Source organism: Planococcus citri, chromosome 3 (assembly GCF_950023065.1).
Source record: "Planococcus citri chromosome 3, ihPlaCitr1.1, whole genome shotgun sequence".
In the NCBI taxonomy this organism is placed as follows: domain Eukaryota; kingdom Metazoa; phylum Arthropoda; class Insecta; order Hemiptera; family Pseudococcidae; genus Planococcus; species Planococcus citri.
Genome location: NC_088679.1, coordinates 56564121 through 56636209, shown reverse-complemented (window position 1 = coordinate 56636209; position 72089 = coordinate 56564121). Strand labels below are relative to the sequence as shown.

The window sequence follows — 72089 nt, the reverse complement described above, 5'->3', positions numbered from 1 at the left end:
TGACAAAAATTTGCTGGAGGCTCCAGAACTGCTCAAAATAGTTGGAAATTGTTCCTAATGGATTCATAGGGAGGGGGTCAAAATTAGGGAACGTATTTAATTTCAGCTATCTCAATTTTTCGATAAAATTTCAATTCTTTAAAACATTTTTTTGGCCTCTTGATTCTTGCTGAAGACAGTGTCGATATCAGATGTACCTACCTACTAAATTTTATTTTTGACTTGCTTGGAAAAATTACGATAGGTACCCACGTGCCAGTCTGCGTAAAATAAACAATTTATCCAGTCTTTCAAATGCATATGTTTGATAAGATTGTGGGGTTTTATTAATGATTAACAATAGCGTAGGCGTCAGTGACTCCTGGACTATTAATAGGTATACACAATTGTAGTTGTAGCATCACTTCGATCAAGTTATTTAATTGGGGATAAAACGAATTCCCTCTCGGGACATTGTTTTCCCTAAACAAAATATGTTGGTTGATATGGTCAGGTAACGGTGTTTTCGCTGCAGGAGGATTATACGGAGCCACTCTTTTGGTCGGCTAAAATAAACAGGAATAATTTTCATTTTATTGGATGACATAAATAATGGAATCCAAAAGTTTATTCTGTCAAATTTTTCCAAATCTGATCAAAAATTCGACGATGAATTTCAGTATACTGGAAACAGTGGATACAACTCCTAGAAGTGTCTTGAGTAATTTTCAAATTTTTATTTTAAATTTTCACCAATTTTCTCTTTAGTTCTACCTAAAATTTAAAATTATAAATTATTACAAATTTTTGATTAGGGAATCACAACTAGAATTTAACCATTAACTAATTTAAATTCATAAAGCAACATACAATTGACCATGAGTAAACACATGTTCCCTTAAGTCAACACCCACTATGTCCAATGTTTGGCCCTGTGATTTGTTTATAGTTAGGGCATAAGCTAGTCGAATTGGATACTGTTTTTGGAAATACACTTTCTTCCAAATTGTATTTTGAACTGAATTCCAAAATTCGAAAGGATTTTTTTATTATAATGTTCATTAGTGTTTGAACTGAGTGTTCGTTTTGTTTTTCTTGATGATTTTCGTCATAGGAACTCTCAACATCTTGATCATTTTCTGGAAAATTGCTGTCTTATTCGTGATATCCGAGCTGCTGTCATTTTGGGGAATGCCTAATAAAATGTGCAATAAAGTAGCTTTGTCACATGATCTCATTTCTTCATTAACGGAAATTGAAGGGGGAAATGGTACCAAAAATTGAAAAATCCAGATACTTTACTCATATTGCCATCAAAATTCAATTGAGACTGCTATTGGAGTTCTATACCCAGCGATTAAAACTTTGCAAATCGCTTAATTTTAGACAAATTTGTGTTTTGTTTTCTTTGAAAATATTTCGCATAAATTATGCCAAAACATTGAAAGATTCGTCTCTAAAACTGAGGAAATATTTTAGAATGCAGTGGTGCGTATTTTTGGTCATCATTGCCAATTTCTAAAACTCAAGAAAAATGGCCAAAAACTTGAGTAACAAATTTTTTCAGTTTTTTGAAATTGGCCATAATAGACAAAAAAAATTGACACAATTGCATCCCAAAATATTTCCCAAGTCCTGGAAATGATATATTTCGATCTTTTGTCATAATTGATGCGAAATATTGGGGGGAAAAATATTTTCAAAACATGAATTTACCCAAAAATAGGCGATTTGTGAATTTTCAACCTCTCAGCAGTAGGACGCTAAAAGTGGTCTTGGAGCTTGAAAATGTTCTTTTCTAGATGACCTATATTCTCTTTGCGAGGGCACCTTCCGAGCTGAATTTTTTTTGAGTTTCTTTCAACTCGAAATGAAAATTATCACTTCTTGCTGAACAATGCTGATGTGTGTTCCATCTACGTATCCTATTACTCCGGGCAATTGATATCTTTTTTGTATCCTATATATTGAAATATAGGATTAGTAATCTATAAAAACCCACAATGTTCATGTAGGTACCTGCTAAATTGGAGAATACCTTCCAGCAATAGGGTTTGTCTCAGCATCTGATGGATAATGAATTACTTCAGGACACAGATGTATGTTCATCAAGTATGTCACTTCTCTAAGAATTTTAGATACAGAAGTTAGTGATACCGCTACATCCACATCGTTTCCCACAGCCAATTGGTAGCTACCTTGGGCAAAAAATTTTAATGCTATGAAAATCTACAAATCAAAATGAAATTTGATTGGTAACGTTGTCCTGCAATACATAATAATGAATTTACAGTAGTTCTACAAATCTTCAACTTCCTCGCTGATATCTTCAGAAGGGCATGTGCGGCTTCAAAAGGTACTGTATGAACTCAAAAACTTCTCTATTCACACAAAATGTTCCCGAAGCACTATATCGGAATCTGAAATTCCCAAAACCACAATCTCTGCACTACTTACTCTCAATTCCTTCTCTAATTTACTTCTCATATATTTTTTATACACTGATTCATTCTCTTAGATAATTACATTTAAAATATATTAATACATATTGTGGCAAATATTAAAAATTGTCATTTTGAAAATAAATTTTAAATAAAAACAATTGATAAGGAACGAGCACAGCTATCCTCGTGAAATATAAATGTAAATAAAGATCATTTGATTTTTCATCAAACTTTTGTCTTTTTTCTTTCAATTGTTTTATTCAACACCAGGTAGTTCGCATACTCCAGGACATAAACACCGCAATTAAAACCATCCAGTTGCCGAGACTCCACCTAGGAAATTAAAATAATTGTTCAGTATTTTGTCAAAGGTTTGTTACAAAAATTCTTTTGATTCTGAAGAGTGTTTACCTGATCTTCTCGTGCCCACGTCATTGAAAGCAGAATTTCATCGCCGTCGTTTGATTTTTTATTCATTTTGTTTGCAATACGAATAATCAAGTCGAAGACAATTTGGGAAACATGGGCGTACGCCATGTACCAGCCATCATTCAGTGGGTCATAATGCACGACCGATTCCGATTTGAAATCCACATAGCAGAAGTTCCAGTGCTTGTTTATGTGGTTTACTGGGATGAAGAGATAGTCGTAATCGAAGATATTCTGAAACAAGAACAAATTTGTATTAAAAATAAAGTAAAACAGTTCCTTTGATCATAAAATGATATGTAATTTCAATTCCTCGCAGCCATCGTTCAATGTCTTCATACCGAGTTGTAGTACAAAATTTTGTATGAAAAAAGTTATTGAACACGTATATTTTTAGTAATTTGGGATTTCCGATGGAATGGTCCATCATTAAATGGAAATAAATGTCAATTTCCTGCAATGAAAAAGCAATTGTTAGCACATGCAATTTTTTGTCATATAGGGAACAAATTTATTACTCACGTTGTTCCTCAACCACGACTCAGTCCTAAAGATTTCCAACAACTCATCATACGAATGTGCAATCAGCGCGTTGTACGCATGGAAATGTGCATCATCCTTATCCTTTGATGACCAACTGCTGATCTTTTTTGTGCTTTCTTTGATCGACGTATCCTTGACATCTATATCTTTCTTCATAACCTTTCGTCGCTTTCTGGTCTGCGTTAGTTCAGGAGCAGGTTCTTTCTACAATTGCTCTTTTTTTCCCGCTGCTTTACACTATGAAGACCAACACGAAAAGCAATTAAAATGAATTCAGAATATAGAAATACTACATTAAAATACACCGCAAGAACTCACTTTGATGAATCATAATTATAGTAAACTTGATCCAGTTTTGGCATTATGGTAAAAAATCCTATAATTATTATAGTAACCGAAATACTTTAGTTATAGTAAAATTTACTATATTGTAGTATTTTTTATCATAATGTATAGTATTTCATTTACTATAATTATAGTAATTTTGATTATAATGCCAAAACTGGAGCACGTTTACTATAAATTTATTGCAATTTATACTATGCAGTTTTCTCAGTGTAGCTCCGGAATCAACAACGAATGAGACGAAATCTTCGCCATCATTCCAAAAGCTCATCATATATGTTCAAACCAAAGGAAACTTCCGTAACAATACGAATCCGCGTGGTCCGATCATATGTTATAGATGTGATCAAACTGGACATATCGGTCGTAATTGTCCTACGAATAGTAAGGCGGTCAAAATCGGAATCGTAATGAAACGCCAGCTGTTAATTCGAAATTTCGAAATCGTCTGGTACGTCAGGAACATTTACGACGCGTCCTTCCTTTGCATGTTTAAATTCCACATACCTAACTTAATCTAAAACTCTCAAAACCAAAATTTCAGCTGCCCAAATTGATTTTTTGATTTTTTACAAATTTTTAAAAACTCAAAATTATTACTCGTTTTTGACAACTTATGCTTTTAATAAAATTATACTCGTACTTACATTTTGGTAAAAATAATGGAAATTGGCCCTGAAGCTAATATCAACTCTCACGAATCGAATTTCACAGTTTCCAGTCAATCTGGAGCCCTCACTCGAAATGATGAAATTCGGTTCACGGAAGTTGGTATCAGTTTCAGGGCCAATTTTCGTCATTTGGACCTACTGTTTAAATATAGGTATATTTTTTTAAAATCATGAATCGCCAAAAAATTGTCAATTTAGGGCCTTCGAAAATCGAGAAATTAATTTGAGCTGTTGAAATTTTGATTATGAAGGTTTCAAATCAGGTTTTTTCCAAAAACGACCATCTCGTTCAAATTGAAGGCGTACACCTCGAGAGATTCCCTCGTAAGCGAGCTGGAATTTATTTTCGAATCTCGATACCCACAAAGCACGCCGCACTTGACATTCTTTCGAGCAAACAGGTGATTAATTACATCTTAATTTCTGCTTCTGCATTATCAGACGTCTATAAAGTAGTGCTGTCAAGGTGGCCCGCTTTTTTTCGACTATTTACATAATTGATAGGAATTAGCGTAGGCCTATGTGAATTCCTGTGATCATTTTTTCCCCACTCGCGACAGTCTAGACCTCATTTTCGCGCAATGTCCGCCAAATTCCACCGGCTCTATTACCGATTACGAAATTTGCTCGAAAAGAATTAATTTTCTAAAGGTTTTCGCCGCCAGTTAAACTACCTAGTTTCGTAATTTTGATTTTTTATTCGATCATAGGAGGACCGGTAACGGTTTAATTTTTTTCTCTTCTTTCAAGTTTAGGTATTCTTCCTTCTATACGAGTATCTATTTTCTGCATAGCAGGAATGGTTTGTGTGCTTCGCACTTGCACTAGCGCGATCGTGTGAAATCTTGTCGAGATGATCGAGTCGAAGCTTATAAGTTATACCAACGAAACTAAACCGTGCCAGTATTATACTGGTATTTTGTACCTGCTTGTACCTACCGCTTCCATAATATATTACCATAGGCCAAGCATTTGCGTAGGTTAAACGTAGGCTAGGTACGTAGATTTACCTGCAACAAATTTAACTTATGTAATTTGATGACTATACGAGTTATTTCTCTTATTTTATGCAACAAATCGCAACCAATCGAATTAACCAACAATACGCATTCCTGTTTCTATACACATGGTTTTGCGTTTTAAAACGGCGAAGAATCGAAGATTTCCTTTTCTTGTAGAATACATATTATAATATACGTGAATCTGTGGTTTAAAAATTACAGCCGAAGTTTAGGTAGGTATTATTAATGTTATTTTTTAATACCTATAATTTTTTATCAATGCTTGCCGGAACGAATAGAGTTTTTCTGGTCGTAGTAAGGGGGCGGGGGTGAACTGAAAATCAGAAGACTGACAATAAAAATCAATTTTAGCGAATAAAAATAATTATTTTTAAAAACATACAACAAAAAACGAAAAAAAAACCAATTTTACCGATTGAAAAACCGTCTAAAATTCTTAAATTCTTCATCTTGAAGAAGAAAAACATACTCGTATTTACTCGAACAAAGCCGAGGTAAATGTTTTTTCACGCAAGAAATTAATTTTTCTGCACTCTAAATTTCTAAAGTTTATATTTTTAGAGTGCATTAATTCAGAATTTTGCAAAAATTATTCAGCTTGAGCGAAGCAAGGTCAAAATTTTTCGACAATTTTCAATTTTAAGAATGAAAAGAAGTGGTTTTTGGCATGGAGAGTTCCAAAAAATTCGTCGAATTGGACACTTTTGTCGATTTGTCGAATAAAGCAATGACGATGATTCGAATACACAACTCTGGTGCCAAATAGTAATACTGCGTCTTTCGGCGGCAGTAGTGAGATTCGAGACTCTGTAAAGGATAGAAAAGATGCAACAGAGTGTTCTTGCTCATCGTATTTTTCGGACATTCAAAAATCTTCGGGGGTTTCATCGACGTTGATTGAAACATCTAAAAAATCTTTTTTTGTCAATCTGTTCAGTGTTCACCCGAAATCTTAATATTTGCAGTGTGTTGATAAAGGTATCAACGCAAACTGGCGTTAAAGTTCGCCTGTAATTTTTAATGAAGTATTTTGAACTTCTTGTTGTCGGATCGTTTTTTTCCCCGCTCGATTGAAAAGATTTCACATTTGAGATCGTCAAAGTTGCGCATCGAAATCTGGGACTGTTGTGGCCACATTTTGGAGAACGAGGCTGAGCAGTTGCTTATGACAGCAAAATAAGAAAATGTATGATTGTTACGAACTTGACTAATGGAAATTTGAAAACTGTTGACTTACCGATTCTTCTTATCGACATTTTTGACCCATTCAGCCTTATTCACAGATTTCTTTCTAGTCAGTTTCTTCGTATCATCCATTATAATTGTAAAATTATTGTTAAAAACATAAATAATTATCATAACTTCCAAATTCAAACGATTATTTTCGCTTTTTTTTCTATCAGAAAATGCTTCGGAAGTCGCAAGTAAAATTGTTTGGCCTTGTCCTAACCATGCGACCTTGAAAATACTTATACGTTCTTAATAGCTTAGAGTCAAAATTCACTTTTGCCACTGTCAAAAGTGAGTTTTGATTCTAAGGGACTTTTTAACACGAAATTGTCGTATATCGATTTTTGGTGTCAAAAGTGAGTTTTCAATTCCAAGCTCCTCAATTATATTGAAAGAGGAAGTATACTTGCTTATAAAAGCAAAAATTGTGCTTGCAAAGTGCGTGCGTGTGGGGTACTTCATAGACCGTAAATTTTTGATTTTTATTCTGAAAATTGTATTTTAAGAATAAATTCTGACAAATGAGTACATTTTGGAGTTCACTGTTCAGGGTAAAAAAAACCTGCAATTTTGATTTCTGAAAATATGATTTCTGTTTTATTTTATTTTTTAACTTGATTAACAACAAATGAAGAGCTCATTTCCAAAATGTGCTTTGTCCAATTTTTTCAAAAATGCGTTTTCAGTGAATTCCGTTAGATGGGACGGTTACGCAGTTAGGTAGGACGTCAGATAGCCGAAAATTCGTTTTTAAACGCGCTATCCAGTACATTGAATGCAGAATTTTATGTAAAATTCGTTTTATTCAACACTATTGAACCAACCTACCACTCCAAAATGTGCCAAGTCCAACTGGGTGCAGTAGTCTGTTACCTAACAAAACATTGTACCAGTCCAAAACGTGCTAAATACTACATTTCATCGTGATAATTTTGGAAAATAATCTGTATGCAGTGCCAAAACGTGCTTAGTCCCATTTTTGGCGACTTCGTACACAGATTGAACAAATAGGTGTCATTTTGAAAAAAAAAAATTGCAGGGAAAATATTCGAAATACTTTACACTACACTGTCTGATATTGAAAATTGACATTAAAACATCTTTGTGTGTTCACGAATTTTATTTTTGATTTGCCAAAAACAAAAATTTGGGACAAAGCACATTTTGGAATTGAGCTCTTCAAATGAAAATGATAACAAGAAAAAGGTGACTGTTTTTTGTATTCCTGAAAAACGTCTTACAAAAGAGGTATCCAAAACAGCAGAAATTTTTTTGAACTAGGAATGGAATTGAAAGAGCATAGAAAAACTCGCAGTCAAAATTTCAGACGCTCAAATGTACTTTTTGATGAATTTTTAAAAATCAAATTTTACCAAAAATTTGAAAAAAAATCGCAATTTTACTATCGTATTTTTAACCTCACAAATCGAATGGGATTGGTTTCGACTCGATTTGAGCGGGTCTGGAGCCGCCAGCAGATGTTTAAAATTTCAACAAATTGAATCAATTATTGAAGGTGGGTTCAAGTCGTTCTGAAGCCTTTAGCTGTATTTTGGAAATCCCAGATTTTCAAAAAGTGTCATTAAAACTGTCCAAATCAACTACACGCTATTTTTTCTGATTTGTGTATTTTTCAAAATCTCAATTTGGGAATATCTGGAGAATGGTGTGGTTTCAAATTGGCAGAAACGGATTTTGGAACCACTTAAAACTACCTCCAATCCATTCAGTATGTTGAAATTTGAGATGTAGAGTATAAGTTTTAGTTGCTCTATAACTTCATTGGGTAAAATTGTGTTTATAATTTTCACTTTCAAAAATCTACTGGAGTTTTCAGGGCTGCTCAAAACGGTTCAAAACAATCTCCGTTCAATACGAGGTGGGAAAACTTGGCATCTACGTACCCAATTTCAGCTTTCTAGATCAAATTGGTAAAATTTTGACTTTTTTTTGTATTTTTGGCTCGAGTTTGATTTTGAAAAATTCACTAAAAATCGAAAAATGCTTCTTAGCGCTTGAAATTTTGACTACAGTGGTATATTTTTGTATGATCTTTAAATTCAACTGAAACTAGTTCAAAAAATTGTCTGCTGGGTCAAGTGTGTCGTTACTTTAAGTAATTACGTCACTTAATGACCTTAATGATGTCGGTTAGTGACTTTAAACTAAATAAATAATTATAATAATAAATTGAAAAATTGATTTTGCATTGTTAGATAATTAATCTCTCAGAGGAGGACTAGGAGAAGGTGAAGTATTGCAAATAAGCCTGCAGTTTTGAAAATCAGTAATTTCTTTATATTCAAACCCCAGCATGGGATACTCCAACAAGGGAACTTTTTGAACTCACGCTCTCCGATTTGAACGGAACCCAGCTAGATCAAAAAAGAAGATGCCTTAAAACCCCAGTATTTAGAATTTCGAGTACCAAAGTTTTTTTGGATTTTTAGTGAATTTTTGAAAATCCTGAAAACTCAAAAAAAAAGGAGTTTTGTGGAGTAACTACAGTTATTGACGTACAGGAGACCAGGAGTTGCATTGAAGGAAAATGAATTGTTTACAGACGTTTCTCTTTTCTCATAAAATTTATTTCATAATAATGTTTAAAAATTACGTTTTAAACAGTTTTTTTATATTTTCAGAATTTTTAACAGTTCAACAAAAATCCAAAAATGATTTTTGAGACTCGAAATTTTGGATACAGGGGTTTAGGCATGCCCTCTTGATCTAGCTGGGTTTCTTTGAAATCTAAAAGTGTGAATTCAACAGATTCCCTCTTGGGTCATTCCACGTCAATTCGACCAAGAAGTGGTAAGGGGGTGTGTCGGCGATTTTTTTGAAATTTTTTTCCTGTGAAAAGTTAGCAGATATTGCAAAATGCGAACACATTTTTGATAAATTCATGCTAGAATAATTAAAGGAGGAATTTTAATTTTTAATACATAATATGAAATGAGTACATGAAAATAAATGAATTACATTACACTTTACTTATGTATGCACAGGGTTGTACATGTACATGTTTAAAACACGTTTGAAACAAATGAAAAAAAAAACAGAACAATGTTTTAAACAAAAAAAAACGTTTAAAACAGTGTTTTTTTTGTTTTAATCGTGTGTTTTTTTTTCAACCCCAATTTCCTAAAAAGACACGTTTTTTTACTTTCTTGTTGAAAAAGGTGAAATTGAACAAACGGTATTTTTAGAGACAAATTTTGTGAGTTTTAAACAAGAAAAAAAACCGTTTTAAAACAAACAAAAAACTTTTTTTTTTAAACACGTTTTTGTACACCCCTGTGTATGCACTACCCTACTAGAAATATTGAGTAACATAAAAAAAAGTTGAAGCGTTATCGAAAACGAAATAATGTACAATGAAATTTGTAAAATAATAAATTGCCAACGTTTCACCAATCCGGATCATCTGGATTATCAGACATTTCACTTTCATCATCAGAATGCAAATTTACAATGATAGATTGTACAACATTATCAACAAGACCATCGATTTTCCACATGCTTGGTTCTACTTTTTCAACCACATGATTGATGCAGTTTTTCCATATTTCTGGCGTGATTGCAGAAATGCCTTCAGATAATGATTGTTTTGATAGTCTTATTTTGGACAGACAATAATGAAGGGGGTTTTCAACTTTTTCAACGAATACGTAAAAATGGAGACCAAACGGGTCAACTTCGCTAATCAAAACTTTTTTTCATGTTTTAAATCAAAAAATTGTATTTTTTTGCAAACTTTCAATTTTTTTAAATCGACTTTACGAAAGAATGCCATTCCAATTTACTAATATGTTGTTCATCATGAAAAAGTTGTCCAAAATATTTTTGTTTCAGAATGTTTAAAAGTCGGAACGATATGAAAACTACGTTTCGAAACTTTCGAGCTAATTTTTCGTACGAAAAAAAATGGCAATACTGATTTTTATGATATCACCAATAAGCCTTCCAAAATCCCTAACTTTGGAAAAAGTTCCATTTGGGTAGGTATCTCGGTTATCGAGTAATCCACTGCGTCTGCTGAAATGGATGATATTTCAAGTTCACTGAAAACTTTGACATCCCCTAGCAGCCTTTAAAAAAAGGCTAGAGGGCTGCGATTTGCGCCATTGGTCATCCTTTTGGAAGGTCTTTCCACAGGAAAAATTTCAAAAAGTCGTCGATCCCCCTTACCACTTCTTGATTGAATTGACAATTGATGTGGAATGACCCTCTTTCAATTTTTCTTATTCGATCGAAATAATGTTTCTGCTGGTAGGGATACTTGTAAACTAGCAGTGGGGGATACGAGGGGCTCCATTCCCCAATTTTGGTACCTTCATATTCAAAAATACTTATTTGTATACAGCAAAATTGAAATAAGTTTCAAATTGCTACGAAAATGCTATGTGACGTCATTGATTCTCATCAATTTGTCGATGGATGACCTTGAATATGTATAATTTTTTTGGATTCTTCTCTGGAGCTGGTGGTTTTTAAGTCATGTGGGCATTTTTTCGATGGGTTTAATACTCGTATTTTCTTTTATAAGCTGGTTTTGAAAATTTAAAATCAGGATGCTTCATTTTCTGTTGAATTTAGTTTTTAAATTAAGTCCTTTCAGAAGACCCTTTCATTTCGAACGTTGGAGTTTAATAGCTCATTTTGAGCGTAGCTTTGTGTTTGAGTTCTCAAAAAAAAGTGCACAGTACAGTGTTAAATTTACACTCTTTTTCTCGTACCATGCGGTGATGCGTTGAAAAGCACGTCCATTTTTGACGTGCTCATGTTATGCTAGGCGTGCTGAGAATTACCGACAGCATAATATGTAACGAACGTTTACGTAGATACATGTTATCGTAGATAGGAGCAGGAGGCTACAAAGTGAGGAAGATAAGTGAATGAAAAAAAAGAGCAGAGAGACGAATCAATTTAATAATCTCATCTTACGTTATATGTAGTTGAACATGACGTCAAAAATTTGTCGAACTCCCAAAACTGTTCGGTATTCACCAAGGATATAATAGACTACACACTTAATTACCGGCGGGACCAGTCCGTTCACTTTCACCGAGCGCGAAGTGGTGGGTACGCGACAAAATCACGAGCGACGCCACGCAGAATATAGAACACAACGTTCGTTTTCGTTACTACTGAGTCTAAAGTGTTATTACACGATCGCAGTAAAAAAAATTTTGCTTCATTCGACGCGCGTTAGTTTCTTTGTTTTCGCGACGACGCTTATGTGCGGTTCGGCTTCGATTTCGGTATCGATATTTCTATCGGCTGTGAGGTGTCGCGGATTTTTGACTTTTGACCACGTGTGGAAATGTGAGCCTTGTTCTTGTTGTGTCAGCATCCGCGGCTAAAACCAATCGCCTCGGGGTTCAATATGGAAGCGAATCTTGTTCGGATATTGTTGCTCATTGCGTTGTTCTTCCTGTTATCCAGTGATTATTCGTCTGTGGTGAGACAGCTGATACCTATCTTTGACGATACCGAAGATGATAGCGAGAGTAACGAAGTCGATATCGCACCTCCGAAGATAAATGTCGAAAAAATCGAACATAATACGTTGAAAGTGGATGATAATGAGAGTAAGTCTAAGTTTTAGTTCTTTTTTGAAAGAGGTTCGCAAATAGGTTTTTGCTAATCTACCTATTTAGCTAGCTGAATAATGTATTTGTGTAGACTATTTTATTATGCAACCTTGAGATAAATGAGAAGTACAGTTTTGTATCTCTTTTTTGCGAATTTTCATCTTTCAAATGTACACTACATATTACGAGTACATACAGAGTGGTTTAATTATAAGACTGATCTAGTTATATTAAAGTACGTATAGTCGATGCCATGTGAAACTATGCCAAATTTGTTATAATAGTGAATCATATGGCTACACACAAACTAGCCTTAGCCTACTGCGATCTCGTACTGTACCAAACGAGGTGTTTCCTCTATACTAGATGTAGATATCGTACATGTGGAAATTTCGCCAATTCTCACACCTTCGCTGATAGTAGAAGTTTGTGATTTTTTTTATCATGTTATGGCATCATTCCACGATAAAGCTCTCAATGTTACGATATATTGACGTGTACATTCGAGCCAAACAGCTGTGATCATTTCGAGATTACGAATGATCAGAGGTTGTTATAATCACCGTTTGTTATGTTCATTTATCACGAAATCGAGTTGAATTTGAAATCTAGCCTCGGATTGGCGATGAGAATTGAGAAATGGATCATTTTGTACGAATCTTTAGCATCAGAAAGTGAGAGAGAACAGAACTGAGGCTCTATAAATCCGAGTAGTTTTTTTTTCAGAGATAATATTCTGAGTTATGAATTCACGATGTGTTTTCTTAAATACAAATCGTCCAAGTGTGAGGCAATTTTTGACCTACAATCTCGGTCTGAACTCTGAATTACTGCTATCTGGAGCAATTTTGACTAATTGTGATGAAAATTGAAGTGCATCTTGGTCAAAAATCGATGTAAGCTGGAAAATTGGTAAGATTGGTTGAAATTTTCACTATTATGACTGATTTTAAATCATCTCAAGTGGCCAGGGTAGGTAAAAACATATGTAAGGTTTGTTCTAGCCTCACTGATCAAAATGGGCAGATTTGACTGACAATTGATGAAATTTTTGAGAACAGCGAGTCCTAGTGAGTTGATTGAACGTAGTTCAGTTCATTCGTTATAATCTGTTTGTTGTTTCTTGGCTTTTGAGCCAATCTTCTGGGGGAAACAAAGAGTTTTTTTGAATGAGAACACATGATTTGTTGCTCGAAATGTTTTCCAAACACCTGCTGGATCCTTGAGAACTATGTTGACATTGATATGCTTTTTGGACGAGAAGTCAGTTCAAAATTTTTGAGACCCCGATTCGTGTCAAGCTGAGCTTTCAAATGGCGGACTTTTGAAAACAATAGAAAAATTTGAGTTTCTGATTATGTCAAAATTTTTAAGACTTGGAAAAAAATTGATCATTTTCCTATTATCTAAAGTTTACAATCTATCTGATTTATTATTATTTTTTTGATTTTTAAAAATGGAATTTTCAGCAAAACGTTGACACTTTGTATGCCATAGGCAGCTCCTGCTATATTTTTTTTGATTTGAGAAATCTGGAAAAAATTGAGATCAATTCTTAAATAATTATGTTGAATGATGAAAAATTTTAAAATATTGACATCCTTGACATTTTGGATAAGATTGAAGCAGATTTTTGAAAAAATGGGGGAAAAATTTGTCTGACATTCAATAAATTGGAAAAAGAATCAATGATGTAAAATGTCAAACTTTCAGAAATGACTTTCTGATATTTTGTCAGACTTTCGAAAACTCAAAAAGAATTTAGTTAGAGTAGAGTTCCTTTCAGTGGTATTTTGTCTGAATTTTAAGAACTTGAGAAAAAAAATAGTGCTGAGCATCGAGTTCATTATTTAGCAAAAAACGTGTTCATGATTTAAAACTTTTCTCGAAGATGAGGACTTAATCCTCATTTGGTAAATTACTGGCACTTTTTGGTACATCGCAAGCAATTTTTATCAGTACATTTACCCTGAGGTCTTTCTTATTTATACCTGGAGGAAGAGAAGGGAAAGGATTTTTTTGCTGTTTTCATCTTCAAAATTGTTCATTTTTTTCAATTAAGATTCCTATTCTAAAAAACCTCGAATAGAAAATTAAAAATGATGCAAATTTTTCAAATAGATTTTATCAGTTTTTCATTTCAACTCTTGTGATTGTTATTTGAACTTCCCACGATTACCTAATCGTAAATATTTCCAACAATCTCAGGTGAGAAATCAGACGAGAGCTTGGAATGAGCCTTGTTACTTGTTATAAGCTTCTTATTTTCTTTCCTGAAATGGTATAAAAAATTTTAGAGGCAATTTTAACTCTGAAATATATAATTTTTGTAGGATCTGAAGTTGAAAAAATTATGTTTCAGCATTTTTTATTCAGTTTTCTTTTCAAAGATATTTTAAAAAGTGTTCATTCTAAATTTTGTTGGTAGGTTCTTTTTGCTCAAACATCCAAAAAATGATGAATTTTTATTGTTTGTTGGCACATTGACTATTAAAAATTCTATTTTGAAAAAATCAATGCTACCTACTTGGCTAGATTCGCATTCAGAGTGTCAAAATATCCCTATTATCTATCACACTTTTTACGATAATTTCAGTCATATTCCTCGAATTCTCCTTTTTCATTTGATTGAATAGTCCTCAACATTCAAGGGGTCGTTCGTCTGCTCAACAATTTATTTCACATGGAAGAAGATGAAAACTTTTTTGTTTCAAATTTTGTGCAAAGCAATTTTGTTCACGACTACTTTCCTCGTAGGAGGTATATTTTTGAAGAGACACACGAAAAACTCATTTTTGGAAAGGTCTCATTACCCCCCCCCCCCCGAGCAATGTTCACCATCTAGGGAGTGAGGATTTTTTCTCTGCATTGAAAAAATCCCTTCTGTTGGGTTCAGTTTTTCTTCAGAAAAATTACTCGTACCTATTCACAGTTTAGCTATTTCTTTTTCTTCATTTCGGCTGATGAAAGATTTTTTTTTCCATTGATAAGTAATTGAAATAAAAATTATCAAAAAGTTGAGCTGTCTGATGTTTTTTCAAAAATAAATATCCATAAAACCATCGTTTTTTTCGATAAAAAAACTGCAAAAAATTCAATTTTGAATCACAAGGGTGAATTTAGTGAATGCCGAATCTCTTGTAAAATGTTTCGAAAAAGTTGAGCACACTTGAAAAAGAAAGGACGTTTTAAAATTGTGTATATTGATTCTTTAATACGTATACAATTGTTTTTTTCCTCTCCTAATAATTGTGATTGGATGAAATTTTAGGCATTCTCTATACCTTCTTTTCCTCTTCATCTTTTGAGAAATTTTGTGCAAATTTTCTGATGCAACATCATTTTTTATGAGTTTTTACAATCGTGTTAACGTTTCACGAGAAATTTATCGTGTATTACTCAATAAAAATTGGGAATAATTTGAAAATCTTCTGGGAAAATCATGAGAAATCAGTATAATCACAATTGCAAGTTCCAAGTTAGTATGATCTCCTTTCCTTGAAAAAACTTCACCAATCACCAATTTATGGATCTGCGAAAAAAATGAAATCGTTGGCTACTCTGAAAGTGACCGCTTTTACGAACTCGTTGTAACAATTGCACTTTTACTCTTATTTAATTACGTCGTAATAAAAATCTGGTCAAGCTATCAGCTCAGTAATACGTCATATTGTTAATTTAAATTTTTTCAATGCTGCGTGAAATTGATAAAGTATACGAGAATTCAAACCAACTTCTGCATAATGTTGAATTACCCAGACCTACTTACATTTTGCCATAATTATCATTTGTTTTCTCTATTTCACATAGGTTTTGAATTATAGTCTCATTTCCAATTCCAGAAACAATCACATATTTTGTTGTTTTTATATTACATGGAGTATGAAATTGAAAAAATGAGTTTATAAGACTCGCCGTGATAATATGTAATTCTCACACGTACCTACTGACGTTTATTATTCAAACAAACGATACGTTTGCAGTTTTATAGAGTTGTTAATTAATTATGTCATGTAACAGAAACACACCTAATAAGGAAACACTGTACCGATAACTTATCCAAAGAGAATTAACTTACGACGCTTTCACTCAAATGTTGATAGAAATTTTATTACTCTAGTTCTGTTACATTATATCTTTGATTTGTTCGGAATGCAATTTTTTTTCTCGCGGAATTGTAAAGTAATTTATACCTGATAAATATAAAGTTTCAGGAATAGATAAGTATACAGCGCTGTTTAATGCCTGTAAAATGAGATTAATCTGCATATTATCTTTGATCAGTTTGAACAAGATGTAGAAAATTGGCAACATTCTTCAATTTAGAATAATCCAGACACGAGCATACCGCTAGGAAATTCACATTCTACAGGAAAAGTTTCTCGCCTAATTAACCTGAAATAAAATCCATGAAGTAGTTTTGATGGCATTTTTCGAGTCTACTTGCTAAAAAATGGCAACCTTATGAAGTTCTTCTGGAATTGTGGAGTAGTCCTTTAGGTATAGTTTTAGCATTTAAAAGTTTCCTTACTTAGAGACTTGAGAGCCCATTCTTTGCAACATGAAATTCAGTTTCGTTAATACGAGTATTTTGGGCTTATCATTCCCTCCATGTTTGTTCAATCCAGTCCTGATTTTGCTATTTATTCAAGGTGAGGAAGTCCTTTTGAAAATATGAATCAATTTTCAGATTTTTATTTCAGAATTTACTTTTTTTTTGTTGGAAAATATTGTACTAAAGGACCATTTTTGATTTTTTGATGATGTAAAAAAAAAACAGTAAATCAACTTCAGCAGCTGAAAATGTGATTTAGAACTCTGGAGTGAGGATGATATGCTCTAGCTCCTTCAATCACCTGAATTTCAGTTGAAGTCTCAATCGAAGCCTACGGGTTCCAAAAGTTCCCTTGTAAGCATTTTCTTAGAGTTCTGGAGTTTGTGCCTAATATCTTCTTCAATGATCTGAGATATTTCTCGAATTTGAATTAATTGAATCGTTTTTTAGTGATTTTGAAATCATATTTTGAATGGTAGGCCTTTTTATTCAAAAAGGGATTTTTGATGCCTTTAAAAAAATTCTGAGGCAAATTTGTTTTTTTTTGTTTTCTTTTTTAATTAAAAAAAACACATTTTTGGGATAATTTTTTGATTTTGAGTCAAGTTTTGGGATAATTTTGAATGCATTTCTCGACATTTTTGAATACGTTTCCTGGTAATTTCAACAAAAAAAAAAAAAAATCAGTTCTGAATTGAAAGGGATTTTCTTGAATTTTCAGAAAAGGAATTGGATTTCATTAATGTACATATTTAGTGGATAAATTTTGATTTCGAATTAATTTTTGACTGAGCCAATTTTAAAGGACTTTTTCATCTTATTAAAACTACATTCTTCCTAAAAATATGAATAGGTAATTTTCTAGTTTTGAAAATGACTCGAGAATTCTCCTTTTTCAATGTGCTTATTTTTTTGGTAATTCTTGAATAACTTTTTCCAATTTTTAGTGAATTTCTGGACGGTTTCATCAAGATCGTGAGTTGAAGCTTTTTGTAAATTTGGCGTAATTTTTCTCATAAGTCTGTTGGCAAACCGAAAACGATTTTTAAGGGCCGAATTCATAGACGTTACTTAAGGGACACTTGGCTAAGTGGTGAATTTTGATTCAATTTTTCTCACGAACGAATAAAAATTTTATATTTTTAAAATGATAAATCAACACTTTGGAGTCCAATCTCTCAATTTATTCAAAAACAAAATTTCAAAAATTCAATCACGCCTGGAAAAATTGCTTTAAAATTCACCACTTAGCCAAGTGATCCCTAAGTAACGTCTATGAATATGGCCCGTCAGATTTCAAATTTTCAATTTTCTGAACGATTGGGATATGGTGTTTGATTTTTAATCGTTTTTCAATAATTTTTGATGAATTCCTTCAAGAACCTTGAAATATTTTCCTGCTTTAGCTACGAATTCGTTTCATTTTTTGACATTTTATTATTTTTAACCATGATTTGTCTGGAATTTTCAAATTCCTAATGCATTTCTTGATGAATATTATATTATTAGGTACTTTTTGAAAGATACTTACCTGAAAAACTTCTGATTTTCTTCCAAATCCAGACAGAAATTGGATCTGATTAGGTCTGAACCGATCTAATCCGATCAAAACATTGATCTGATTGGATGTGATCAGATCTAACTGGATCCGGAGAATGTCCGAATCTGATCAGGTTTGATCTGATCTGGTCAATCAACCCTCATTAGATCTACATATATTCAGATCGGGCCAAATCCAATCAAATTTGCACCAGTGGATCTGATCTATAATTATTCTGAAAAGATAAATTTAATCCGATCAAAACTTTGAATGTCTGGATCTGATCTGATCCAATCATTTTCTGCTGGAAATCCACTCGAATGTGTATTGTTGTTTGATATTTTAAACCTGGTTTTACAATTTTTGATCATTTTTTTGAACAGTGTTTTCAGCTTTGGATAAATGAATTCAGGAAGGATTTATATTATTATGTAGAATTATTCAATTTCTGGAAGATTTTGCGTTTTTTTGAAATGAATTTTTGTGCTCTGAATTTGTCAAACTCAGGAAGCTTTTTTTATCCACCTTGATTTATATTTCTATTGAAATTTTGGGTGAGCTTTTCTGATAATTTTGGGGGAACTTTTTTGCTAATGTTGGATAATTTTTTATTTTTATTCGATTTTTTAATCATTAGTTTACCTACTTGATGATTTCTATGAGTATGGTTCCTTTGATTAAAACCTAAATTAATACAAGACCTATTATAAAAATATGACGTAAGTTTGTAGTTTGTAATAGTACTTTGTGTACTGATACATAAATAAATTCTGATCTGATCTTTGAATTTGACTTTCATAAGTACGATTTTGGAGGGGTTTTTCAAAATTAACCGGATTTTGACGCGGATTGGGGGTCTGACTTTGAAGATTTTGGAAAAAAAAATCAACGAAGAACTGAAATTATTTTTAAAATTTCAGAAAATGGCTTCCTGAGATTTCAACATTTTGTCAGACTTTTGAAAACGAAAAAAATCCTGTAGGGAGCCTTGGCATTATTCATTTTCAATTTAAAGCAAAAAACATAACCAAAAATTTCAGCTTTCTTTGCAAAGGAGACATTACCCCCTCCTACTTTTCCCCACAATTTTGAAAACTTTTTTACATTTTCAATTTTTTCCCCATTTTTAATTTTTTTTTTCGTATACAATTTTGTCACGATTTTGAGAATTTAGATTTTGAATGCACCAAATACCTTAGATTCGACAATTCTGGGAGAATTTTTCAATTCAAATGAATTTTAGGACGATTTTGAATCATTTTAATGTATTTGGTTTGGTGTGCAGTTTAATTGTGCAACTTAGATAGTTCTACAATATAAATTGAAATAAGAACTGAAAATAATTTTTTCCCATCCCAAACAGCGATAAAACTCCGTGTTCACCTCAAAGCTTATAACCAGACGAGCATTTTCACAGATAAGGTTTCACCATGAATTTTCCTCAATAAATCCACTACACACGTCTTCGATTATGTAAAACAACAATCATTCGATACTTAACAGCTTACAAAGCACTTGGTAAGCTTCACTTACCTGCTACTTGTATCTGTTTGTTGATTTCTCATCACATTGTGACCTTACAACAGACATAGGTATAGGAAAAATAATAAACCTGCAGTAGCGATGTTCGCCATATAATATACCTATACTGAAAAGTGCACGTTCGAAGTGTCACGTTGGCTGATGCTAATGTATTTCTCTTGCTCGTATGTTTGTTTTTATTTGAACTGGTTTTTCCTGAATCGTGATTTACTTCAATACTCGTCTTATTATTACTCGTATTGTAAATTGTCGACGTGTTGAAGTTGATTCGCTTTTGTTTTTTATAAATTAAAACATTCGGATTTGAAATAGTTCTCGCTATGATTTGACTATGCGAGGTTGAATGCTTACAGCAGTAGTTCGTTCCTATAGATATCGCTCGAAGAGACAAATATATTTCGGCCTTCTTACACTGTCAAGGTCGAATTCGTATTTTCAGGAAGGTACTTATACTTAACGCGATGTTTTCTTATTTTTCCCTCCTTTTTTATTACGATGACACGAGAATCAGACTGTTGAACGCGTGTCGTAACGTACGAAAAAATAAATACGAGTACATTTCACTTCACCAAAATACACGGTTCGTAAAATCTTTCTCTCTAGCCTATGGGTAATTTAAACTTACGTACGTAATTTTATCCAAAAAGGAACACGCCATAAAGGAAGTAGATTTTCGCGTTAATTTTAATGAAAATTACATCGTAATGCGAACGTAGGTAATTACTTTGTACCTAGGTACTGAGGGACGATGGCGAACGTGCAAATTGATTTGCATCTAGATGAACCGAGACAAAGTCGAGCTACCTATCGAATCGCAACGACGACGATAAAATTAATTGGTATAGATTGTCGTGCCTCGGGTTTCACTTGCCTAAAATAAAACTTACTGTTTGATGGCGATAAACGATTTCAGACCGATCGTTTCGGTTACGTAATTCGATGTTCTCTGGATATAACTTTCTATTTCCGTCTTCCTGTCTGGCGAGTTATGGTATGGCACTCGTGGCTCGTTAGTTTCTGAAATGACAACACAAATTCGCCCATAGAAAGCTTTTTAATGGTATTATTCTGTATATGTATCCGAAGAAGACGAGGATTATTATGATACTGAAGCTCGCAGTCGCACAGAAGAAACCTTCTTAGAGCTGAAAGATACTTACAATAGTTTGGAAATTATTTTTTACGACTATAGGCTGCTTTAAGAGTTTCTTGCGCGTTTAAGAGATGTTCAACGAACAATCCTCCATGGCGGAGTTAGTACTTCGTAATATAGTATATTGGTATATTATCGAATTGAATAAAACCATCGTACAGTCGTAAGATTATTATTACATATTACTTAATGTGGTTAAGCAGCTGTTCGCAGTTTATTGTATAATGCGATGATTTCACGTACCTAACCTAACCTACACATAAAACAAGAAGTTGAAAATCGACCTAACGACATGATGAAGACGATGAATATTGCGAAAAATAATTTTAAAAAAATTGACAAACAGTTTAAACGAGCAGGGACATGCAGGGGCAGAGACACTTTAGCCAACTTGAGAAACAAGGTGACCTTGTACCTATGTATACCTCATCCGGTTTGGTTGTAGAAATTTCGCATTTACCAATATCGTTGTCGACAAAGCCCACCTCGTGTAATAACGATGAAAATTCCATCGGTTCGGGCTCGACGACGAATTGGTATCACTAAACCAGGCCGTTGGGTTTAAATTTTCCACAGTAAACTTGTTCAAATTATAGTCTTTGTAATTAAGAAATAATGCAGATACCAGATTAATTAATCGGTTTTATAAATAATGCACTTTTACGTTGACGTCGTAGTTTTATTTTTCCCTTACCCCCCCCCCCCTCGTGACTCAATTTTCAATCAAATTAAGTGATTAAGAGGATAAATAATGGACGAAGGTGAAAAGTCAACTCTCGATGGTTCTTGCTGATGACGATGTCGTCGTGGAGGTGAAGGATGCGGTGATCTTTTTTTCTCTGTTGTATTTTGCTCTTTATTTCGTACCTCTACCTATACTTGGAGGATTTATGCTATTTATGGATAAATTATAGTGACGTATTGGTAGGTATTTTCGACGTTATATCGGTACACTATTTCAATGTTGTCGATGTACCTACGTAGTCTTTAATATTGAGCATTGACCCAGAATGTTGTAGCCTATATGAATAACGATGTCGTATGTCATGCTACGTATATTTTACCTGCTTGTAATATGTGTGCTATGATGTCTATGTCGACATATTACGTATACTTATACCTACTTGGAGTTTTAGTTTGTAATTTGTATAGGTATATATGTACTTTGTGAACTAGTTGTATTATTTTTTTTAAGTGGTTGCGTGTTTTTGTTTGTTTTAGAAACGCTGATATTGGCCAGAAAGAAGATATTAAACGCTGTGAAAAATTCGTGCTTGCCAAAACTAATATGCGAATTGAACGCGGCTCCTAATAAAGAGAATTTATCGCAGTCTGAAGTCTCGTTACTGAATTTAATCAGGTAAGAAATTTGTAATTTTTGAGTTTATTATTTTTTTTAGAAATTGTAGGTTTAGATTTAATTTTACTTACTAGAAATTTATTTAAAAATGTCCCTCTAATTTGAACAGGATTACAATTTTTGAAAAAAAAAACATGGTCCGAATGTCTGAAACATCAATTTAATTGCTCAAATTAATTTTTAAATTTTTGGTGAATTTTCGAAAATCCAAAATTGTCATTTTCGGATTGACCCTCCCGAATGAAATCCCATTATTTCGACTCATTCTGAAGCCTTCAGCACGATTTTCAATTTATTCAGAATTTTTCAATTTTTCTGAAAAGTGCAGAAATTATTTTGGGAAGGTTAAAATTCATCAGTTATGATTTATTTTTAGTCTGTATAACGAGTTTTTACTCATTTGAGCCCATTTTCGAGCGAATATCTCAAATGTGTTTTTTTCACTTTTTTTTTTATTGTTTGAATATCTGGATACAGATTTGTGCACACCCTCACCGCCTCAACATGCCACAAGGCTTTTATGAGGGGTGTTTTTTTCACCTGACCTACCGATTCAGTTTTAAAGGAAAAAAACTCAAAAAATCAAAAAGAAATGAAATTTTAATTAGAAGAATGAGGTGGGGATGGGGTTGGTTTTATACAAAGTACAGCTTTCGGTGTAAGTTTGAAAAAATTTTGAATTTTTTTCCTCATCCAAGTATATGCACTTGAAATATTTTGGTAAGGCATATAAAACACACCCGAGATGTCCGCCTAGAAATTCGTCCAAATGTGAATGAACAACTCATTAAACGGGCTGAGAATAAGCCACAGTTCAATTTTCAACTGCTCAGAATTATTTCCGCGTCTTCTGGAGAAATTCAAAACTTCTGAATAAATTGTAAATTGCGCTGGAAGCTTCAGAATGTCCCCAAAATGGTGAAATCCAGTTTGAGAGTTGATATTTATCAGTTTCAGGACTACTTTTTTATCATTTTTACTGCATGAAGGGTTTTTCAATTGCATAAATCTCCAAAAATGGTCAATTTTGAATTTTAAAAATTTTGTTTAAAATTAAAAAATCAATTTAGGAAGCCTATGAGGATTTTAGATCACACTGTTTCCAAAAATCGCAAATTTGCTATGAAAATCGGAGGCGAAAACCTCGAGAGTGTCTCATTTGCCAAAAACTCTGAAATTGAGTTGCAATTTTTCATCATTCAAAACACTATAAGTCATTTTGAATGATTTTGAAATTTTTATTCGGGGTCATCTGTGAGGGGGGAGGGGGCTAAAGAGGCAATTTGTCTCAGATCTTGACATCCTGTAAGGTCTAAAAGTGCACAGAAGAAAGAATGCAGATTTTTCAAAATTTATTGACAATTTTTTTAATTCTATTTTTTTTATATAGGTAAAATAATCGCTGGAAACATTATGATTTTATCAATTTTTTAATGAGCTGAATTTTAAGGAGTGGGCCAAATGGCATTTGAAAAAATTGATTCACAATTTTTGAATGGAAAAAAGTCTCTTGTTTTTAAAAATTTCAATTTAGTCAAGTATCGATGGTGTTCAAATACACTTGAATAAAAGTGCCAAAAAATTTCAGACCTTCAAACAGTTATAAAGACTTGAAAATTCGTCTTTAAAATTTTGAAAAATTAATCATTTTTAAATTTTTTTAAATTTTTAAAGATTTTATTTTCGTTAAAAAGGAATAAAAATGACTCTCCAGCCCTCTATTGTCTGAAAAGTAAAAAAGTTTCAACTGAAAATAGTCACAAAACTGCATTAATCGAAAAGTTGATGAATTTCGACAGATTGTACGAGTAAGTAGTACCTATTTTTGGAACCATTAAATGCATTTTTTTTGCAGTTTTGTGACTCGCCTTTTTTCTCTTTCGAAGGCTAAAGGGTGTTTTTTTGTGAGAGGAAAAGAAGAAATGAAATAACTTGCTGGCAAATTCTATAAATATGTAGGACAAGGTTTAAAAAATTGGAAAAACCAATCCAACTGAAAAAATTGAAAAATCTTCTTAATTGAAAAGAATATGAAAATGAAACCATGTGATTTTTTTAATGTCATGTTCCACTCGAAATTTCAATTTGTAAAATATGACCTGAAACTAGTAAAATAATTTCAAAAATTTTCAGAAAATAAATTTTATTTGTGAATGAAATTTATGAATTTAATACTTACCATGCTAACCCAATGTGAACTTCGCAAAAAAAATTGTTTTCAACTTATGATTTCCGAAACTTTGGAATTTGGTACAAAAGCAATTTTTTTGATCCTTTTAACATTCTTGGAAGCTTGAAATCCGCGTCTCGTAGAATTTCAAATCACTGTGGAAGAATATTCATATTTTTTAGAGTGGGGGAGGGGGGGGGGTCAAAAAATATTTTTTTGTAAATTTCTCATTGCTGTTTTACCGTTATCGAAACGTTTCTAAACTTTTTTTTTTCGTTATTGAAAAGTTATTTTTCATAGCTAAAATTTGGTTTATGGCCAATTTTCTACCTTCTGAATCGGTTGATTAGTAATTTCAAATCATTCTGAAGCCTTCGAAACATTTTCAAACTTTCCGATTTTGGAGAAATTTTTATAAAAAAGGCCAAAATGAAATTTTTCAACGCGAATAGCTGAAACTTGGTTTATAGGTAGGTAGGTAGGTACCTTATTTTCGACCCACTCAATTGATTGGAGGCGGTTTCCAGCCCTTCTGAAGCTTCCAGCAAATTTTTAGATTTCCCAGTTTTGGAAAAATTGCCATTAGAAGGTCCAAAATGAAATGCGGTATTGCTGTTGAATTTTTTTTTATATATTTAAAAACAGGCGTATTTTATTCCCTGCTTGTTTCTTTCTCTTCACCTCACTTTTTTCTACCCATCATTCCCTTCAACTATGTCTTGTTTTTCAAAATTCCCAAAGAAGTGAAAAAACGAGTTGGCTTCACTTGGAAGAAAGGGTGAGAGGAATTTATGCGGCAGGAGGTACCACGAGCGTAATAGCAAACGTGAATCATATCGTGGTTACATCTCATAAAAATCCGACACATACTCGTATACAACGTTCAACGTAACACAAATTGGATTTCCTCGTAGTCCTTGAAATTGGTCAATTAAAATAAAAAATTGCAATTACGCGGGAGAAATTCGCCGCCTTTAAAAGTTGCCAGTATTTTTATTTTGGGCATTCGACTTAAATTTGGGTCAGAATACCCACCTCTTTTTTTTTTCCTTTACCCCATCTACCTACTCGTATAGCCGAGCTGACTACGAGATAGAATTGTTCCGAGGTTGAAGATGCTGGTTACTTACCGGAGGAACATGTGATTAATGAAATTTAACCTTTGGTGCGGTGCAACTGTGATTGGTCTGTGATTTGAGGTGTATAACCGCGAACGTCTCGCATGTTCAGGGCCAATTCGTGGTTAGTAATGTCGTTTCTGATAACGCGATATAATTATCGAGCTATTTATGGCTGTCTAGTCATGTTAGTGAACATAATTACGGGAAAGAAGTGTTCTAAAGTGATTGATTGGGATAGGAAATTTTATTTTCGAGAAAGAATTGTTGTTAATTTATAGTGGCAGTGGCAGTCGAGTCGTGAGACAGTAACCAGTTCAGTAATTTAGCAATTTGGCAACGTTGTTGGGAACTTGTTGCATTGAAGGATTTTTCATTTGTTTTATCGAATGTATGATATGATGAAGAGTTTGATTTTTTAAAGGAGCTTCCTCCCTCTCTTTTACCCTCCTGAAATTTGAACGTAAATTGGAGAGATATCTCGAGTCGATTTGGGCAGAGGCATTTGGACAATTATCCCATCTTGCTTGTTTTTTGGTTCTTATTCTTGCCTCATTTTGATCATAGATCAATCTGTAATATCGGAATTCACATTTTTCATTCCTCTAAATAGAATCAATCGTTCACGAACGACTCAATTACTCAATGAAAAAATCCCAACTCGAGCTACACTAAAAGAATGTCTCGTTTATACCTAATCGATTATACCGCATACCTAAATAATTACTCAAGTACATATTAATATATTATACCTACCTATTTACCTATTACGTTGCTATAAGAATGTATTTTTCTATTCGACAGAGACACGAGTATCAGCGCAACAGCCGAAATAACTTCCAAGTACCATTTCGCCGCTCACATGGGACAATTAATATCCGGAGTTGAAGGAACAGGATGCCATAACTTCTATCCGGATTGCCCCCTACCAGGATTCCGTGTATCTCAGCTATTAAAAAGCGTTAAATTCAAATAAGTAACACTCGACGTTGATTATTTTTTACCTTAGCGTTTAAAAAATAATTCGACCGATGTCTGTATTATTTATTTTTGTTTTGTTATAAAATATTTTTATTTTTTTTTTGTGAAAATTTTTTGAAAAAATAATGAATAATTTCGTGTAATTTTTTCTATTGTATAAGTATATCGATTGTGCACACAGACTGAAAATTTTTATATTAAGTTACCATTTATAGTTTTACCTTGTGTTTGTTCCTTTTTATTTAATTCGAATATCTATTATTATGCGAAAAATAATGTGCGAATTCGAGAAATAAAACGTTTCGGATTTTCAATCATTTTCTCTATAATATTATTTATTTGTTGTGTACTCGATTCAATTTCCGTTGTAAAAAAAATAATAATTACGATGATACAACCGAATTTATAGTTTTGGAAAAAAATGAGGTAATTAGACTTAACGGTTTTCGCTTTCGCCCGCACATTTGTGTAAAAATGACCAGCGAGCGGTTGATTCGATTCTCGTTTTTTTTTTTGGAGCAACGAATTATCTACTGGTTGGAAATTTTTCAAGTAGACGAGTACGATAATATGTTTTTAATGAGTGGAATGTCTGAATTAATCGTACGCAACGAGCTAGCGACAACGTTTGATTATTACGAAGGTCGTTTTAGTTTACATTTGTAATACCGCACTATTTGCATTTATACGTTTTTGTTTTTTTTTTTACCTTTTTTCTCTCGATAATTCCGATGGTGGAATGGGAATGACCTGGCTATGGTTATCATATTGAGAAAAAATTGCAATTGCGTAAGTCTAAGTACGTTTACTTACACTATAGACTTTTCGAGGTTATGTTGGTACTTTTCTGACTAGATACGTATGGGAATACCTATATGGGAATAGAATTGCGTTGATGAGTTCTCATAGAGTTATTAACCAGTCAATGAGCCAGGCTCGAAGTTTAATTTGAAAAAGAGGAGTCATTGGGCAGAATTTTCCCAAAGTTCGCAGGTAAGTAATTAAGTATATTATAATAATAATGGTAGATTTTAGATTTTTTTTTGACAATCTCACAAAAAGTCTTCATTTAAATACCAGATGGGAAAAATAGGAAGTACGAGAATCTGACTTGATATTTTGATGAATTGTAAATTGAATTTTCTGGATTGCTCCCAATAATAAAAATCTGTCTTGTCTGATTAGAAAACAATACTTCGTGTGACATTCCTGATTCAATAATATATCAGTTCTTTTCGTTTTTCCTTCATCTTTAGCTAATAGCATTGATAAAATTCATTATTTTTTGTCATGTTAAAATTATTCGTATTTACGTAGTGTGTATGTATATTATGTTTACTATGATGCATAAGTACTGGTTACTTACGTCGTCGGTATATTTGCGATAAATTTGTTTAGACTGAATCGCACACATTAGTGATGTCGGTTCTTTAATCTTATCGCTTGTTGACTGGTAATATGGTGTCAGGCTTCAGGCCACAGCATTCCAATCTTCAATTCGCTAATATTGTTTGGATGACAGTTTGCGATAAAATTGAAAAAAAAAAAACATCTGAGCAATAAACAGGCTGCGATATTTATCCTTAAATTCATGAATTTCTAAATTGGACCTGTCTGCGAAAGGCCTCAATAAAATTAAATTTCCAGGAAATATGAAACTTTGAGAAAGATTAAGAAAAGAATAAGAGCACCATTTGAATAGAAATTGTAGACATTAAAATTGATCTTATAATTGTAGAAACCTAATATCTTTCTGTAAAAAATACACAAAATTTGTTGAAGTAGGTATAAAATGAAAAAAAATTTGAATTGAACAATAAAAAATTATAAAATACTTGAAACTGGCAAATTTTTTTTTTTTAAATGGAAAAACGATAAATTTGACGTAAAAATTTTCCAATTTCCGTCCAATTTCATAAAGTTTGTTGAAATACCCATCTGAAATAATTATTAGAAAAGAATTAAAAACTTTCAAACACATCTTGTAGAAAAAATTTCTCACAAAATGTCTCGAAAAATTAGTTGTAATTGGATAAAAACATTCAATCAATAATCATGAAAATGACATGAAAGATAATAAAAAAGTATTTAAAAAAAACAAAAAAAAACATAGGTAAGTAGGTACACATTTTAAAATGACAAAATGATATAAATATTAAATTATTTGAAACCGTTTGAGAGGTTTGAAAAATGAAAATTTATAGGTACGTATAAAATTCAAATAAATATACATATATTGTGAAATAGCAGTGAAAAATGTAAAAATAAATTCAGAAAGGCAAACATTCATACATTTTTATTAAAATTGGAATAGATGTGTAAAAATTTCACAAAATTGAAAATTTTTGAACAATTTTTGGTCAATTTTTCTTATTGTGAAACTGGGAAAAAAGTATGATAAGACTTTTTTTGACTGAAGAGCTTATTTTTGAGCTAAAAATCATGGGTAGGGACTATGTTACAATCATAAATAAAAAAACAATTGAAAAATCCTTGCAAAAAGTTTGAAAACTTGTGTCTTGTCCATCGAAACGCTCACAAAAAAAAATCAAAAATCAACTTGAAAATATGAATACTTACAAGTCCTAAATATTCTAAAAAAAAATTCAAAGTTGACAAAAACAAGATACCTATGTATGAAAAAATTGCAATATTTGTGATTTTGTAATCAAAATTGAAAACCAACATTCAAAATGAAGCACTGGAAAAAAATCAAAGTAGAATTCTACAAATACGAGTAGGTAAGTTTAAAAAATGGTAAGAAATTATTCTGGCAATTAAAAAGATCTGGCGAGCCAGGGACTTTTTTAGTGGTTTAATAGTTGTGCCCAAAGTTCAGAGACAAGAATCCTCAGCTTCAAAATTTGAAAAAAGTTAGGTACCATTTTTCATATTTATTCAATTTCAAAATTTTTTTATTCACATCTGGATTAAAAATGAATAAAAACCGTCATCCAGTCCCCATAAAAGAAAAAAAAAAGTAAAAAAATTGCATTTGCCGAAATTTTTTGTGTTTAATCTAAATCTTACTCATATTTTTGGAACCACTGACTACAGTTTTTTGAAATTTCATATCCTTACTTCTTTTGTAAAAGCTGGGCGGTTTTATGAATTTTTGCCCTACCGGATATGGTTTTAAAAAGTTGGTAATGAAAAATTACATCAAAATTTCAGATCCTGGCCTTAATCGAGGTCGAGATTTCGAGACGCTGAAATTGTATGAGCATAATTTGAGCATTTTTGGCTGTTGCTGAACCCTCAACTTTTTTATTTGAAAATACTGCAATAACAAATTTTCCAGGCGGAAGTGTGGTTAGAGATGGGGAGGAAGACGAAAAGGATCGCGAGGAAGAGGGGAGAGTAAAAAAAATTATGACTAGATAGACTATATTTGAGTGCTCCTTCCTCCCTCCCTCCACCCCTTCCCCCTAAAAAGGCATAAGTGAAGTTCTCATAATTTCAGTAGATACGAATTAAAGTTTTAAAAAAATGCAAAATAATAAATTTTGATTTTTTTTGTAACTGAAAAAAGCGTTTCTCATTAAAAATGGCTGCTGATTGGCTGATTGAGCTTTCTTTCAATATTGTGAAAAAAATTGGAAAAACAGGAAGCGAATTGAATATGTAAATTAAAAAAAGTATAATGTCAAAAAAATCGCTAAAAAAATTTTAATTGTTGAAAAAATGTTGGTAGGTACTATAACTACCTACTCATATTATATTTGCCCAGGGAAGATTTTAAAAAAAAAAGAATAAAAATAAATGATTGAAAAAACATTTGGAAGAACTCAAAAAAATATTAAATATGAAACGAAAACATAAAAGTGTAAAATATTTTTGAGAGGATTTTGCTGGCAAAGTTATTTATTCACAAATAAATTCCATTATATTTTGTAACATTGCATTGTCGTTAGAAATTTTTTCTATAATGAAGTGTTGCTCGTTATTATTATTTGGGGGGGGGGGGGGGGTGAGAAAAAAAGTAGAGTGAGATGGAAGAGGAGTTGAGAGATTTTGAATATTTGTAGAAAGTTGACCAGTAAAAATGTTGGTAGAAAGTAATGATTTTTCAACAAAAAAAATCTGTGAAGTGCTGAATAAATTCCCCTTAAAAAGTTATTACTGCCAAAATTCAATATTTTTAATTTTATTTGGGTATATATAATTTAATTTGATATATGTGATAGATTAGATATCTGATTGTAGTTTGTAAAGAAATTTATTTATTTAAATATTTTTTTGAAATTAAAATTTAATTTAAGTAACTTTCTAATAATAAATTTTATCAATTATTGCTGTAAACAAAATCATAATACTTTTGGTAATATGTTTGTTTTTTTTTATTCTCAGGAATTGTAGTGCTTTTTAATACGCTCAAAAAATGGAAATCTTCTTGGTCATCGCGTCGCTTCATTTGGATCTGATTCATGAATGAACTTTTCTCTCCAAGGCAAACGAACATTCCAACCATGGGACCCATCTGGGAATCACCCTCCTTGGCCTGACGTTGGCTGCGGTGCTGAACCTATGAAAATGAAAACCGATTGAAAATAATTATTAATTACATTGCACGAACGTCGAAGTTTACCTATATAACTTATAAGATGTCAACCATTGGCAAGTATGTAGGTAAGTACTTGGACTTATATTACTCTACTCGATACATAATATAGGACAAGAGATGACCTCCTTGTTGTAGTGTAACGTTTATGTGTAGTATCGCGGTACGCGATTTTACCATATTATTATTTTCCACTTTATTTACCTAGGTAGGTATCTACCTGTAGCCATATGGAGTCACCGCGGTGGGGGGCTGGGGGAGATTGGAACGAGCGCGCGAAAAAGAAATACAGAGTAAATCTCGGGTTGTTTATGGCGTTTAACAACCTTGGCCGTAATATAACGCTAGTCCATCTCCAGACAACGAACGAACGGCATCGGCAACGTACAGCAGGAATGTCGTAATAGCACGTGACGTCATGGACCACTTTCGCCGGGTACCATCGAGAAGGGCTACGAATCGGTTATGTGCGTATCATGACGCTATTACGTGATTTTTAGTCTATGCCCGACTCTTCCGGCAGTACTTTCTCTCGGTTGTGTGGCTGGAGTGGATGGTAATTGTGTTACATATTTTCGGTTGATTAAACGCTTCTTTTTATCGTTTAAGACTGTCGTACGATTTGTACCTATTGTTGGATATGTTGCTGTTTAAAAACTTCCACCGTGCAGTTTCAATTATCCTTCTATTAACCACCATCGCCTTGATCATCGCTCCTTCCGATGTAAATCGACAAGTACTGTGCCAAGATGGAGGATTCGAGTTGCCGGTACAACTGATCGGGTTCCCTGTCATCATCATGGCTGTCAGGATGTCGAATTTCGTCAAGAAATTGGCCTATTCGCTTAATCCAAGTAAGTATCGAGATTTGCTTAACTACTGTTATACGAGTACCTACCAAATACGATTTCGATATGTTGTTCAGAGATTCGCGTGTGACTGGCTGTGACTTGGCCATAGTGACCAATCTTCGCGTGATGTAATTGTGCTCGATAGGCCCTTGGTGGTTGTTGGTGATTTGCGAAGCTCTATGGGGTATTTTGACTTGTTTTTTAACATCATTTTATTGTATTATTCGTATTATTTATAATATTTTCTAGTTGAATCAACCGGTTCGTGGGGTTTGTGCTCGAGATTGGTACCTAAAAAAACCTTCGAGTAGGTAGGTGGATGATTTATTCTCTGAAGTATCTAACTTTCTACTAGCACAGTTGTGTTTTTGTTGCACGTTTTTCTTCATTCATCTGCTATTTCAGATTGTTTACACGCCAAGCACGTATTCAAAATTCACGTGGGATAGAGAAGGGTAGAAAGGTGAAAAGTTGTTAGGTACCTACTCGTATGTGTTGCACGAAGTAATGAAATAGGCCGAAGTAGGCATTTCATGGCAAAAAAGTTGAAAATTTAATAGAAATGTGTTTTTGAAATCGAACCTCTTAGTTAATAATATTGATCCCCTTCCTTTCAACAGAAACGAGGCAAAGAATTTCAATCTGATCATTTTCCATTACTATACTTTAAACCTATTGTAGAATATTTACAAAATAACGCTACAATTTTTCATATTAGAATTTTTCTTTGGTTATACATTTTGATGATGGGGGAAGGAGGGTATGTTGATCTTTCAGTTTTCAGTATTTAACGTAAACTTCGATTCCATTTTATTAGACCGCTTAATGATTTCGAAAAGAGGTGCCAGGTTAGTAAAGAAAATCTTCCAACTTTTAAATTTTGTAATCTCTCCCCCTTACCTTCAATACCAACAGCCTACTTGTATCTTTCACTTTTAAATTGATGGGACCGGGTCCGTCTGAATCATTTGCAAACAATTCTTCAAAATATTGTGACGTGATAAATGACTAATTAGATTCAAAATGAATTGTTTGTGAGTGATCCGATTCAAGTTGAGTGAATCTGAAACGTTCAAAGACAAGTTTTTCGGTTAAATAGGCGTCGGTTATGTATGATTATTTTTTCAGTTTCAACAAATTTAATTCTATGTGAGTCGTTCACGAACGATTTGGTGCAAAACGAGTGAATTTGAATCATTTATGAACGAATTTAATTGATCGAGTCATTGTTAAGTACATGTTCAATGTTTTTTAGATTGAGTAATCCGATTCAATGTGAGTCGTTCACGAACGATTTCATCGAAGATGAGCTAATCTGAATCATTTAAAGGCAATTGAGTTGAATATGAGTCGTTTATGTATAATCTTTTCAGCTCGAACAACCTGATTAAATGCGAGTCGTTCACGAACTATTGAATTGATTGAAGCCAGTCGAGCGAATCTGAATCATTTGTGAACGAATCAGATCAATATTATGACCCATTGATTAGCATGTTAGATGTTTTTTGAATTGAACAATCTGATTCAATATGAATCGTTCGCGAACGATTTGATATGAAAGATTCTGAATCGGTTGTGTATGAATTACATAATTACAAGACGAATCTTTGATATGTGCAATTTACCAATTTTTTTCCAAAGTTGAACAATTTGATTCAATGTGACTCGTTCACGAACGATTAGACTCAAGATGAGTGAATCTGACTCTTTGTGAACGAATTATATGAGTCATTGATAGATATGTTGGGTTTTTTTCAAATTGAACGATATGATTCAATGTGATTCGTTCGCGAACGGCTTGATTTACATATATTGTTAAATAGAAGACGTTCGTGAACAACTAAATTCACGTTTTGTGGATCTGAATTGTGTGTGAATGAATCATCCGTATACGATTTTGTTCAAAATGGACAATTCGATTCGATGTGAGTCGTTCGCGAACGATTTGATTCGAATTGAATGAATCTGAATGGTTTGTGAACGCATTCGGCCAATATGAGTAATTGATTTTAGGTTCAATTTTTTTCAAGTTGAGAAATATGATTCAATTTGAGTCGTTCGCGAACGATTTGATTCGAATTGAATGAATCAGAATGGTTTGGCCAATATGAGTAATTGATTTTAGGTTCCTTTTTTTTTCAAGTTGGGCAACATGATTCAATGTGAGTCGTTCGCGAACGATTTGATTCGAATTGAATGAATCTGAATGTGAATGGTTTGGAAACAAATTTGGTCAGTATGAGCAATTGATTTTGGGTTCGATTTTTTTCAGGTTGAGCAATATGATTCAATGTGGGTCGTTCGCGAACGATTTGATTCAAATGAATGAATCTGAATGGCTTGAGAACGGATTTGGCGTTGGCCAATATGAGTAATTGATTTTAGGATCATTTTTTTTTTCAAATTTACCAATATGATTCAATGTGAGTCGTTCGCGAACGATTTGATTCAAATTGAATGAATCCGAATCATTTGTGATTGTGAATGAATTCGGTCAAGTTGAGCAATATGATTCAATTTGAATCGTTCGCGAACGATTTGATTCAAGTTGAGCGAATCTGAATTGTTTGTAAATGATGTGAGTTATTTACGAACGGATTGATTCTCGTTGGATGAATCGGAAAATTACTTGTAAATGAATCGTCTGTGTACGATTTCGTTCAAAATAAATAGTCCACGTTCTAGTGAATCATTCACGAACGATTTAATTCAAGATGACTGAATCTGAATTGTTTGTGAACGATTTATGCATTTATAAGAGTCACTCATATGCGTTTTTTTTTCAATGTGACCAATCTGATTCAATATGAATCGTTTGCGAATGATGCAGATAAACTTAGATCATTCATGTACCTATTGTAACCTATTTGAGATGTTTTCTCTCAAAAATTGACAATATTATTAGGTATGAGTGTAAATTATTTTGTGAACGATTTTGTTAACTGAGGTAAGTCTTCGTAATGGTTCAAGTCTTTCATTTACAATTTTGTAAAAAATTAATGAATCGAACAGTTCGATCGAAATTATTTGAAAATACTTTCAGTTTAACGCTTTAATAAACTGGAATAAATTCTTATTGTTAGTGGCTGATTTGATTGCACCAAATGAATCATTTTTGAGCAAGAAAACATTTTGGCGAATGAAACTTCAAAAATGTTGAAAACATTAATTTCAAATTTTTCAAGGGCAAATCGTTTTTTTTAACCTACGAAATATTTTGAATTTTTTCTTTTTTAAATAAGTTGAAGGAACTTCTACCTACTGGAGGATTGAGGAATGTCAAAATAATTGATCATTTTTTGTTCTGCGTTCATTATTTTTTAATTATTTAGAGGTAGCGAGAGCTTTTTCAATTAAAGTTAGTGGTTAAAGTGATGCCAAATTCCGAAGAATTTTATTCCTCCGCCCCCCCCCCCACCAAAAAAATCACCAATAATAATTGTTTCACTCTACACAACTTTTCTTCAGTTTTCTTAAAGTTATGAATTTTTCCAGGGAATTTTGTTTGCTAATTTTTAGTGCTCTTTTTGACGATTGAGCAATTTTTAGCTCCCTTTTTCTGCATCGATTTGATGCATCGTAGAGAGGAAAACTAAACTTTTACCCTTCCAGTAGATCATATTTCGAATGAAATATCAATTAAAAAATAATTATTTCGGTTTATTACTCGCATTTGACAGATTTGACAATCTGAAGTGAAGATTTGATAATTTTCACACCCTCTTTTTCCACCTTCGAATGTGTAGGTACTTGACATGTAATTCATTAGATAAGTAATTGTTTATTTACTCACCTGTTAGCACGGCAACATCGCCTTTTTATCATTCGTGCGAGTGATTTATGAATGTAGCCAAATTCTTGATAAATTTTTCGGTTTTCGCGTTAGCAAAATATACATTTTAACGTTTATTACGCCGAATTCGTCGAAAAATTGCCAAAATACTCGTAATACCTCTGCACTTGTTTATAGGTACGAGGTAACGGTAACGGTAAACTTGAAGTGAAATTTAAAAATTGTCCTTGCTCAGCTGATACAATAGCATTGTCTAATAAATTAGCATTATTTATGAGCAGCCGTAAAAATGACGCTTTAGTTTTTATTAAACTGGTCAATTGGTCAAGTATCAAGGTGCGTTATTGTTTACGTTTGGAAAATTTTCCATTCTTCGGATTGTTGAAATGAAAGTTGAAACGTGTTAAGTAACCATTTAAACATTTACCGATAAATCTAACCCAAGTTTTCCCATTTAGTGAATTTCTTGGAGGTTTAATTACCTACAATTAGAGTAAGCAACTGCGTAGTCTTATAGCCTACCACCCCACGTATAAGATGATTCTTTTAAGCAATTGAGTACGACTATAGGTACCTATTGAGGTATGTTTTTTTGCTTGGAAGCTATCAACGAATCGTTGCTTAATGTTTACTTATGTAGGCTGTGTACTTACATAGTTTAATTTTAAGCTATAAGGTACTATAAACTCAACTAATTTTCTGCGTAAAATAACCCTTATAACTGATGGCACTGCAAACCTGGTAACATTCTAATTATTATGTGGAACGTTGTGAATTCTTGTAAACTGCACAAAACTGGTATTCAACTTCCTTAGAAGTGGTATAGCCTAGTTACGAGGTATTTCAACAATCCACCGTAATCGTCACTTTCTCGAATTCGCTCGTCGTATAAATTTGCAATATTAATTTGCCAAAGTGGTAGATGCATTTAACGAGCCAAATATGAAATATACACATGTTGTTTTTTTTTGATAAAAACTTCATCGTATAGCTCATTATAATATATCTCCAATAATTAGCTAGGTAGGTTTTTTTGGGGGGATTCTATTCGTGTATATTACATAAGTTATACAACATGCTCACAGGTGTAAACATTAAAAATCATCGTTGCAACTCGAATAATTCTGTTATGTATTGTGAATGATGTTAAACTCTTGTAGTCGAAACGCATGTTTTGAATAGGAAAACAAACGTGCATATAGGAAAGTGATCTGGTAGAAGGTCGTTATGCTTCAAGATGATGCTGGTTGCTGGTTTTTATAATATAGGTAAGGTAGATATGCCATGTGATACCTACTGGTGTGTTCATTCACTCGTGTAGGTAAAGGTATTCCTGCCTAGATTCTGAAATGATAACGTTTGTCATTAGACCGATAGCCCGTTATTTTGATAATATTTGCGATACTTACATTGTTTACTTTATTTACTTGTCTCGATAAAATAATGAATGAAACCGCTTCAGTGAGTCAATAATGGTTTTATGGGTAATGTTTCAAAAATGAAACGAAATTATCTCTCTAAGAGTGTAGGATATAATATACTGGGTGTCCGAGGAGGGAGTGATTAAATAGGTAATTGTAGAAAGTTTGTATGAAAGAGTACCTTACCTACCTATCACGAAAAAAAAATACAAAGAAACTGCTCCAAGTGCCCTCTTCCAATTTGAATATGGGACTACGATTTTTTGAAAAAGAATAGTCTGAACCCCAAGATAATCAAAATTTCAGCTGCCTAAGTCGATTTTTCATTTTTTGGCGAATTTTTGAAAACCCAAAATTGACTATATTATTTTGCGATACTTTTTTTCAAAAAATAAAAGTGTTTATTCAGCAAAAATTATGAAAATTATTTTTTAAACAAACTATTAAGATGAACTTTGCAAGAACAATTTTCACAATTTCTCGACATTCTGCACTTCTGAACCCTCCAGCGCAATTTTCGAGTTCTCCATGAATTTTTAAATTTCTCCAGAAGGTGTGGAAATTAATTTGAGCAGCTATAAATTGGTTGTGGCTTATTTTAGACCTGTTTTACGAGCTTGTTCACATTTGGGCCGATTTTCTGGTGTAGGTATATGTATTTGTAAGGGGAAAGTACTAAAAAAAAAAATTGAAATATTCGCAGGTTCTCGAATAGTCGTATCTAAAAAAAACCAACCCCCTGGATCTGAATTTCACCTTTTTGAGTCCTTCTAAAGCCTCCAGTGCAATTTTCAATTTTTTCGCAATTTTTGAATTTCTCCAGAAGGCGCGGAAATTAATTTGACCATCTACATATGTATGTACTATAAATTGAGTTGTGGCTCATTTTCGACCTGTTTATAACGAGCTTATGCACGTTTGGGCCAATTTTAAAAGGGACACTCAGAGTGCGTTTTTTTATCAACATTTATGGGGGGGGGGGCGCGAAAAATTCAAAAGATCAAAAGTTTTCTGTTTGATGGAAAGTTTTTGAAATTTGCTCCAATATCTAATTTTTGTTCAAACACCCACACCCCCTCCCCCCATTTTTTCTAGGATTTTTCAATTTTTCCCTAAGGCACAAAAATGAATTTGCGCAACTAAAAGTCGAGTTGTGGCTTATTTTTGACATTTTGACCCGTTTAACAAGAGCTGATTCGTGGGCGGACATTTCGAGTGTTTTTTTGACGTTGGTAAAAAAATAAATTACGTGTAATCAATCACTTCGGGTAAAAAAAAAACATTATACAGTTGAATACTTATACTATTAAGTTTTTAGCTATCAAAATCCGGCAATTTCAATTTGCTGGATAAAAGTCAATTTTTGTGAGAGGCTATTCAGATTGGTTCGGGAGTGCTCTTATTCGGGTTTGAACTTTATATTGCTCACAGACTCCACAAATTTCTGGACCTCAAGGATCAAAAATCGAAAAAAAGTTGTTCAGAAATTTTACAAGCTAAAGAGGCATTTTGTGTGATGAAATTTTTAAAAATCAAAATTTTAAATTTCTGTTGCCCGTATTTGATTTATTATTTTTTTCAGAAATTTCATGAAAAATGATTTTTGATTTGTGTCATTTATTTTGTACTTGCAATGGAAGGATCCAGTCGTTCTTTTAATCAGTGGTTTTGCTCATTTTTCATTCATGTATTAAAAATGGGGACTGATGGAATTGCTCTGAATAAATTTCGGACGTTTAAACAGAAAATTTAGGATCCTGCGAGGTTTTGAATTTTTTAAAATTGTCCAAAAATTGCACGACTGTTATGGATAACCAACTATTGTCCAGAAAATCTCATTTTTAGTCGCATTTAAATTCTATAATCACGTTGGAGAGGCACAAATTTAATTGAATGGAAAAAATTACGCGTTTTGAGGGTCCAAATTTGTATCCAAAAATTCCATTCTGTCACTTCTTAGGTACATCAAAAGTGACCCCGAAACTCGTTGGCAGCTAAATTATAAACAAAGAAGAGGATTTCCAAAGTTCTTACTGCTCAATCGTATATTTAAAGATTTCTTCTAGGCTTTTTTTTTGAAAAAATTTGAACCCAAAAATATTTTTTTTCGCATTTTTCGAGATTTTAGGAATTGATTTGAAAAAATGTAGACCTAAAAAATATCACTTTTCGCACTCGTGTCAAAAGTGGTCCCCAAAACGCGTTGTTTGATGGAATGTGACTTGAAAAAAATACTTCCCGAGTTGGTGTTGCTGTTAAAACGCACTTTTCGAGATTTAAGTTTTTTTTTTTTTGAAAAATCTCGGCCCAAAAAATATTGCATTTTTTTCATTCGTGTAGAAAATGACACTCGGAAGTGAAATTTTCCAATAATTTACTGGAGGCTTCAAAACTGCTGAAAAAGGCTCGAACCTGCTTTAATTAATTTGTAGATGAAGAATCGAGGGACAGAAAAGGGAGTTATCAAAATTTCAGCTTTCTAGCTCAAGCCTCAAATAATTAGAAATTTGATTTTTTTGCAATAGACAAATTTGATTTTTCAAAATTTCTTCAAGTTTGAAAGTGTGAACTTTGATGCATGCATGATATTTTTTGTCGCTTTGAATGGGTAATAAGTACTTCCTTTTTTGATTATAAAATTTATTTGGATGGATTTTGAGCCTTTCTGGCAAGACTATAATTATTTTCAAAATATTGCGGGCGGTTCCAGAACGACTGAAAACTGTCTCCAATCGATTATTTTCAACTGAAATAGCTAGGTGGGCAAAATTTTATGGAATGGTCATTTCTAAAAATTTTCTGAAGATTTGAGAACTGCTTATAAAACTGCTGAAAACTCGTTTCCAATCAATTCGGGAAATGGGGTGAAGCAAATGGGAGAGTCACAATAGGGCACCTACTACCTACATTTTAAATTTCAATCTTTTATGGCTCAATTACATGAATAGAAGTTTTACTTTTTTCTCCTTCGGCCGAAATTCGATTTTCGAAAATTTCTTTGGGTTTAAAAAATGAATTTCAGCATCTAAAATCTTGGCAGATAAAGTGCCTATTTTAAGCTTTGTTTTCGAACTTGAATTTTTTTGACACACAGACTTGTAGGTATAGGTAGGTAACAAAATTTAAAATCGTTTTTATTTCACATATTTTTCACAACCTTTCTGCGAGGATCCTCTCCCTCTCATTGACCGGAAATTATTCTTGAATAGCTTTTATCGTAATTCATAATTTTTCAATTTCGAATAATTTTTGAAAGTTTTGCAGAATTTTTCAAATTTCCAGGGATTTGGACATCAGATGTAAAAAAAACTTGACAGGAAAAAAATTAATTACCTATTAACTACTTATATGCTAATCATAATTCCATAAAATTTGCTATAAATGTACTAAAATATGGTATTTCGTTTATATTTCAGGTACGTACCGAAGAAACGTACGCAGAACCAGAGGAGTTGCTGTAACCGAACCACCTCTAAATTTGGCCAAAGCTGACAGCGAACTATTGCAACAACTCGGTCCAAACTTTTGCGTTTACGAAAACGTTTGTCTGAACCATGTGAAATCTTCCGGAACAAAGACTCCTATGGATTGGGAAAAAATAATAAGGTAAGAGTGATCGATATCACGTTGTATTGTTACTGCTAAGTATATGACTATCAATGAATAGTCCATCATCTTATGGATGGTGTAACATTTACGCTGCCTACCTTTATCTAACTTATGTTATAACTTGAAATATATATGCCATCGCCATCTGTATTGTTGAGTGAGCTATTATGGTTACGTAAGATGAAGAAGTATGTGATATGATGAATATTCTAATAAGCGTGTCTTAAAGTTAATTTTTTTCACGAGTTCGTGTCCATACATTCGCAATGGAATGATATCTACTATTTTTTGGTACATTTCCATAACTTGACTATTGTTTTGAGCACTATAAATTACAGAGTTTTTAAAAACATTTTAATGATCACAATAAATTTTATACTCATTTTTCGCAAATCTTGAAATAAATGTAAAAATGTCTCAAAACCCAAGAACAAATGTTAGCTAAATTTCAACCATAAGAAAAAAAAATACATCCATAGATGGATACTTACCAAGCTTGTGAATATTTTAAACTCGATTCAATCTCAACTTCCCCATGTCCTGCGAGCTAATAAAAATTCACCCCGTTACCTTATACCTACTTACTAAAAATCTAAATAAGAAATGATGTGTATAATTTATATAGTAAGATAAAAAGAATCTTGTTTTCTTTATTTTTTTCTACAGAGATTATAGTCAACTTCCCCAGAACAACCAGCAGTTCTATTTGTTGAGTGTATTCCTGGGAGATATAATAGGATCAGCGAAGCTATGTCAACATTTTACAGAGACTGGACGTATTTGCCATTAAATATTCATAATAACGATCTCTTACACTCGGCTTGGCGTTTTCAATCACTTGAAAAGTAAACATCGCATCGTTACTACGATGATGGAATTTCAATGAAACCAAGACACGAAAATTTTCCCCGATGTATCCAGAACGCGTAAAACAACACGTACCTATATATCTTTAAACTTAGCCTATGTGTCTTGTACTCTCTATAAGTCTGTAATAACTTGTGATGAATTGATGATAGATGAAAAGATGTGTGTATATTTACTCGTACTTATATTTTAAATTAGTTTTTCGAACTTGACTGTAATAATGTCGTAATATTCCATCGAGTATTCGTAATATTCTATAAGTTTGATATAAATTTAACTCGAAGGTCGTTTCGAAGTCTTTTCGCGCGTAATTCTTCCATTTTTTCTAAGAATACTCCTCGTTTTGTCGTGTTACACTGTATTTTGTATCTATTATGAAAGTATACCTCTCTAGACCTTCCTATGTGTACCTTTATTATCTATTCTATAAGGCATATTTCTGTCATAGGTATTTGTATATTTATAGTTTGGTAGATAGGTATGGAAGTTTACAGTATTTTAATTTGTCCTGTTTCTAAGATACTTTTGAAATACTCGTACTAGTGTCGTAGGTTGGTATATAAGTAATTCGAAGTATGGTACACGTGTACGTGTATCTGTCACCTGTCACACGTGCACTGGTAAAGCTTTTCACCGAATGAAAATGTAATATATGTTGTGTATAATTTGTAAATACATACACGTTTATAACATTTATGAGATTATGAGGTCGTGTAGCTACTTACTCGTTCATTGGATAAGTATAAGTAATAGCATCTGTGAGTTTACAAATGTGTATGGTAATACTTTAAGACTGATAGGTTAATTTTAATCTTAATGTTGTTCAAGTGTAGACGAATAAAGATCAAGTTTCAAAAAAAATAAAAATAAATCACTGCCTGTTTTGTGTGTGCTTTTTACGATTAAAAATTGAGTTTTAGAGTCGATAACGTCTTGATTCTTACACATATAAATAATACGTGAATTTTGAATTCTATTTTTCTCATCTTCTTAAAGTCTTTATGGGAAAAACGATTTTACAATGAAGCTTTTATTCTCCCCTCTGATTTTTTTTCCAAATTTTACGCATGTTTTGAAAACTTTTCACTAAAAAAAAAAAAAAAAAAAAAAAAACAGAAAGGAAACGCAATTTTTGACGATAACACTGCCTGAATTTTTGATAGCCAAAATTTCAGCACTCCAAATTGATTTTTCAATTTTTTGGCGAATTTTTGAAAATCCAAAATGGTATATTTTCACCTATTTACGTTTTTTTTGGGGGGGAGGGGGGTGATTTTTTTAACCCCATACCGTCTTGAGAATTTAACCAAAATTTCAAAAAAAAATTACCTTGAAAAATCCTAAAATTTTGAAACATTGAAGTTCATTTTATGATTTTTTACAGAATTTTTAATATTTAAAAAAGGCCACTGCAACAAAAATGGGTAATTTTGAAGACCTCTCCGTGGAGGATGGGTCATAAAAATGGAAATGTACGTACCTATTCTGAGTTGTCGTATAGGTTTCCAGAAAATTTAATTTTCATCTAATAACTAAAATAGAATTAACTATATGAAATGTCCCAAAATAACTACTGCTCATCCTGGGTTCAGTTTTACGAACCCCTTTTCAATTAAAATTAGCAAAAAATGGCCAAAAGGCAGCACACACCTTCTTTCTAGCTATCAAAAAACACTCTAAATCTGCTAAAAGCTTCTGAACAGTTCGAAATAGACACACTCTCGAAAGGTTTTGAAGATGAGAGCAAGTAAGTAGATAAGTACAGAGATTGGTTAAATTCTTCAGTAGGTAGTAGGTACCTATCCCAACCACCAGAAAAATTTTTGGACGAGGCAAAAAAAAAATGGAAAGTGATACATCCAAAAATACCGCAGGCTCAAATTCCAGGTAAGTACCTACATACTTAATTTAGTCATCTGATTTTTGAGAGAATGGTTGAATTCTTCAGTATACTTATCCAAACCACTGGGAAAATTTTTGGACGAGGCAAAAAAAGTGGAAAGTGATGCATCCAAAATTACCACAGGCTCAAATTTCAGATACTTACTTAATTTAATCGTCTGATTTTTGGTCAATTTTAAATTTGATCGAATTGTTATAGAAAGCTGAAATTTGCTGTTACATATATCCTATTTCCGACCTTTCGAATCGATTGGTGGTGATTTTGAGCCATTTTGCAGCTTCCTGCAAATTTTTGATTTTTTTTTTAGTTTTGAAAAAATTGCTAAGTACATATAAGAAAGGCCGAAATGAAATCCAACACTTCTAAAGTCAATACCGACTTTGCTACTTTTTCGATCGACTTGAGACAAAAATTTTCAAAATTTCCACCTACCGGTTAGAATAAAACATTTTCTAAAGCAATTATTTTTGGGGAAAAAAATGAAAAAGTTAGTTATTTTTTAAGAATACGAGAGCCTAAAAAGCTGGAATATGATGTGCACCTTATTTTTGAATTCATAAGTCCATTTATGGTAGTTTTCAACCATTCTACAGCCTCCTGCTGGTTTTTTGAATTTTCTATTCAAAAAGAATTTTAGATTTTGAATCGACCAACATTTTTTTGGAAAATTTATCCTAAAATCGTTCGAAAGTATCATAAGGTGGATTAATCCGAGTTTTAAGGTCCTGAATTTCATTATAGCTCTTTTTATGACAATTTTTTCCAAACTGGATAAGTAAGTGGATAATCCAAAAATTCGACGGAAGCTCCAGAACGACTCGAGAGTTCGAGACCACCAATACCACCATCAATATGATTTCGGAGTCCAAGAATTCGTAAACTAAAGAATTTTATATTTTTCCTGAAAATAGATGAGTAAAGTACCTACCTAATTATTTGAAGAAAAGTTTGGGTTTGAATTGGTAAAAAAAAATGACAATTTTCGCCTAAATTAAATCGCTCTCAAAAGATCATAAAGATGGTACATCCGAGTTTATAGTCACTAAATTTCATTTTGAGACCTTTTCATGGCAATTTTTCCAATGTTGGAAATTCCAAAAATCCTCTGATGGTTCATTAACAGCTTGAAATTACCATCAATTAATTTGGGAGATCAAAAATAGAATACAAATGAAATTTCAGATTTCTATCTCAATTTTATCAGATTTCAGGTTTTCTAAAGAAAATAACCGAATTTTATACGTATTTAAAAATTCACCAAAAATCGAGCAAATGAAATTTAGCCCTTCGAATGAATGCTCTTTCAATTTTTCCTCATCCGGGTACAATTTTTTTTTTGCTGATTTAATATATTTACCCCTCAATAAAGTCATATTTTTTGGGCAGAGAATTTCAGTTTTGAGCCAAAATAAATAGATAAGAATCTTGCGTATTTTCTTCTTCAGTGAAAAATTCTAGTTTATCATTTTAACATAGGATCAAAAAATTATAAGTTTGATTTATACTCGATTTTTTACTTCTAGAATTAAAAAAAAAAACAAAAAAAAAAAAAAATTAAAAAAATCGAACTCTTTGGTACTAAAGTATGGAGGTGAAATAAGTGGATTTTTATCGGTAGATTACAAAAAATGAATTAATGAAATTCAACAAATCAGCTTTATTAACTAAACCAATTACCTAAATAAATTTAAATGAATAACTATAAAAATAAATTTCTAATCAACTTAAAAAAATAAATAATTTATAATAAAATATTTAAAATTTTGACCAAATAAACTAATAAATGAAATCAATATCATATTTTATTTATTTATTCGACGAATCCGAGTGCATCGATGTGAAACTTCATTTTGGCCTTTTTATTGCAATTTTTCCCAACATTGAAAAATTCCAACTTTCGCCAGGGACTTTAAACATGCTCAAAACCTCCACCAATCGATTCGGAAATTCAAAAATATGTAGCTTTTTATTATCTCTAGTCATATTTCGATGTTTTTGTTGGAAATAGCTGAATTTAAGATCTTAAAAATTAAAAAAAAAAAATCGCAAAAAATCGCAAAGTGAAATCCAGTACTGAAATTTAACCTGCTGATGTTTTTCGATTCAGGTCAAAAATAGGGTAAAAATTAAATTGCAGCTCTTCGATATTAATTTGACCAAATTAATTTCAATTTTCCTGTGAAAATAAAGAAGCATTTAGATGTTCAAAAATTCGCTATAAAATCGAGAAATGAAATTCCATCACGTTAAATTTTGGCTCAATGGTGAATTTTTGGATGCTCTTTTCTTTTTCTCTGTCCAGTTTAAGGTGTTGAATTTTCTAATAGTATTCATTAAAAATTGAAAATCAATTTCATATAGTCAGTATTTCAAAATCAACTGGTTTTTTTTTTTTTTTTTTTTTTTTTTTATTATGAAATTTAACCAGTAAATATACCTAAACAGGTATTTATTTCGAAATGATCTGAAAATGCATTTTGGCAATTAAAACTTTTCATTTTCCGGTGTTTTTTTTATTCGAACGTAAATTTGCACTGTTTTAATTTAACACAAGATGTGGCAATTGAAAGACCCTGAAATAGGTGGATAGGTAAGTATAGCTCAAAGCACCAGTAGCTGTCAACTTTACGAACAAAAGCTTAGTAACCTTCACTACACAGGTAAGTAGGTATATACCTATATCTAAAAAGAGTTCAATTTTTTCCTTCATTTACTTAAACTAACACAAATCCGTAAGTATTTATTAATTCCAATTCCAAGGTGTATTTATGCATTACTTATTACGAAATACACTAACTTACACATTACGAATACCACCGTATACACAGCTATAGAAATTTGAAAGTAAAATATTCATTATTCTGCGAGTCCGCCCGACTATACCCGTTATCTCGTGCAGTCTGCATTTCAAACAATAGATTTTATTTCATAATTACCCAAATACACACTTATTAGTAGCCTGCATTTCTCATTCGATGTGAATTCGTCGTATCTCCCTGAGCTCATCCAAGGAATAGACTATACCTAGCCTATTACGTCAGGTGGTAATCTTGCAAACGGTCGTTTTTAGTTGAATTCGTTGTGGTCATTCTTTTTTTCCAGTCTTCGAGTTTATTTGATACGATAACGAAGCGCAAAAATGAATTTATTCGGTATACGAGTACCTACCTAGTTTAATTGCAAATCGTTGTAATTGTAATGCGTATGTAATCTCGAACATATTACAGTTTATTATTATTTGAACTGGACGTGTCGACTGTGTGGTTTTTTTTTTTTTTTTTGTTTGTTCGCCATAAGAGTACGTATAGGTACTCAGGAATCGGTCGCGATAACAGGTTTGTGTTTATTTTAGCGTTGTATCGTCAAATACTCGAATATATACCGGTGTAAATTTTATTCAATGAGGTAATGTACCCGTCATCGTCTTTCTTTAGTGTCTGTTTTACTTAGGTGCTGACTGCTGATGGTGGTTTTCAAGCAACAGTAGTATTTGTTATATTTTTAATCGTTAATAATAAAAAGTAAATATCGAAAAGCTATTCTCCCTTATTTACATTATTGACCAACGATAGCAGAAGAATAAAGAGAAGAAAGAAGCTACCTATAAAATGTGATACGTAGATTGCTATTGTAAATAGTAAGTACAATTCTACATAAAACGTTCGGTAGCTGGATGTGTATTTAAGGTGAAAAACGATCGAGCAAAACACATTAAAAATACGCTAATAACTTGGTAGTATTTCACAAGTTTACTAGGTTATAGGTATACCTATGTAGTTTTATTAATGGCGATAAAACACATTCGCCAAATTCAGCAGTCAGCATAATAACGATGTGCGGATGTGCGAGCATACTGCATTGTGTAATAGGTACTATAATATAGGATAGGATCCTAGGTATATTATGATCCGATTTACTATACTTACCAGGTAAACTATAAAGAGGAATAAACGTTCAATAATAAAATTAGATAGTATTAACAGAGTCTTGTACTCACCTATCCTATAAATATATCTAATACGCTTAAAAACGAAGCATATAAACATTGGCAATAGGTAGAAAGGTATAAAGAATGATTTCAAATATTGCTTGTTTATATTGCTAGTGTCTCGTTAATGGTATATAAGTGAAAGGAATTCACAACATGGACCGTTAAAAGGTTCGCGATAATATAATAAAAAGGTTAAAGGTATAGCGAGCGTCGTACTCGTAAGTTACAGGAATAATGATCTAGACGCGATTAACGGTGAAACCGAAAGAAAAAAAGTTAGATCTATTGTTATATGGGAAACGTGTCCGTGAAACGATTCATTTAAATAGGCGGATTTTATAGAGAAATAATTCGTAAATGTGTAAAAATATATGAGGCGAGTGGTTCAGATAGGTGTAGATGGATACCTATTTGTTTGCATGACAATGACAATAACTTTCAAAGTAGAGTCGTATTTAGATAGGTAGGTACGATAGGTATTCTAGGCTTTTTGTACGTAGAGCTTCCGAAATTGATCAATTTGATGACTTTTTGCTATATTTCTCTGCCTTTATTTATTCTACCCTCTCAATTTAGCTGTGAAATTCGGGTTGTACACTAAAAAAGGTCATAAATGAGTGCGACAATTTTCAAGCCATTCTGAAGCATCCGGGATGAGTTACCTATGACTTCTCTTCATAAATTTTGAAATGTTCTAGAACGTGTTGTAATCGACTTCAGCAACTGAAAACGAACATGTGTTCTTTTACAAGTTGAAATAAAATCCGAAGTTCTAAAAAAATTCCAAAATTGCTTATTTTTGCATCCGATTCTACTTTTTAGTATGCATGAGAGCAATAAACTTTTTCTGAAGGCTTCAGATCGGCTCCAAAGTGCCTTTAGTCGTTTAGGGAAGGAGAGGAAATTTTTAGTATAATTTTTTTGGTGGGTAAAAAATAACTGATTACTGTTTTTTTTCCACTTGAGATTTTCAATTTCAAAAAAAAAATCAACCCTTCTCCTTCCTTAATTGATTTAGAATTTCGAATTGAACTTACACTAAAAATAACTAACTTTACCCAATTTAAATTACACAATCCATTTTGAGAAGATTTTTTTTGTTAGAAAAAAGTCTACTTTTGCTGGAGGCTCCAGATTGACTTCTCGTAATCGATTCGGGGACCGACTTCAGTGTGCGAGGCAATTTTCAGATTTTCATCTTTTAGCTCACTTTTTTATAGAAAATTAATGATGAAGGTTATACTTACCGATGAGTATTTCCGTAATTTTCTAAAATTCTTCAAAAATTGAAAAATAAACTTCGGTAACTCAAAATTTAACTATGAAAATGGAGCCCGGCCGAGGGGTTGTCAGTGAGCACATTTTAGCTAAATCGGAGTACGTAGATAGATTGTAAAGGTTTTCTTATCGAATATTTCAAATCAATTCCCCTCCCCCTTTCAAACAAATCATGCTCACCTGATGGAAATTTTCGCTCTTTAATTTTCGTCTTCTTTATTTTATTTTATTTTTTTGGTTGGAACCTGCAGTTTATCATAAAAACTATTTTTCAAAAAAGGATTTGAAATTCATTTTTCACCATCAAGAAATCAATTGTTGAGATAAAATCGAAGGTATTTTCCATCGATGAAGTGTAAATGATATTCCGGGGGGGGGGGGAGGTTATTTTGAAATACTTCGAGAAAAAGTTGAAAAGTTGTACTCAACCGAACGAGTTTTTTGGAACCTGTCAAATGGACCATAAGAATAGAGCATGCAAATTCACAGGGTAACTCAAAAAACAAATTTCTACTGTTCTATCAAGATGTTTAGGATCTTATGTACCTACATAAGGATTTAAATGTTTCAAAATGGCCTAAAAATTGCATAAATATGTGGACAAGAAAAATTAAGTGCTCCTGTTATTAGTTCTGAAAAAATAATGTTTTTGTTAACATTTTAGTAGAAATTACGCTTCAAGGCTTCATTAAAATATCAAAAATAACTCTTTCAGTGGTCCAAGTTTTTCGAAAGTTGATCTTTGAAAAACAGTAGGTACTACCTATGAAAAAAATTTTAAATCGCCATTTTTAGTCGATTTTGAGTCTCTAATGAGATTTTTACTTCTCTTTGTAATTTCCGAATTCCCGCCAAAAATATGAAAATTTTGATATCCGAAAAAGTATTGTTCTATGGTGAATCCAGCCAAACGAAGCAAGTTCGATTTTTTCATTTTTTTTTCTTTCCATTCATGCATAAAAACACTTGCAAAAAAGTGACCTCTAAAAACCAAATTTTACTACAGTTTTCAGTCAATTTGAACCTTACAGAAAAATTTCCAATGCATCCCGGAATCGTTTTTAAATTCCCAGTTCTCGCAAAGGTAAGGACATGTGATTGGAGCAACTATCAAAATTTAGTCTCACTTCTCCTTAAGATGTCCAATTCGAACATCCGCCATTAGTTTCTATTGGAATTTGTAGTGTGAAATCAAATTTTAAAAAGTTTAGGCTTTGGAGCCCAAAAAGTACCCTCGGAATTTCTGGCTCACGTTTACTGACCTGGTGTAATTTTTAATTAAGCACTCTGAAGTGAAGAAAAATATATTTTTCTACTACTCAAATTGATTTTTAAGCCTTTGAAAAAATTTCAATTCAAATTCTTTATTGTATGTTATTTAATTAGACTAAATTTGGATCAAATGGGAACAAAATTTATAAATATGTAAATAAATAAATAAATAAATAAATAATATAAATAAACAAACATGAAAAAAATTAAACAATAAATCAACCATTTAGAAATAAATAAGTACATAAGTAGTTGAAAATGAAATTCAATAAAACATTATTCTTTCTACAATAAGTATTTAGAAAATACAATTCAGACAGAAAAACATTTTAGGATTAAATATTCAGGAAATCACAATCAAGATGGCTTAGATTAGAAATACTATAAAATATAATAATTTAATAAATGAATCAGGAAATACAAAATACATAACTAAAAGTACATAAGTAGTAAATTAAAAATAGCAAAGAAAAATTGAATTCTTGTTGAATTCTCCAGGTCATCTCATAATTGCAAAATTTTCATCTGGACTGAGCAAACTAGATGTCTATAGGTAATACATGGTATACACAAGCTGAAAAATATAAAAACGTATGTAAAAATACATGAGTAGAATAGAAAATTGAATAAAAAGTCAATATTCAATAACCTAATAAGCCTATAATTTATTTCATTTTGGGATTCTCGATACATTTTTATAAATTCAACTTCAGCCCAAAAAATCAAAATTTAGTCAAATTAAGGTAGAAAGTTTAAATTTGGTTTGCAGATTTAAAAAAACCATAAAAGTATTTTTGATCAGGCAGGAATAAATTTTATATATTAAGTAGAGCCCGAATCGGTAGAAGGGGAAAAAAGAATGATTATCTAATCAGAATTCAGGGTACTGATTGATATTTTACTCATTTGGACCTGTCCTATGAGATTTTTCTGCAACTAGTAAACCCATAAATCGATTGGAGGCTTTAGTAAAAAGTATAGGTATTTAATTTGATCAAATTTTTTCCCCCGCAAAAAGTAGGCATTTTAATTTTCAAAAATTCCCCTGAAATCAAAAAAAGAAACTCAGTACCTGAAACCTTGCTTAATGATGTGATTAATTAAATCCTCGATCAACTTTTCTCTACCTGATCCAAACATTTTTCTGTCGATGTAGTTCGTACATTTTTACTATACCATACCTAAGTTGATTTTCAACGCTGAAATCAGATATGTAGGTCACTTAAATTTATGGTTTGAAAAAATTGAAACAACGTTATATAATAATGTACCTACCTAATCTCAGCACTACATGTGTGCATATCTACGTCACAATTCGTTCTTATCGGAGATTAATTTTGCGATATTTGCTCATTTTCATTTTCGGTTTGTTTACTGCAAGTTGTTTTTTTCGATAATTGGTTTCCTTATCTTATTTGCTACGATGTTGTAGTTTGAAAATCCTGAAAATGAAAATCAATAATGAATTTGAACAAAAGATTAAATTACGTAATGGATGAATAATATGAATTCATGTTGATGAACGGATTAAAATGATAGGTACTTATACTTACGTATGTATTTTGAAAGGCAGAAGAGGTCTCTCTGTTTGCTTTGATTTGATGCTTGGTTGATTTGTCCGGTCAGATGAAAATATCTATCTATGTATAGGTACTCCCATAGCATCAACCATATCCCAGTCATTCCAATTTCTTCCAATTTTTGCCTGAAAACAGAAAGAAAACACATATGAATATTTAACTGCAATATTTACGAGTACCTACAAGAAAATCATTGGATCCGGCCTTCAAACCCTCCTTCTCCAAAAGTTTTGTAAATTGAAGTTTATTTTTCAGTGTTTGAGAAATTTTTGAGAATTCAAAAATTCAAGCCTTATCTAAAAATAAAAGTCTAAAATCCTGATAAAAAAAAATATTTTCAGACGTGAAGTTGTCTGCTGCTTGTTTTTAGCTTCCTTCACGATTGGAAATTAAATTTCAACCGTTTCGAAGTCTCCGGTAAATTTTCATTTTTCGTTAGTTTGAAATTTTAAAAATCCAAATTTGGCCAAAAATGAAAAAATGAAAAACATCAAAATTTCACCAAATTGATCTAGCAAACTAAAATTTGGTTTTTCACTTTATGTTCAATCCCATGAGTTTCTAGATCAATTTGGTGATTTTTTTTCATTTTTGAGAAACAAAATTCGTAAAATTTTTCAGATTGATTTTTTGAAGCAAGGCACTAATCCTCAATTTTTTGGTCATTTTTTCAACGAACAATATTTGAAAATACATAGAAACTTTCTTTAAAAACGCTGAATTTGAATTCAATTTTAAAATGCCAAAAAGATGAAACATGGGTGTGAATTTTTTTGTATTTAAATTTTGAGTTTGTTTAGTTCTCAATTTCTACGTTTTTCTGCCCTTCCTGTAATTTTTCTCCATTGCACTCTTCCTTTCATCGAAAAAAAAGGGTCGAACCAGTTCAAATTTCATAGACACCTAATGTTAATGTTACCTACCTATATAATTATCTATTTTATTAAATTCAATTTTAAATAGGTATTTACCTTTTGGTTCCTACCCAATAAAAAAAATTTCCAAATTTCATTTTGATTTTATAAAAAAATCAGAATTTTTTTAGTTTTGAAAAAAATACCTATGAAATTTTATTTTCCCAAAATTAAGACAAATTGAGCCAAAATGACAATTCAACTGCGAATGCACGTAATTTAAAAACGTCATCAGATAAACGTAAGTTGATTAACGCGACGTGTGAATAATTGAAGAATAATGTGGTAACACATGTAAATTTAGGTAGTTAACGTGAAATGGAGATGTTAATGGATACCTTCTACCTACGCAGACGAAGCATGCAGGTAGGTACAAAAGCGCTAAATTCAATTAAGCGAGAGACAAGGCGAAGGTTAAATTTGAAAAAGACATTTTCACCTATAGAAATGATACCAGAGTCGTAGGTATAGCCTATACAAATGACGAAAGAAACCAAACACCGATTGCAATTATACATCTTTCGAGCAGATAACTACGTAACGCGTTAATTATTATTAAACTCGATTAAAAAAATACCTTCGTCTCTTCTAAGGCACTCGATAAGACCATTATCGACTACCGGATTGATAAAACACGAAGGTGTTCTAGCATCATCGAATCGTAACAATTGTACACAGTACAAGTACGAATAAGTACGCCTCAAGTTCGCTATAAGCCTAATATAATCAGGTATTGTTCGTATCGATGCATAAAAAGCGAATTAAAATTAAATTAATCGATGATATCTGTATGGTTGTAGCTGTTTGAATAAAGGTAAGCTTATGGTCTATAGTTACCTCTATAGGTACCTGTTACGCCGACGTGTGCTCGCACGACCGTATCGTATACTTAAACAAAGATGGACTGAAAATTTCTCAAATAGGTAGATGAATTTTAGCAGTCGAGCCGAGCGCCAGCGGAGGAAATTTGTCATAGGTTTTTTTTCGCAGGCGATCGCCTCTTCTTCGATACGGTTTGCTGAAGATCGGCGCATCTGATTATTATGGAACTTTCACGACGCATAAACAGCTCAAACGGTGGGTAGAAATTTTAATACGAGTTTTAATTTTTACCGTAGGTGTTGCAGTTTTAGTGTAGGTTTAGAAAGTACCAAAGTCGAACGCGGGTTGTTCCAGTGCGATAAAAATTCGTCTTCGCAAATTTAATCCTAGTTAAATGTTTGAAAACGATACGATGTTAGTGATCGTGTACTTTGACCCGTTCACAACAAAACGAGATGAAAATCGAATTTAAATACTTGGTGTTGTGTTTGGCAGCGGTCAGCGGAATCAAGAATGGTAAAGAACAAGGCAGCGTACAGGATTTCATAGGGTGAGTTTCATTTTAGCAGTATTATTTTCTTGGTGATGGAAAATTAGACTCTTTTTAGGTGAATTTTGAAATTAGAAAATTCCACGTGCATATCGACGATCAAATTTCTAGCTTCTAAAAATAGGTAACTAGGTATTTGTATTTCTAATAACATCATCTCTTCTCGTAGAACACCTGAAGCGATGTTTAGCACTGTACAATGTACAGGTATTCTGACATTGAAAACTCATTTCGCGTTTAATTAAGAAATTATTACTACTTTGTCAATTTATTTGCCACCTTGAATTCACGCTAGCGAGTTTAGAGGTACTAACGAGTCCATTCATTTTAGGAATTTCACGTCGCTGCTCAACGAAGGCAACGCGTACCTCGCCAATTTCCCATCATCCAGAGAAAAGAATCTAAATGACGATTACCTCAACACAATCAAACAGCATTTTTCGAATTTACAACAAAATGGTGGCTCGCCCCTCAGACCGAATAATTATCCCCCGGGTTCTGGCCTTCCAGGACCACAGTTGCCTTCGGGTCCTGATTCGGGAAGACCATTTCCAGGACCTGTGAGACCACCATTTGGTTCTCAAGGGCCTTCACCTCAGCCTGGGCAAGGTTACCCTGATCAAGGAGGATATCCACCGGGAGGAGGGTATCCTCAAGGAGGAGGATTCCCGCAAGGTGGAGGATTTCCGCAAGGAGGAGGATTTCCACAAGGAGGAGGATTTCCGCAAGGAGGAGGATTCCCACAAGGAGGAGGATATCCACCAGGATCAGGAAATGGATTTCCTCAAGGAGGAGGATTTCCACCGGGACCAGGAGGTGGATTTCCTCAAGGAGGAGGATTCCCACCAGGACCAGGAGGCGGATTTCCTCAAGGAGGAGGATTCCCACCAGGACCAGGAGGTGGATTTCCACCACCAGGACCAGGAGGCCGCCCTTATCCACCGGCATATCGACCACCGTTCGGATCATATGGGTATCCGCCTAATTCCTTCATCGGAGCTTTAGAATCTATTTCCAGATACGATGATTTGCGATGTGTGCCGAGACTTTTATGCGAGGTGACTGCTAGTCGTAGACCAGATGGATATCCCAAGGAACCGGGGCAGTTACCGTTCGTTTCGAGAGAAGTTCTCATCACGTGAGTCATTCATTAAGTTGATTTTTCAAAATTATACAATATACATAGGTACCTCTACCTACGATACCTCCTTTTCCAAAATCTGCTCATTTTGGCCATTTCAATTCACAATTCGCACAAAAATGATTCGATTAAGAGCCGATGAATCATTCGCGAACGATTTAATTTGATTAAATTTAGATATGAGAGAATTACTTGTAACCTAATTGATTCATTTCGAAATATTCATCATTCAAGTGATTAGATATGAGCGGATCGTTCGCGAACGAATTCATTAAAAATTACGAAACTCTCGTCATATAGTAGACCATCATTTAGATATGAATCATTTTGTGGTCAATGTAATGAAATACCACACATTTTTATAAACGATTCAATTAAATAAAAGAGAATCATTCGCGAACGATTCATTGAATTTAATTATGTTTTCAAATAAACGATTAAATAATTATGGAGATTTCTTTTCACTGATTCTCCATTCCAGGAGATCATTCGTGAACGAAATGAAATAGTTTAGTCGTTCGTGAACGATTTAATCGAAGTTGCGAGAGTTGTTTACAAAGTATGATGGATGATTTTGATGAATTTTCAGAATAAAATTATAAATTGTTCGCTAAAGGTGTATCACCAAACATGAGAAAAATTTTTGAATCGAAATTGACCAAATTTGGCGAATCGTTCATGAACGACTTCATAGTGTTTCTCGTTGAAAAATTTCCTAAATTGAAAAAAACCCAAGTTTTTAGACCTTTTTTATGTTGCTTTTTAATCAAAGGTAGGTATTGTGGTTTTAGCTCATCATTTTTTGAATTTTTTATCCCAAGAAAATTTTCAATCACCTAACCTAACCTAATTTTTTTGATTTTTTTAATTAGGTATTAATATAGCACAAAATTGAATTAATTTTTTGCTCTCTTTGGCATTTTTTATCAAATCTTGATGATTTTTTATTGCTTTTTTTGTCTTTTTAGAAAATTAGTTTCGAATTTCGATCAATTCTTCTGCTTGTCTTTCGAAATATTGGAGGAAGTGTTCATTTTGTTTGACATTTTGGAAAAATCGTCAGATGATGATTTTTTGTTCGTTTCAGTGTTCCCTTTTTGAAATGAAAAAAAATAGATATTATTTTTTAAAAAAATATGAACATGCAAAAAATTGTTTGTTATTTTGGACGTTTTGAAAAAATATCAAAATATGATTTTGATGAGTTTTAAAAAAAAATTCGAGTATTTTTTTCAAATTAAAAAAAGTTTCTGTGTGTTTTTTTTTCAATATTAACTATTTTAATGAAATTATTAGGTCACTATTTAAAAATTATTACAAAATTTTTTCATTTTATCAACCATAAAATGTAAATTTAACTGTTCAATTTTGTTATAAAAATTTTAAACAAAATTGATCTTTTCATTTTTATTTCTTTTTAATGGTTTGAGCTTTACTACAACTTCAGAAAAATATCTTCAATTTTTTCACTTTTTTCAATTTTTGTGTTTTCAAATTTCTATTTGCAAAAAATTCTTCTCGTTTTTTAAAAATTTCTTCAAAGTATTTTCAACCACTTGTAGGAACTAATCTTTTAATACTTCTATAAAATATGAAAATACATATTATAATTTTTTCCCTTTAACGTTTATTTTGTTTGACATTTTGGAAAAATCGTCAGATGGTATGATTTTTGTTGGTTTCAAGGTTCCTTTTTTGAAATGAAAAAAAAGAAAGATTTCGTTAAAAAAACTAGGAACATGTAAAAATTGTTTGTTATTTTGGACGTTTTGAAAGATTATCAAAATAATATAGTTTTTAAAGAGTTTTAACATTTTTTTCGAGTATATTTTTTTAATTTAAGAAAAGTTTTCATAGTTTTTTTTTCAATATTTTAGTAAAATTAGGTCACTATTTAGAAATTATTGTAAAAATTGTTCATTTTTTCAACAATAAAATAAAAATGTAACCGTTCAATTTTGTTATCGACATTTTTTAATTTATTTTTAATTTTTCAATTTTTTATTTCTTTTTAATGGCTTGAGCTTTTCTCCAATATCACACAAACATCTTCAATTTTTCAATGGTAGGTACCTACTTTTATTGGATAAATTTCATGATTTTTTTTTACATTTCAACATATCTTTTGGTTAAAAATATGTTCTCAATTTTCTATTTGCGAAAAAAGCTCTTCTCGTTTTATTTTTTTAACTTTTCAACGTTTTTTCATTCACAAGTAGGCACTTAATTGCATTTTTATGTAGGAGAATTGCTCGAGTTTTTTTTTTTAAATTACAACAAAATATGAAAATATTATAGGTATAGGTACATAATGTTTTTCTTTTGATGCGTTTTTTAAAAAACTTTAAAAAATTTTTTCTGATTTAGCAAGCTTTTATCTGAATTAAGTTGAAAATTCTTATTTTTCGTTATGACTCTGTATAGTCATCTTAAGCGCAAATTCTACATATAAAAATTAAAAAAATCTTGTGACCAAATTAAGTTGAATTGTCTATTTGAAATCACAGTTCAGGAAAAAAAGATTGGATCTGATCCTATTTTAAAAGATCAAATGCGATCAAAACTCTAATCTGATTAGATATGGTCAGATCTATTTGTAATTAGATCAGGATAGTATTTAGATCTGATCAGGTCTGATCTGTCCAGATTCAGGTCCAATCAGGCCTTCTCCATAATGAATCTGATCACATCTGAACAGATCTAATTCGTTCAAAAATTACTGACCAAATCTGGTCAAGTCAAATTAGATCCATAGAATGTCGTGATCTAATCAGATCTGATCAGATCTAATAATTCTCCACTAAAATTACCTAATTCAAACTAATTTATTTTATTTTCTGTCATATGTTTATTTAGATTACTCACGGTGCTGAATTTCGTCGATGATTCTCCACTTCTCTCGTTCGCCAGAGCAGCCCTGCTCGGATACTCGTCCAGAGGAGACCTCAGATCATGTATAACAGCATATCCAACCTGTCCTCGAGATCCAGACCAACTCGTCAACTACCTGAACAACCATAACGGCGGATTCTTCCGTTTCTTCAACCAGCAACTGTACCAGCAACCTCAATACGTTCCTCAATATCTCCAGCTGACCGATGCCAATAAATCCATACAACCTAAACAAGACGACACCGTTAATACAAATAGTAAAATCTACAAAGTGAAAACAGTAAATTACCAGCCTACTTCGGGGTTCACCTCGCGTATTTTAAATAATCCCATTAATATCGAGGAAGTTTCCACCACTACGACTCCAACATATCCGACCAGGTATCCAAAAACAGACAGTTTTGCACCAGGGTATACGAGAAGACATCCGAAAACAGTTTTATTCCAGGATGAATCTGCTACGTCGTCGTCTTCGTCGAGTGCAGCCGCTGAAAGTGATAATTTCATTTTACCTGTGAGGACTGGTAAACGATTTTTATTCCCTGATCGAGCCGATAAGTCGATTAAATCGACAGGGATGATATTTCCAGATAGAACTGGTACTGGGAATTTAATCTTGAGTTCGGATTCTCAAGGTAATTATAAAGTCGTGTTTGCTCCAGAAAGTATTAATAATAATAATCGTAAAGGTAAAGTTAAATTTTTATTAGATAACGAACGTATGATGAAGTTTCCTGAAGACGAATAAACTGCCAAATACCTTAAACTATTTTTTCCCTGTACTTTCTATTTTTTTAAAAATGAAAATTTGTTATATTTATCTAACTTAAATTATTGAAAAAATGGTTTTGATAACTAGATATAGTATCTGTATGAAAAACGATGTGCTGTGTTAAAATAATCAAAATATACATTATTTTTTACATATTCTCGCGAATTATCTTCTCTCTTCTTTTTTTCCCCTTTGCTTCAGCGATCATCGATGTTCAATTCAAATGATGAAATACATTCGAGCTTTCATTTATGACACGGTAACTTGATAAGAATTTAAACGAGTTTTCAACACGTTCAAGAGAAAAAAAAGTCTCCTCACATCGTAAACAGATTACAAAAGCTGTCATTGTTGTCGCGGTTGATTTATTAACCTTAAATTCATTTACAATTTTCACTCCATTTGTGTTGCGTGTTTTCTTGACGAAGGAGTATTACATGTAACGAGAAATTGTCTTTCGTTTGGCACGTTTGGGTGGTGAATTGTTGAATATACTGCAAATGTTAAAAAAAAAGAAGTGTTTCGCAAAATTTGATTTTTCAGATAAGTAATAAGTAGGCAGGGAAAATGAAATTATGGATGCAAAATGGCTTCTTAACTCGAGAGCGAAAATCATTTTTTGAAAATTAGATAAAAATAATCTTTTATTTTCACGAAAAAGACAAAATATACGATTGGTGGTGGTTTTGAACCATTCTGAAGCTTCCAGCGAATTTTTGAACTGTGGAATTTTGGAACTTGACAGCGAATTTGTATACTCGTAGGTAAGTAGGTATACCTAAATCAATCTAGAAATACTAAAAATCCACTAGAGGCTCCAAAATGACAGAAATTTAGTGCAACCGATTTTAGAAATTGAAAATTGTACCTAAACTCGTCAATGTGATCAAATTTTTGATTTTTTTTAAATGGAAAAAACACCACATTTTAATTTTTAAAAATTGAACAAAAATTGAAAAAATTATTTAGGTAGGTATTCAAACATTTTTATACAATGTATTTTTGAGTGTTTTTTTTTTTAACAGACAGAAAAATATTGAAAGAGCATCCAAAAGAAAATTTCAAATGCTTAGTTCCCATTTTTCTATTTTTGTTGAATTTAAAAAAAAAAAAAAAATTTGACACATTTTCTATGAAAAAATCAATGTTGAGCAAGGTGAGGTATAGAAACTTGAAAGTTGGTTTCCCCCTCACCCCAAAATATCGTTGAAGATGATTTTGGATTTAAGCGACAAGCGTTGATTTTGAAAATTTGTCCCAAAATCGATCAAAAGGTCATAAAAAAACTGTATTCGAAATTCTGAATTGACAAGTGCTTAATTTCATTTTAGACTTTTTCGTGATAATTTTTTCAGAACTGAAAAACCTGAAAATTCACTGAAGGCTTTACAATAGATTGAAACTTCCATCGATCAATCCAGGCCGTCGAAAAAAGGGTACCTATAAAACAAATTCTGCTTTTTATCTCAATTTGATTGAATTTTGATTTTTTTGTAGAAAATATGAGCCATACTGCAAACTAAAAAATTTGTCAAAAATCAAAAAAATTAATTTAAGCTCTCAAAATTTGATCCGGGGAAATAATTTTGGATATCTTTTCAATTTTTGTTCGTTCAGTCCAATAAATTGTCTGCAGATTGGAATTTTTCAAGAGTTTGAAAACCGATGACTCCAAGAATACTTCCAAATGAGACAAGAATCAAAAGGTAAGTAAACTTTGTAACTCAATTCTTTATTTTTAGTGTTTTTTGTTCGATGATGAGACCCAAAAATATAAATTGGAAAATTCACAAAAGTTAATTCTTGGAATCGTATCAGTATATTTTCATTTTTTTTCGATTATTCTGCTACTAGAGGGAGACGGAAGAAGAGGATTGAACTCATACAACTTAGCCAGACATACCGCACAACTTTCATACCCCCTCAAACAATATTATCGCAAAGCATTATCACTAATATGTCATTACCACTTTTTAAACAACACTTCCTAATATAGGCGATGACATATTCCCGGAAACTGGAATTGGTCGCAGTGAATTAAATTTGAAAATATTATCAACGCCACCATAAAATGTTTTACTTGCCCATCCTATGAAGTCGCATATTCGTCAGCGAATCTCTCATCCATTGTAACATTTTTTTGAAACCAGATAACAACGCGACAGTTAACGACGAAAAAAATAATAACAAATATTAAAAAACATTTTTCAATGTCTTCACGGTGTCAGTTATTAACTTCCGTAAGGGTTGAATTTTACCAGCTATTCGCTTTGTATTAGATAGGAAGTTATTTATTGTAAAAATATGAATTGTAATATCAGTTGACATTTCGAAATGATACTTGAAAAATTCATTAACCGCGAAAAAACGAAAAAAATAAAATAAAACTTACCATTTAGTTTCAAGGTACTTCTGGAAACGATGACAGATGCGGGCCTCCATTGATAAAATAAAAACCAGTGGTATCGTTTAGTTATAGTACGTAAATAGTTGCAGTACAGATGAATATCTCATTAGATATTTTGTTAAGTTTACTTAATGGTGATTTCAATTTTTAACGCGAGTATTTTTATGGTCTGGCAGAGGAGGGAGAGGGAGGGGTAGTCGAAAAAAGTTCAATATAGGTACCTGATATGTTTAAATTGAAAAAATATGTACTTATAGGTATGTAGGTACTTAACATTTTTTTAGTTGGATAACCTGTTACAGCCTTGATCAGCAATAATCATTTTTAAAAACATGTGGCATATAATTGCACTAAAAGAAAAGCAAAGCTGGTTAACCCTCAATTAGAATTGAACACCTGATGCATCTCTCTTCTCAACTCCTCCCTTCTTCACATTAGGTACTTTACGTACCAAATATCTACGAGTATAATATTATGCAATTACAAAAATTTAAGTGAAACTTGTTAAACATATAGGGGAGAAAGAGAAAAAAAATTAAATATGTACATGGCAATGATTCATACATTTTATTAGCACCTGGAAAAAAATTAAGCAATGGGAAAGGCAGAGGAAAAATTCGATTCAATTACATATTTTAAATCTACGAAATACCCACATATGTAGAACCTTAGAACCTTAAAAGGTCGGTAGGTTGATCAAAAACCTTTCAATAAAGCTATTTATGTATATTGGTGAAAACTATTTTTTTTTTTTACAAAATCTACTTCACAAAAAATTACTATCTTCGTCGAATATAATTTAATTTAGCTAGGTATGATGATGATGTATTGATGTATTGATGTACTATTGTACCTATCTATTTATAAGATTTGATACTTTCACGCCGAGAGTGTGTTCAAAAATTTTGAAGACTTCATATTGTGATGCCCAAACTACACATATGAAGAAAAAATTTAAGGGATATTCTGGTGCTCAAATAAAATATGTTTAAATTGGCTGAAATGTACTTTAAAAATTGAAAATTGATTTTAAAAATAATATAAGGTAAAAACAACAACTCAATACTAATATCGCCAATATTTAAAAAACTATTTGAATTCAAATTTAATCATTTTATTTAAATGAAATTCAACTCGATTTATCTCAAATTATTTTGATTTACTTAGGTATTTACATTACGAATAAACCAAAAAACCCCCCCCAAAAAAAAGGTATAGGTAGGTACCAAATTTGTTTAATACTTTAATTTATTTAAAAAAATAAAATTTAGTCATTTCGGTTTTTATTCAATTTTTTCATTTTGATATCGTATCATTCTACAAATCGAATTGAATTGAACGAATAAAATATAGCTGAGGGTGTGAGGGTTAAAATGAAAAATTATTGCAATTTTCGAACTCAGCGCAAAATTTTATACTATTTTGATGGGTCATGTCCAAGTTTTCAAATGCATGTTCTAACACTATTCTTGAAAGGGGAGGGAGGGAGTAGAGATTGGATGAAAAATTTTGAAGAAAAACCATGCCCAGATAACGAATATGAAAATCATTCAGGTTGCCCACACATAAATCCTCAGTAGGTATATCCTTCAGTTCCAAGGCCATAGTCTAGTCGTCAGAGCCTTTTTACCATCAAAAATAGCCAAAAGGCAAAAATGTATAAAAATCGCATTCAAAGTACCATATAATGCACTTGTGCATTGTGCAAGGTATCATGGGAAAAAATGAGATATTTGGCAATGGGGAAAGTCCCCCCAACACAACCCCATCGCCCCCCGGGGCTGTGAGGAGTGAAAATTTTAAAATAGCACTTTTCTGAATGGGACAGGTAGTAGGTGCCTTCATTTTGGCAGCGTGTTTTTTGGTTCCCGAAAAAAAAATGGGTACAAGCTCAACTTCTAGAGCACTTTTGGATTACCTATAGAATATAAAATTTAAAAGTGGGGTAAAGTCTCCAATGCCACCGATAAGGAAGGCAAGAGGGGCCCGCGTTTTAAAAAAATTATTTGTGAACTTAATTTTTGAAGAGAAAATGCTATCGTCATTTTTGAAAATAAAATTAAAACCTCATTTTTGAAAATAAAATGAAAACCTCATTTTTGAATAGAAAATAAAAACTTCATTTTTTGAAATTAAAATGAAAACCTCATTTTTGAATAGAAAATAAAAACTTCATTTTTGAAAATAAAATGAAAACCTCATTTTTGAACAGAAAATGAAAACTTCATTTTTGAAAATAAAATGAAAACCTCATTTTTGGAAATAAAATGAAAGCTTCATTTTAGAAAACTTTATTTTTTGAAAATAAAATGAAAACCTCATTTTTGGAAATAAAATGAAAACCTCATTTTTGGAAATAAAATGAAAACCTCATTTTTGGAAATAAAATGAAAACCTCATTTTTGGAAATAAAATGAAAGCTTCATTTTTGAAAATGAAATAAAAACTTCATTTTTGAAAATAAAATGAAAACTTCATTTTGTTTTTAAAAGGAATATACAAACTTTATTTTTGGAGGGAATATACAACCTCATTAATTTTAAACAGTAAATTAATACACAATCTTGATTCTTGATTTTTGAAAAAAAAATTGTCAGTTCCATTTCTGGAGAGAAACTGAAAACTTTATATTATGTACTTAGAGCAAAATCTATTCAAATTTTCTTTTACAAAAAAAAAATCTCTGCCAGAGAAGGGAGGATCAAATTTGAACAATGTAAGTGGGAAATCTTCATCTAATTTTTCAGCACCACGTGGGGCAAAAATTTACCTGGATGGTGTTGAAGGGGACGACTTTGGTCAAAACAATTTCTATATGGGACTTCTTTTTAGACAACGAGGTGGACCTACAAAAATGGGAAGGGAAAAATTGTTTATTGCAAAACAAAATTTGTTCTTGATCTAAACTTTTAAGAAATGAATTTTTCAGTTTTGAAATTCTCATTTGAGAAAACTATTACTAAAAAAAAACATTTTTGTAGAAGAAATTGTCTTAAATAAGCTTTTTTAAAAATGCGAAATTATAATTTTTTTGGGGGGGGGGGGGGTTACTTACTTCTTTATAGTTGAAACTTTTTAGGAAAAAAAGTTTTCATGATGATGATGTATAAACAGCTTTTCTCGAAATATCTTCTAAGATGAAGTTCACTGTTATTTTTCTAATAATAAATTATTGCACATCGAAAAGTGAAATTTTTTGCATAAAATGATGCAACCTATAAAGTATAGGCCAATAAAACATCTCGTAATACCTACGTGCATACAACAAAGCTGGAATTTCAACTAAAAGCGTATAGATGAATGGAGAATTAACGAGATACCTAAACCGAAAGTAGTCCAGTATTGACGTCAAAGCTGCTTGGTGCTTATAGTGCTTACATATGTGTACAAATGAGTCATTGACTGAGAAAAAGAAACTGTTAGGGAAATTCGTACGTCGGCCACTCATCGATCAGGAAAGTGGGTGGATTGTCCATTACCCACGACGACCACGACGGCGAGGAAATTACTCGTATATATCGAAATTCTTAGACAATACCAGACGATGATGATGTTACAAGGTACCTAAGTGCAGACCTACATTTTCTGAAATGATTTCAACGAATGACGTCAAACGAATATCCGACAATGCATATCTTACAAGATGACTGCACCGCGTATCCGAATTCCAAAACGAACTTTAAATTCCGGATGAAGAAAATCCAAAGTCGCGTGAAATTGTCAATCAACGTAGCAAAAAATTCGCACATTATTTGGTTAAAATTTGTACCAACGGTTCGAGTAGGCAACCAATGCATCAGATACGTGATTTGTGTATGTAAGAACGGCGCCTACGCCCGAATACACTGAGAACCACTAATTTACACAGATAAAACAAGCGAACAGAAGGAGACGAGGAATAGAAAAAAAAGGCGCACAGGTAGTCGGGGGTAACCTGTCAAGACAGACGGAATGCCAATGATTAATGTAATTTTATGCAAAGCAGTCGGGATAGAGAAGAGGGGTATCGTACATGAGGGCGACACTTAATTTTATCGCCCTATTCGCAGTTCGCCACATAGAACGCAATTAGTTTAATTCTACGGGGAATTTATTCCATTATATTTGCGAAAAAATACCCGCAAACCTTAACCAACGGTTTACTATCTTCGCGACAATAAATTATAAACAGAATCTGCTCATTTATCACGCGGCTCGGCGCGAAATGAATAGCAAAAAATAACTCGAAACCGATAACATTTCGGTAATTAATTAAGAATTTCTTTTCTATATTTTTGTAAGGAAATATAATCATTTTTTTTCCTCCCGCGAGAATCTTATTAAGACGGATTTTTCTAGATGGAAATTCAAAACCAGGATGTCTAAATTTATCACTAAAAAATGAGCCCTCTAAGGTGGGTACCTATTGTTTCGCCGCGGACGATTCGCCGCGGACGTTTCGCCGCGGACGTTTCGCCGCAGATCGTTTCGCCGCCGCCAAAAAAAGGTCATTTTTGAAAAAGCGTTCATTTCGCCGCCACAGTGATATATTACGTAATATACATCCGTTCATACATAAAATGCAAGTGAATGGGAAATAGATACCTATGTAATATACATATGTTCATATGTACGTACATGAAATGAACTGAATGAGAAGTAGATAAATACATGGTGAATGAGAGATGTTCTGTAATGGCTGCTTATTTCATCTGACTCTGACCCAAAATATTTAACAACATGTCTCAAATAATGGTCTTGGATCCGAATACCGTAATGATTCTGAGTTCCGCTGCAAAAATGTGGTAGGCGATTTTCATACAGGTGAACTTTAAAAGCTCCTCAAACACGTTCGCAAAGTTGTACACTCACCAAAATTTGTACACAGAGTCAGGGGGAAGTGCTATTCAAGTTATTAAAATTTTTTTGAAATATACCTGTGCATTTTTCAAAATGTTATTATGGCTTTGGTCTCAGTTGTTTTTGAATGCTCCTCCTACGTACTTATAATTTTATCAAACATAATTTCATTTTTCATCATTACGTAATATTTCACCATGGCGGCGAAACGAACGCTTTTTTAAAAATGACCTTTTTCCTGTTTTTTCGGCGGCGGCGAAACGATCTGCGGCGAAACGTCCGCGGCGAATCGTCCGCGGCGAAACGTCCGCGGCGAAACAAACGGTTCCCCTCTAAGGTAACTACGTCAAACTGATGAAATATATGATGTGATTTTACGCAGAATTGATGAAATTATCGTAAATCGTCTATTGACCAGTGACCTGTCTTAGGAGGTGTAAACGCACCATAATATGTAGGGGATATCGATGGTCGATCGTGTCCAAAGAATGAACTCATCGCAGTTCACTGAAAAAATCTATGATTTTTCACGTTAAAAATAACACCCACTGGACAGCGTATGTCAACTTTTCCTTATCTTACGTTGAAACAATGACTTCTCTCTATAGTACGTTTTATTTATTTTTCTATCTTTTTTTTTTCAACCGAACAGAAAGAGTTATCAGACAAGAACCGGATATTCTATTAAAAATAAATCGTCGAATAATACTGCGCAATGGATGAATACTCATGTAACACTACCGATGACCGATTTTTAAAAATTTTCTAGAAAATTCATCGCTAGCATCATCATTTTGTACACGAGTTACGAAATGATTGGGATTTAATTAGGTAAGTATACCTAAGCACATTATTTAAGGCAAAAATATCAGTGTACCTATACAACAAATAATCTTTATTTTAAATTTGGTGATTTTTTTATCGATATTTCAAGATAAGGTACCTCAAACCTCTATGCCTTTTGTCAATTTTTTGCCAAAATAAACTCGTAGATGGAACTGAACAATATAACATGATCGATAAAATTAATTACAATTTCTAATCAGAACGTAAATTTTCGAGGCTAAAATTGATTTTTTATTTCGATTATGTTCGATCATATGACATGAAAGATCGCAAATGAATCGATTTTAGGGGTTCGATTAATCGATTTTTAATCATGATCGATTTTTGATCCGTGTAAACATGTATGTATTGGAGGCCAAAGTATATTTTTCATTTCAAACGTACATAATCGATCGTGTGTGATCAGAAATTGCTAATAAATCGATTTTTGGAGTTCGATTAATCGATTGTTACCTATACATGATCGGTTTTTGATCTAGAAGCATATTCGTAAGTTTTGAAGTTGAAACTGATTTTTCATTTCAAAAATACAAATAATCGATCACGATGGAATCGAAAATCGCAAAAAAATCGATTTTTGGAGTTCGATAAATTGATTTTTGTACATGATCGATTTTTGATCTGAAAGCATATTATCAAGTTTTGAACTTGAAATTGATTTTTCATATCAAACATACAAATAATCGATCACGATAGGTCGAAAATCGCAAAATAAATCGATTTTTAGAGTTCGATTAATCGATTTTTGTACATGATCGATTTTTGATCTCGAAGCATATTCTCAAGTTTTGAAGTTGAAATTGATTTTTCATTTCAAAAATAAAATAATCGATCACGATGGTATCAAAAATCGCAAATAAATCGATTTTTGGATTTCGATTAATCGATTTTTGTACATGATCGGTTTTTGATCTGGAAGCATAATCTCAAGTTTTGAAGTTAAAATTGATTTTTCATTTCAAACATAATCGATCATGTGAAATCGAAAATCGCAAGTACGTAAATTGATTAATCGATTTTTGAACATGGTCCATTTTTGATCTGGAGGTCTGAATTCCCAACCGACAGAATTATTTGCATCTCATCGAAATGAACTACATATGTAAAACTTTGCTCTGAAGGAGAAAATTATGTACCACGATTTTCAACTTTCATTCAAAACTGAAATTTTTAGCCCAGAATATAATACCTATGTACCTACATATGTAGGTAAACTCTTTCGGAGGCATACAATTTTTTAAATCAAAAAAACGTCCACAAATTATATATACCTACCATTAAAACTATTTTAGATGATTTTTGATGGGTTATTTTTTTAAAACCTGAAATTGTCTCATTTTCTGTGAAAAATTTCATAGGTACTGTGATGGCTTGATTACCTAACCAAATAATTAACACTTTGTTTTTGGTCACTGTATTAATAAATAAGATACGAGTATAAATTTAAAGTTTACAATTAACGTACACAACAGATTAAATGATCAAGAGATGTGATCCTATGTTGTACTCATCATGGTCCTATCTTTTGGTAGTATTTATATAGGTTTTTTTTGAATGGCCTCGCCGGAGCTTGGTTGCCAGAGATGGGTTGCCGGAGTTTGGTTAATTATCCTCACATATTTGGTTAGTCTGATAGAAGCTATACGTTACATATACATAGAAAGAGTTGTGTGTCGTTTGCAAACGTACCTCACAGTTTTATTATTATGACGATGTTTATAAAGTAGGTGAGTGAACGACTGCATAATGGTAGGCACTGTGTATCAGGCACCAAGTAGCAGGCACCAGGTATCGTTAAACGAGTGTGTGAAGCGAGTGGCGGATCGCATATTTTACATCCAGTATAGGAACGGACCATTTAGAGCGTTTTCGTCATCACAGTACAAAATTTGATATAGAAACTCAAGGCAGTATTTTTGTTTCGAATTCTTATTTTTGACTTTCTAGATCAATTGGTGGTGGTTTTATGCTGTTTTGGAGCCCTCAAGGGATATTTGGATCTCCAAATTTTTCAACCAATTACCACGATAAAAAGGGCCAACATTAAATTTAGCTTATCTGTAAACTCGGAATTTCCATCTTTATATTGCCTTTTCGAGAGATTTTGACACAAATTTTCAAGAAATTTTTTCTTAATCAACTTCAAAATTTGTTTTCAATAAGTAACTTTTGCAAAAAATAAAGATTCCTCGTTTAGGAATATGCTCTTTTCATGACATCTAATTTTTTCGACATTGAAAAATTCAAAAAGCCTTATGAGAGCTTTAAAACAACTCGAAATCACCTTTAACTAATTTGGGATGTCCAAAACAGGATACAAATCAAATTTCAACTTTTTACTTCAATTTTATCAAGTCTTGAATTTTTTTTTATAAAAATGAAAAAAATTGAAACCTTTAAAAATTCAACAAAAATTGGAAAAATAAATTCAGTGTCTGAAATTTGGTCACGAGATGTGTGTTTGAACCTTTTTTTGATTCCTCTAACCTTCTCCACCTCAGTACTTTTCTGGGGTCCAACTGAAATTTTTGGTCGAAAAACGAAAATAATTTTTAAACGGATTTTCTCAATATATCAAAATTGAAAAAAAATTCTGTGTATCCGCTCTTCCTGCCCCCCCCCCCCCAAAGAAAATCTTGTTTCAGCTCCAAAATTGAATTTTTTGTCCCAAAATTGAAATTGTCTCTTTCAAAACTGAAAATGTGTATGCATTTTTGTGATTTGAATAAAAACTATTCTATTATATAAGTAAGTTATAACAATTCATCGAAATAAGCTAAAATTTTACACTGATTTTGAAAACAATCAATGATTTTCAACTTTGCCTCCAAAGTGATATTTTTAGCCCCAAAATTGTAACTCTTTGGAGAATTTGGTAATCTGACAAAACCTTCTCTTTAAACTTGCTGAAGAAATGAATAAAAATTTCGTTCTGAACTTGACAAAAAAAACACGATTTCTACTTCTACTCCAAACCTGAAATTTTTGATTCCAAACATGAAATTCTCAGCTTCAAAGAATCTTTGTATCGACAGAAATTATTCTTGCACATTTTAGCAGAGGGGCGGGGGGCGAAAAAAGCAATAATTTTCTCTTTGGTCTCAACGTTTAAAATTTCCAGCCTAATGACTTGGATATTTTGGAAGTATTTTTACAATTTGATTAAAACGATAAATTAATTATACGAGTCGTAAGAAAAATTGTCATTGAAGTAACAAACAATTCCCCAAAAAATGGGAGATTTTTTGACACTAAATTATCCCAGTTTTTGAGACCAAAATATCTTAGTTTTTGATCAGAGAGCCATAAAATGTTAATTTATTTCAAGAGTTCAAGCACGAAATTTTAGCAAGTTGCTAGGGTATACATTTCATTGAATTCATCGTGAAAAATCACCAAAAAATTTTCATTTTTGGGACTAAAAATTATAGTTTTGAAGCCGAAGTAAAAATTCATCGTCCTTTTTGAATTGGATGCGAATTTGATCGGTTGCAAGTGTATTTTATTTCAACCGATTGAAGTGTTTTTTTCTAAACAGTGGAGAATTTGTGCAACTTCAAAATTTTGGTGCGTCATATTGCGCGAACTATAATTTTCAAGGACGAGGGTTCATTGAATTCTAAACGCATAGAATAATTACTCATACTTAGGTATTTTGTCCTCCCTTCCCCTTCCCTCTTCCACCTTGATTTATGACGAACGATGAGGGTAGATATTTTTGAGAATACCTCAATGGTCAGAATTAGTAAATAAAAACTTGCGCTGCAAGTCAAGTGCAATAAAATGCAATATTGTGCAAGGGGATCAATCGTCTAATCACATTTTTTGAGATCAAGCGGAACTATCCTTTTGTAACCCTTTTATTTTTCCCCCCAAAAATCTGGACCCATCAAACTGAGGAAATGGTGGGGTTCACTTTCGGGTTCCTCTTCACTAATTCATTCATTATTCCATTCCTTGTGAACCTAGGATTTAAAAAAAATAATAATTTTCACCCATATTTCCCAACCTAATGTACCTTCCTATCACAATCCAATATAAATTTTTCATTTTCGAAAAACCAGCAGAATTTATTTTATGAAGCATCTGGCATTTTTTCGATAGGTAAACTATTGATAAAAAGTGTGGAGTATTTTTTGTTTCAATTTTTTTCTCTATTCTCAGTCCTTCCTACATATCCTGATTCATTTCATCATACTACAATTTCAGGAGAAATTTTTCACAAGATCGTAAATCAATACACATTCCCGGAAATCCACGTGCCTCTGCCTCGTACGTCAAACCAAAAACCCAATAATAATCGAGACAACGTATCCATAAAGTATTATTTCGTATAAAAGAATTATATGACTCGTACAGGTAGGTAGATACACGCATTACACATTAAGTTATAGTCACACGATATTGGTCCATTTTTACAGCTACTTTAAGTAAATACGTCCTACGTCAATTGAATGACCTCAAGATAGAGATCAATAACCGGATATGAAGCAAAAAAGAGACAAGTATTGTCTTCGGTTCACCAAAGAGAACCAACGAATAACTTATATAGCACCTGAAATTCGACCTGAAAACATCGCGGCTTCTGTAGTATTGCGCAATAGGTTAATGATCACTGCACGAATTGCCAATTCATCGCATCATACCGTACGAATATGGTCGTCATTAGAATAAGAACCGAAACCCACAACAAATGAAGCGTATTATACCTACACCTTTTTAAAAAATCTTAATTTTTTTTTCTTTACACGCATCTTACTAGTATAATCTGACTACCTATAGGCTATATACAGATTGATTGACGAGAGGACGAGTGAGAGGTACACAGCATACGGTATCTTGTTCCATTAAACAATTATAAGTACGTTCTATAGGTACACATAGGATGGAAGAAACATACGAGTACGTATCGATTGTTTACAAAAAATTCACGTTTTATTCGACCCATTACGGAATAACCTATCAAAATAAGACACGTGTCAAGTAATAACTTTTATCCGTCGTATAAATTAAATTTTACGATTAAACTCAACAAAACGAATTCTATAGTCTAGTCTGGGTAATCGCATTACAATGAAGTAAACATATTCTAGAACAAGATAAG

The 72089-nt window shown here is 32.4% G+C and overlaps 3 protein-coding genes and 1 long non-coding RNA gene across 5 annotated transcripts; 3 read left to right on the top strand and 1 right to left on the bottom strand.

Moving 5' to 3' along the window:
- The first annotated feature begins 11689 nt into the window (after positions 1-11689).
- Positions 11690-26990, top strand: geko. Its single transcript, XM_065357927.1, has 3 exons — positions 11690-12254; positions 22269-22407; positions 26500-26990. The coding sequence occupies exons 1-3, from the start codon at positions 12050-12052 to the stop codon at positions 26669-26671; spliced, it is 516 nt and encodes a 171-aa protein (XP_065213999.1). The 5' UTR covers positions 11690-12049; the 3' UTR covers positions 26672-26990.
- A 4198-nt stretch (positions 26991-31188) lies between these two features.
- Positions 31189-42664, top strand: LOC135841114 (uncharacterized). The gene is made up of 4 exons (XM_065357926.1): positions 31189-31305; positions 31446-32091; positions 40719-40908; positions 41578-42664. The coding sequence occupies exons 2-4, from the start codon at positions 31878-31880 to the stop codon at positions 41699-41701; spliced, it is 528 nt and encodes a 175-aa protein (XP_065213998.1). The 5' UTR covers positions 31189-31305; positions 31446-31877; the 3' UTR covers positions 41702-42664.
- Positions 42665-46652: 3988 nt separating this feature from the next.
- Positions 46653-59048, top strand: LOC135841111 (uncharacterized). Of its 2 annotated transcripts, none has more exons than XM_065357922.1 (4): positions 46653-47016; positions 53835-54088; positions 54420-55226; positions 58086-59048. In XM_065357922.1, the coding sequence occupies exons 2-4, from the start codon at positions 53994-53996 to the stop codon at positions 58867-58869; spliced, it is 1686 nt and encodes a 561-aa protein (XP_065213994.1). In that variant the 5' UTR covers positions 46653-47016; positions 53835-53993; the 3' UTR covers positions 58870-59048. The 2 variants fall into 2 exon arrangements, with proteins under 2 accessions (XP_065213994.1, XP_065213996.1); XM_065357924.1 differs by having other exon boundaries at positions 46653-47086.
- On the bottom strand, positions 50550-52019 carry LOC135841112 (uncharacterized). Its single transcript, XR_010557846.1, has 4 exons — positions 51776-52019; positions 51498-51664; positions 51295-51421; positions 50550-50796 (listed from the first exon to the last, which is right to left on the bottom strand). It is a non-coding gene; the product is annotated as an uncharacterized LOC135841112 (long non-coding RNA).
- Positions 59049-72089: the final 13041 nt, after the last annotated feature.

What these genes read in the sequence shown, in the direction of transcription:
- LOC135841114 (XM_065357926.1), top strand. Translation starts at nt 31,878, where the DNA reads ATGTTGCTGTTTAAAAACTTCCACCGTGCAGTTTCAATTATCCTTCTA. An exon ending in GGCCTATTCGCTTAATCCAA is followed by an intron (nt 32,092 to 40,718) that starts GTAAGTATCGAG and finishes TTTATATTTCAG; the next exon opens with GTACGTACCGAAGAAACGTA. An exon ending in GATTGGGAAAAAATAATAAG is followed by an intron (nt 40,909 to 41,577) that starts GTAAGAGTGATC and finishes TTTTTTCTACAG; the next exon opens with AGATTATAGTCAACTTCCCC.
- geko (XM_065357927.1), top strand. Translation starts at nt 12,050, where the DNA reads ATGGAAGCGAATCTTGTTCGGATATTGTTGCTCATTGCGTTGTTCTTC. An exon ending in GAAAGTGGATGATAATGAGA is followed by an intron (nt 12,255 to 22,268) that starts GTAAGTCTAAGT and finishes TGTTTGTTTTAG; the next exon opens with AAACGCTGATATTGGCCAGA. An exon ending in TCGTTACTGAATTTAATCAG is followed by an intron (nt 22,408 to 26,499) that starts GTAAGAAATTTG and finishes TCTATTCGACAG; the next exon opens with AGACACGAGTATCAGCGCAA.
- LOC135841111 (XM_065357922.1), top strand. Translation starts at nt 53,994, where the DNA reads ATGAAAATCGAATTTAAATACTTGGTGTTGTGTTTGGCAGCGGTCAGC. An exon ending in AGCGTACAGGATTTCATAGG is followed by an intron (nt 54,089 to 54,419) that starts GTGAGTTTCATT and finishes CATTCATTTTAG; the next exon opens with GAATTTCACGTCGCTGCTCA. An exon ending in TCGAGAGAAGTTCTCATCAC is followed by an intron (nt 55,227 to 58,085) that starts GTGAGTCATTCA and finishes ATGTTTATTTAG; the next exon opens with ATTACTCACGGTGCTGAATT.